General features: G+C 37.4%; 1 non-coding gene and 1 pseudogene across 1 annotated transcript; both read right to left on the reverse strand.

The window, feature by feature from the left end:
* Window positions 1–16,217: 16,217 nt before the first annotated feature.
* On the reverse strand, window positions 16,218–16,289 carry TRNAV-CAC (transfer RNA valine (anticodon CAC)). Its single transcript has one exon. It is a non-coding gene; the product is annotated as a tRNA-Val (tRNA).
* Window positions 16,290–24,330: 8,041 nt separating this feature from the next.
* LOC149213105 (polygalacturonate 4-alpha-galacturonosyltransferase-like) lies at window positions 24,331–27,441 on the reverse strand (annotated as a pseudogene).
* Window positions 27,442–72,089: the final 44,648 nt, after the last annotated feature.

A 72,089-nucleotide genomic window follows, 5' to 3' on the forward strand; every position in this document is an offset into this window, starting at 1 on the left:
TGTGGAAGCATTGTTGTGCGCCATTTCTATTATCCAACCAGATTGGATAAACGAAGCAAGGGAGGAATGGAAGAATGAAAAGAAGTGTGGGCACTTATTCGAAAGTTACAACAAGATTCCAGTACGTCTGATACATTTAGCTGGCAAAATGATTCGTTATGGTACAAAGATCACTTATACCTCTGTAAGAATTCCCAACTAAAACAAAAGATTCTTATGGAATTGCACACTTCTCCCTTAGGAGGGCACTCAGGATTTTTAAAAACTTACCACAGGGTTAAGAAGGAATTTTTTTGGGATGGCCTTAAATCAGATATTCAAAAGTTTGTGGCGGAATGTTTGGTTTGCCAACAAAATAAAGTTGAAACAATTAAGACACCGGGTCTATTACAAACTTTATCCATTCCAAGCCAACGTTGGGAGGAGATTTCAATGGATTTTATCACAGGTTTACCCAAGTCTGAGGGAAAAAGTGTCATCATGGTGGTAGTTGACAGACTTACCAAGTATGCACACTTTTGTGCATTATCATATCCATTTAAAGCCAGTACAGTTTCTACTGCATTTATGGAAACAATTCAAAAGCTACATGGAAACCCAAAGATTATTGTAAGTGACAGAGATCCCATTTTCACTGGAAATTTTTGGACAGAATTATTTTCTTGTCTTGGTACTCAGTTAGCTCATAGCTCATCTTATCATCCTCAATCTGATGGGCAAACTGAGATAGTAAACAAATGTTTGGAAGGATATCTTCGTTGCTTTGTATCTGATAAACAGACACAATGGGTCAAATGGTTGCCTCTGGCTGAATGGTGGTATAACACTTCCTTCCATACATCAACAAAAATGACCCCATTTATGGCACTTTATGGGTATCAACCACCATCCATCACATCATATTTAAGAGAAAATTCTAAGGTTCAGGCAGTGGAACATCACATCGAACATCAACAACAAGTCCAACTCTTAAAGGATAACCTCGTGTTGGCACATAATAGAATGAAACAACAGGTAGATCAACCTCGCAGTGAAAGAAGTTTTCATGTAGGTGATTGGGTATTCCTACAGCTACAACCATATAAGCAAATGTCCCTCAAGCAATCTAAGAAGGATAATAAATTATCACCAAAGTATTATGGTCTGTACAAGGTGTTGTAAAAGATTGGTACTATGGCATACAAATTGGAGCTTCTTGTAGCTTCTCGATTGCACCCAGTTTTCAATGTTTCATGTTTAAAGAAGGTTATAGGCGACAAGCTCCCAGTTCAAACAATATTGCTAGAACTTGATGAGGAAGGAAAAATTACATAGGAACCGGAAGCATTCACATAAACAAGAACTCGACAGCTACGAAATTGATCAATTTCAGAGTATCTTATCAAGTGGGAGAACTTATCCGCTGAAGATTCCACATGGGAGGACGAGAGTTTTATGTAGAAGTATCCAGAACTACTCAAGCGTTGAGGACAACACTTTTTTGAAGGAGAGGGGCATGTTTGGTCCCTATAATACTAGTGACTATCCCATTACTATTGCAGTTATACCCCTTATTAATATTGTTGTGCCCCTATTGCCCCCATATTGTTATTATTGTGCGCCATAGAATCCCTCTATTGTTATTTTTGTGGCTTTATATTATTATTGTTAGGTCAGCTGGATTATATTGTGACTCCTTAGACTCCTATATATAGAAAGGAGGTTTTGTCATTTGAGTCATCGAAGAATTGTTCATTTATGTAATGTAAAGGAGGTTGCCCCCTCGAAGAGGCTAAATTCTAAGGCATGGATCTATCTTTTCTATCTTTTCTTGAGCTAGTTTCATAACACAGTGGGTTGTATACTCTTGCAATTCTTTCCATCGAAATATAGTTTATTAACCACCTATATAGTGTATTCAATCTCTTGAAACTAAGAAGTACTATGAATGAGATTTTTTGGAGTGACAGAGAGTCACCTGGATGCTTACTACCAGACAGTAGTTGATAAACCACTTGAACGATGGACTCATTCTTTGGTTTGTTAAATATTAGTGTGAAATTCCATTGAGAAAGTAATTGAGCCCATTCATCCAACTCTGACATGTTTAGTTGCACGAAAGATTGTAGTTTAGCTACCCTATCTTTTGGTGGAGAGTTGAAATATATCCATTGTTACGACCCATCTGAAGTTAAATGAATCATTATAATTACGTGTTTCCATTTGAAAAATGGATGATTAATATGTATGATATGTGACAGTTAAATATATGGATCGACATTATGTATGGACGGTTGCTACGATTATTATAGGTTCACGGTGAATGATTTTCTTTATTTACCTTCATGGTTCCATTGAACTTTTTGATCTATGTGGTTCTTATTAACTTCATGAATTATGGAGTAATTAACATGAATATGATCGGTTTCCTAAATACCCTAAGTTATCCCATCAATGCATGTGCTTTCATTTATATGATATGTTGTTGAAATTTATGGTTCAATGCCCTCTCGAAGACTGTAAATTACCTCACATGACAGGAAAACATTATGTCTACTGAATGTTGAATAAAGATTCACTTCAACGCTAATAGTTATTGATTTTCAAATAATTTTTGAATGTTAAGGTTATTCACACTTGTAGGTCATGGTAGAGTCTTTAGCTCACATGATAATCATGGTTTGTGGTTTTCCTATTAAATCTATCATTTAGAGACATTGTCTCCTTTTCTTGGGATCTTATATAGGTTAGTTTTATCAACACCAGTAAGTCTTTTATGGTCATAGAAAAATCCTTTGAAGGTGGAATATTATAACTTTGATCTTATCCATATAATTTCCCATTCTCAACAAATGTTTTTCCTTAAGGAATTCTAATAAAATTCAATAAATTTATTAACATAAACGTTCTACAAAAAATTTGGTCTTTGTATTCAACACTCGATGGTCTCTTGGTATATTTTTATTTGAGTAGAATACCTTTTTCATCTCCCAAAGTAGTCTCCATTTGGATACGTGAAGGGGATAGATTCCAATTTAACCTCTCAGATGAATTCACTAGTTTGGGGCATCCGATCAGATTGGCCATACACCCCTTTGAAATGAATTATATCATAATCAAACTATATATCACAAGAAAGTGTAGTTTATATGGGGTGGGCCCCACATGGGTGAACATTTGCACAAGGCCATATTTCCCTGTAAGTGGGTGTCATAACTGAAATTTGGTATGTGTGGTAGTGTTTGAGATATGCACATATGCAAAATAATGGATGGGACCGGAACCAAATTTTCTATGGAGGTTGTGTGTGATTCAGAGGTTTGAGGGTTTAGGTCCATTGTGTCAGTAATTGATAAGGTGTGCACTCGATATTTCCCTTGGAATTGGATATGACAAGAATTAGTTTCATAATATTAAGGGGAAAATTGTAGTGGGACCTACAAGCTTTCCATGTTCTAAGTGACATGGAGGCTTGTTAGTGGCCATCAACATTCCACGTTTGGATCATGAGTGATGTGGGATTTCTCAGGGTGATGTGGCAGGGCCACAAGGGTCACATAAGCATGCTACATGACGATCCCTTTCTAATATGGTTAATCTTCGAAGTTTCAAATGGAAATAATGTTCAATATGGGAGTCAAATTGAGATGGAATTCATATTGTTAGAAATATATCAACGAGTTGAACATGATGGTGGTACTAGTTTTGAGATTTGATGAATTTAGAAAAGAGGATTTTTATAACCTTGCCTTCACAATAGACCTTGTAATTTAGTTTAAAGTGTTAAATAACACATCCAATAGCCTAGAGGAATTAAACGAGTTGGGAGGGAGCATGGCCCTCATGAGATGGCCAAGGTTGAAGGAGAGGAGAGAAATTTGTTGTTTGGGAGTGTTATTATTTTATGTCACTATGAATCTTTTGTATCAATGTTTACTTTTCTATCATTCAAGCAATGGTTTCATTTTCTATTTGACTGAAAGAGACGTTGTCATTGTAACTGTACCTAGTGAGGGGATCATTAAGACCATAGGATATTTCGATATTCACCCTCATTGCAATGTATGATTGTGCATTTTAAGGTCTCGAAGAATTTGAGATTAATGTATTCTCATCTAGATTTGAATGAGTACCACATGCAAGAGTCTCTCTTCCCAAGTTGCAACTACAAACATTGGCTCATAGTCATGGACTCTTCAAATCCGCAACCATCAGATGAGGAAAATATTAAAACATTTATCAAGACAATTGACAGCATTGTCAGAGGTAAAATTGACCTTGATGAGGAAAATAAGTTCAAATTTAGTCTTCGAATGATTTTATGGAGGACTGGATGTTAGTTTACATAATCTATCCGAGAATGATATACCCAAGAAAATGAGTGGAACTAAGATTGAGTGAGAGGGCACATGACATAAGTTTTCTTCCCAAGGTTCATAGAAACCATGTGAAGGGTGCTACGTTTGAGCCATGTAATTTTTCACAATAGTTAAGTGTAGAGGTGAAAGAATTTGCATCTAGTCAAACAAAGAAGACCTCAATTTACTTCCTCAAATTATAGATTTGTATTGATGCACTCATTGAAGAAATCAAAGATTGTGTATGATGTTGGCTCCAGTGCCTCGACTTGTCCCATTCACAGTGTTGTTTTCCATGTGGAAATTGTAGCCCCATTCCATATTGTTACCCCTACGGGAGATAACCCTTGCAATGTTTCCCATGCAATTAATGTTTCTCATTGAAAGCCGCTAGAAAAAATGAATTTGAATCGCATTTCATTGTGTGAGTTTCCTTTCATTTTTGTGAGAAAAGGAATGATGTATGACGAGAAGAATGTATCAGTGACCTAGGAGGGATTGTTGAGTGGGATTAAGGTGCTTGGATTAGGAGATAAAGTGTGAGGCAAGATACAATGATCATGACATGGAACTCCTTACCAAATGTAACTTTTGTTGCAACAAGTGAATATTGAGAGTTAAAATATTCAACCAACAAGATAAGGGAGTAGCTATGAAAAGACTTATTATGGACAACAATAATGACGAGTGAAGGTACCGTTGAATAGGGGATAAATTTATGGTTTCAAACTGCTATAAAAACATTGATAGCTACTATTATGGACATCAAAATGTGTTATATTATTGTTAACTAGGTGTGACAATTGTGATTGGTCTTCAATCACCTACCTCATGATGTAAATGATGAATCATCATGTGGGAACAAATGGATAAAATTTATGCTCTAGTAATGTGAAAGTTCATTTTTATCTCTTGAAATCTTGAGTAAAATCATTAAGCCTTATTAACCCATGTAACTCTATAGAGGTATATCTTTTTTTTCTTAGATTTCACACATCTAGAAAATGACAAGAAAAACTTGGAGAGCCAAGACATTCATTGAATGAATATTCCAAAGTTGAGGAAAAAAATAGCCGTGTTGTAAGCTACTACAAGAGAAATATTATATTCCTGTGATTATGTTAGTATTTCTTGTTGATGTATGTAGTAGCGCTATAATATTTTCTTATGTAATATCATTCCTAAGTCTGTAAAGTAATAGTTGTTGTAGCTAGAAGGGTTTTTTAGCTATGAGTTTTTGTTCCATGAACTATTTTTTCAATGGTACTTTGCCGGGCATGGTTGGCAGGTGCAAATAACGTAAGGCTGAGATGGATATATACTATATCTAGAATACTTACCTTGATAACTAGAAAGTATAGTGGAACACACCCATGTATCTCAATAGATGGAAATATGTCGTAAGGTGACCACATGATAAGTTTTCATCATCAGATTGATGTTAGACCCTAGAATGAAATAGGTTCTCATTGATCTTGAGGTATCATTGGTATTTTGGTTTTCTCTTCGTATATCATAGTTTTTTAAATGGCGACATGAGCATGGACACTTTTTGATGGAAACAAGTTCCATTTTTCTCACTTAAAGAAACCAAGTGTTGGTTGTAGGTTGAATGAGTGAAATAATGAGTTTATAGTACGGAGGATAGAAAGGTCCTCAATGCACTAAAGATTTCTTTCGTGATTGGTACAAGGAATGTAGTTCGTAGTTCCTATGGAAGCATTATTCCAACAAATTATATTGGTTGTGATATTGGCCAAGGTTGAGCGATGACGGATAACAATAAAGGTAAACATTTTATTTGTGTGTTAATTAAAATAAACTCATGACCATGTTTTCATCTGAGTTGCAAACGTTGTAGCAAGTGTATACCATGTGTGGTTTGATGTAGTGCTCCTCGGGAATGTATATACCCTATATCTCCATAAATGGATACTTCCATTGAATGCACATGAATCAGTCATGATATCATCCTAATGAGCCATGCATACCCTTGTGTAGTATGTGGTAATCTAAAAACCACTATGTAAGTGTAGGTTTGTGTTAATCCAAAGCCACTTATTGTTATGTGATGAAGTTTTTGAGAGATAGGTAACATTTAGAGAAGGATTCTAGTAGAATGTTGTATTTTCTTGGAAGTGCGATGAAAGAGAATTGAGAGCCTAGTTGAGCGTAACCTATAAAAGTGAAAGCTTAGTTTAGGGTAAGCCAAAAAAACCTAAAACATTGTTGAATGTAAGCTAACAAAATCCAAAGCATGGTTACAAGTGAGCTGAGAAAGCCTAAGGTGATGATGATGAGATGTAGGTGGAATTCATGGTACAAGTATAAGTACAAGTATGACGTTATGATGGTTGAACGAACCATGTACTTGAAGATCATCTTAGTAAACCAAAGGTTGTAGTAGTTAGTTACCCATGTATTTTGATCGATGGTTGTGTCTTTATATGAAATGCCATCATTTTTGGTAATGATTGTTGTTGTTATCTTCGACTACAAATAGAGTTTGTTGATCAAGATTAAGACAAAGTAGTCTTTAAGGAAGAATGTTAGAGTTCTATCTCCTACTTTCCTTGGGTGTGATGCATTATAAGGAATGGAGTTTGTTTGGAGTCTTTACTAGGTTGTTAGATCTACTTAGGTTGAGAGATAAACATTGTTTCTCTATATTGAGAAAGCATTCATATATTTATATCGTATCATTACTTGATTAATACAAGTGTGCTTATGAAAAATTAATTGAAAGGGCATTATTAATTTTAAGGTAAATCTCAACTTTTCATCGGTGATTACTACTAAGAATAATATAGCATATTTCGTGGAGGTTAAATCCCTACCATCCACCAATGAAATTTATTAGGTGGATGGAACAAATTTAACCTCCATGAAATATGATAGAACATTCTTCGTAGTGGTCACAAATAAGAGGTTGTTTATTGATTAGTCACTAATTCCCTTTCTCCCCTTTTAATTAAATTGATTATTTAGAAAAAGAAAAAGAAAATTTGGCATACTAACATGTCTCATATGAACATGAGTTATTGTTTGATGGGCATCCATATGAGTAAGTTGTATTGATCCATAGTAATATAACTAAGCCTATTTCTAGGTTAACCATCACCATGGTAGAGTAGGGCTGACTGTTCATGGTTAAAAAACTTCTTGTATATATATACAACTATTATAATAATTTTTTATTGCATTTTTTAAACAAAAATGAGCATATTATTGATAAAATCTGCACCTAGTAGTAGCAAACACCCGAGATTTATATCATCAGTTCCACTTCTCACCAAAGAGAAAGAGCATTACCAACCTTTGACAATTTAAGACTTAGGAGACTAACAATAGGCTCTATTATTGTGTACATCAAAACGGACACCAGGAAACTTTGAGGACTCCATTACAGTCCATTACAAAAAGCGAGACTCCAGAACACGAAAATAGAAAAGGAAGCAAGGGAACCCTATGGACATAGATGAATCATTCTCAGTTGCTCGGAAATTTAGATCAATATCCATTTTGCCAATATCATCCTAAATCTCGCTAACGACTGTAGTAGGCACGCTCCTCATTTTCAAATCCATGATTATGTTTTTAAGTGTGCCAACCTCATCAATAAGGCGACTAATCTGGTTCTGAAGGACTTATAATTTTTCTATTTAATCCACCTGGTGATGGTACATATGAAAAAAATTCACATGCAAACCATAATCATCCATGTGCATGGTTTTATGAGTTGACAAACAATGAGATCAAGCGATATTTGCAGAGGATTCATCTGAGGAAGAAACAAATTTCATGGGGAAATGCCAACCAAAAGTCTAATGTAATTCGAAAGCTAAGGGAGACCACCGGATGACCCCTACAAGTGTATTAATACCAATCCCAGAAATATTATAACTTAACAGGGCCATTTCCACTTTACCACGAAGATAATTAGCCAGCTTCTCCAGTTAGGTGACTAGTCTCAACTGAGAGGCATCATACATGAATAAGAAACATATAATTTGAGATGAACATATGAATGAACAACTGAGGAACCACTGAAATACCACGAAATTATCCAATGAAACCATAATATTTCTTAATTAGAGAGAATTGTTATTCAGAGCTATGAGAGACTAACGTAGGCTTTTGGGATTCGCAGCTAAATCAAGAAGGTTTCCAAAATTTGAAATGAAGACAGTAAACAATGCGGTACCTCTGTCAGTAAGAAGTTGAGCCCAACAGTTTTCACCTACGAAGAAGTTTCCTGGCGCTGCTGAGATGGCTTCCAAACCAGAAACCTCCGTTCTCTATAATTTCCAAAAGAAAAAGTGGCCAGTCCACCGGAATAACCCACTGAGAGGCCGAATCGAAAACTTGAGATTGGGCTCATCATAGAGCTACTACGGAGATGACCCACTTAACGCTACTACGGAGATGACCCACTTAACGCCACCCTTGAAACCCAAAACTGCTCCAGAGCCAAATTTACAGTTTGTGCATTAACGAACTTCGCATCTGCACACACAAGCATAAGTGAAATCTGATTATTGCTCATCTCTAATTTAGCTTTAATTCCCCTGTCTAATTCCCTCATGTGGATTCCAAAACTGTAATTACTCCCACATGCTGAGTTGGCTAAAATTAGAGAGTCACCTAAAAGAGCGTTGAGTGTTGAGCATTGAGTCAAGTCAAATAATTCATGAAGAGTTAAGTGTCATCCATATTTAGAGTGTGAGTTAACTGAGTTAAGTATGTGTGCATCTCAAGATATTTTAGGCAAGTTTCTAGTTGGAAAATGTTAAATACCCTTCACGAGGTTCATTGTAAGAATCAAATTTTGTGTGATAAATAGAAGATCCACACCTCGTGTGGATTTGTGTGTGAATTATTTGTTTTGTCTTCTCTATATTTCCAAAAAATGGGGACCAAACCGAGGTTATAAAGAGACAAGGAGAATGGATCAACAGTAATCTATGAGAGAGAGAAGAGAAATATTTTTTCCTCTTGTTTAAGCTATAACGCACCTTACAGTGGTATTCAAGTGATATAACACTCGTGGGCTTAGCATAAAGCCACGTTAATGGTGAAAAATTTACCGTGTTTTGCAAGCACTCTTCTTTCCTCTGAATACAAAGCGTTAGAGGACTAACACGATCCTTCTATATCATGGATATTGTTCACACCCAACGCATCATCAGACAAGGTCGTGTTAATAGAGCGAAGAGGATTTTTCGATAAAAGATTCATGGTCAAGATTTGTTGGTTTATATGCATGATATGGTTTTTTTTGTGAAGATTGTGTCTTACGACGGCGCATATTGAAAATCATATTTTCTTTCTGGTGTAATATGGAATATAGCCTCCCGCAATCAAGAAATAAACTATAAAACAGAGAAATTACCTTAGTCATGGGTTGCAAAGCGCGACAGAAGTATATGATGAAAATAAATTAAAAAGAAGAGACAAAGGTCATTGTCGTTTTTGGAAAGGCTTAGGCCACACCCAAGGAATTGAGAAGTCTAGCAACAGAGGAAGAAGTTTTTTGGGCTAGGGGGAATGACATGCAGTAGCAGGTTATGTAACAAGTAAAGAAGTCATCCACAGATCTGAGAGTAGATGAGCAAGAATCTAAGAGGAAAATAGAGCTTGGAGAATCCCACTCAAAAGTGGATGATGGTTGTCAAAACCATAAAAGTGAAACCCATTATTCAAGCATGCATATGGATGAAGAAGATGCAACAAAGATTGCAAAAAGAAAGGCAGGAGCCTTTGTATGTGAAACAGAACAAGAGCAAATAAATTCTCAAGGAATCCATTGTAATGTGGATGATGCAGATGATTGTGAATCCCACTATGATGAGATACGTGTGGATGATGACTGCAAAGTTATATGTGAATTGGTGAATCCAGTCACAGCTCATGGATTCGATGAAGTTGAAATTTTCAATGAAATTGATAATTACCACATGCATGCTCGGATATCCCACCATAGTGTGGATGAACATTATGTTGATGATATGTGTGGTTTCTTTTTCGAAACAGAGATTGATTAAAGCAATATGATAAGTTCCATGTTTGATGAAGAATTGAAGATTGAAGTTGCCACTGTAGCAGCAAGATATGAAGCAGTTGGAATTGCTCATGGAACAATATGTGATCTAGCAGTAGTTGATGATCAAGAACAAGATAAAGTGATTGAAGAGTTTTTGGTGATAATATCCATTGACCACATAATAGTGGAAGATAGTTTCAGTGAAGTTGAAATGACGACAGAGAAGGAAGACATAGAGTAAGAAGCTCTCATTGAAGAGCATAATAAAGATGTTTTTAACACCGTTTTTTAATATGTAGATGCTCAGAATAGCATGGGTGAAAAATTTGAAAACAAGGCTGTTAATAAGTTTGATGCAGATTTGAAGCTCATTGAAGAATTGATTTAGAAACCAGTTGAACAAATTGATGAGAGTCTTAAAGCAACAGCTAGAATAAAAGAATTGAATGAAATGATGAATAATTATCTTGAGTGAGCATATTAGAGGAAAAAAATAGCAGTACCCAATGATGAAAGTGAAAATATTAATATGGATTTTTTTGAAGACAAAGATGAATACATTGAAATGATTTTTCAGTAATGGAGTCAAGAAGAGATCAGATTTTTCTATCAAGAAATATCGCAGAAATATTGTGAGGAATATGAAGGGTAAGAAGCAGAGAAAAGAAGACGGTTTTAAGATGTAATGTTATGGCAGCAGTCCATGGTTGAACGAACATTTGAAGAGGAAGATATAGTAGAGAAGATCAAATTGTTTTTCAACATAAATTCAAAAAAATTGAAAGAAAAATTGCAACAACAACAAGTAAATAAATATGAAGGCTACAACAAGAAAGTGCAACAGAGAATGAAGCAATTTTGAGGATATAAAATTTAGAAGAAGAGAAAAAGAAAATGAAAAATTGCTAAAGTATTGAGTCATTGTAAGGGTAGCTAAGACATAGACCAACATGCATGTTGGAGTGGTAATTGAGTCAATTTCTATTGTAACCCTAGTAGGCATAGTTGAGTCATGTTTATTCATGTTGAGTCATATGGTCATAATTAAGGTGAAGTGTTAGAAATTGTAATTACTCCCCCATGTGGAGTTAGCTAAAATTAGAGAGTTAGTTAACTGAGTGTGGACTGTTGAGCATTGAGTCAAGTCGAGTGATGAATGAAGAGTTAAGTTCCACCCATATTTGGAGTGTGTGTTAACTGAGTTAAGTATGTGTGCATGTCAGGATATTTTAGGCAGGTCGCTAGTTGGAAAAGGTTAAATACCTTTCACTGGGTTCATTGTAAGAATCAAGTTTTGTGTGATCAATAGAAGAGCCACACCTCATGTGTTTTATGTATGAATTTGTGTTTTGTCTCTTCTGACTTTCCAACAATTGGGCTAATCATAAACCTACTAGGGAGGTGACCCCCTCAACGCCACCCTTGAAACCCAAAACTGCTCCAGAGCCAAATTTACAACTTCTGCATTAACGAACTTTGCATATACACACACATACGCATAAGTGAAATCTGATTAGTGCTCATTTGAATTTAGCTTTAATTCCCCTGTCTAGTCACATGAATCATACCAATTTGGAAATAAATTTCTCAATACTTCTTTTGGGAAAATCCATCACAATCGTGAGTGGTAAATGGTTCGAGGCCTGGGACAAATGGATGAAATTATCCCAAGCATGTGAAATAAAATACAATGACACTGCGTTGAGGTGATTATTAGTGAGTGCCATGTTCAGGATGGATGGGCATCTTTCATCAAACTTATCCGTGCTTGTTTAATTCTAAGGGGATCCATAATCGAACGGTGTGTGGGCTAAAGAGACAAATTTTCAAATGGAGCCATAAAGAACTTGGGGAATAAGATAAATACTCTTAGAGCCATTTGTTTCTAGGATGGTTTCTTTCAAGAAGCGGGCTAAATTAGCTGGCATATCAAATTCCTCGTTATTAGATTTGAGAATATGGTATGACTTCATGAAGTGAAAAAAATCACCTAATCTTTTGATCCTTTATAACACCAATCCAGGGAAGTTGTCTTTCGAGATGTTCTCATTATTAAGGAACTAAATAGTAAGCAGTGAGTCCCCTAAAATAGTGATATCTTTAACAACTTTTTCTTTTGCTATGCATACTCCTTAAAGGAGACCATACATTTCAACCAGGTTGTTGGATTTTCTCCCTAAACCCCAAGAAAAATTTACTTTCATTTCCCTCAGGATTTAGTAAAATATCCCCATCATATCACCCTTTAATATTTTTATAATTAATAATAATAATAATATCATTTAAAATAAAATTATAATTTTGTTATTTTTATTATTATTGTTTTAAATTTTGTTAATTTAAAATATATCATAATGTAAATATTTTGATATATATAAATATGTAAAAATTTATAATTAAATTAAAATTCTAAAAATTATATTTCAATCTAAATATATTTATAAAACTAATTAACATCCTTATATATTTAATTAATTAATATGTTTTAAATATCTCATAACTGTTGCAATGATACACATTGACAACTTGAGTGGGCCTAATTGTTAAGAGGACTCGTATTCTTGTAAAAGGTCACAGGTTCAAAACTGAAAAGGTAATGTATGTACACCTTTGTAATCTTAACATTCAAATTTGTTCATAGATATTTTTATTATAAAATGTTTAAAATACATTATTTGAGTTGTAAGCTCGCTGGACACTATAGCAGCAGATGTAATTTACTGCGAGGATACCTGGAATGTTTAATTCCCAACATGTAAACCAATCTGTTAAATATAGCATATCGTATGAAAAACACTTTTCAAAAAAATTGTTCATTTCTGACCGGTTTATTTTCGAGATTGGAAAAAAACCAATCTCTTAGGTCATAGCATGTCCTATGAGAACAACTTTCGAAAAATCTGTTCATTTGTGACAGGTTCATTTGCGTGATTGGAAAAATGTATATAATTTTATTTTTTATTTTAATAAAGAAATTTTCCGGAGAGGTTTTTTATATATTAATGAATTTAGCTATGAGTATATAATTTTCCAGTCATATTCGGAGTCATATAGCATATCGTATGAAGAACAATTTTCAAAAAAATTGTTCATTTCTGACTCGTTTATTTTAGAGATTGGAAAAAAAACTAATTTCTTATTCATAAGAGAAGATTACATATTGCAAATGCAAGAAGTATATGTAGAAAATTTGGATAGAGCCACTATAAAAATACTCAAAAAAATATCCAGAAAAGCCCTAAATCATAGCATGTTCTAGGAGAACAACTTTCGAAAAATCTGTTCATTTGTGACAGGTTCATTTGCGAGATTGGAAAAATGCATATAATTTTATCTATTTATTTAATAAAGAAATTTTCCGGAGAGGTTTCTTATATATTATTAAATTTGGCTATGTGGATATAATTTTCCAGTCATATTCGGAGTCATGCACTTTTTAATGAGTTATTCAATTTTTAATATTATAATTTCTAGTTGTTTTAAATGTATTTTAAATATAAATATTAATATATTTCTTGATTCTAAAAATACTCGCATTTTTATATTGCGAGAACTGTTTTCGACTACAAAAAATTCCGCATCATGTAACTGCACAAATCATTTTCTGCATCTGGTAATTGCAACAATAGGAAGAGATATCGTTCCATGCTCCTAACCTTTTTGCTTGATCTTTTCGTTTAAAGAACAATTTCCAGCTTGAATATATTCAGAGAGATATCATCTGCCAGATGATTATCAACTGTTAGAGGTATCATCTGCCAGATGATCTCAAAACCCTTCGTTTCAGGTTTTTATCAACTACCCATACAACTAATGTATATTCAATGTGATGTATATTTTCTCATATGATTTCTCACTCTGATCGATATGAGAAGATCCCGCTTATGAACATATAAAGAAGGTCGCTGCACTGTTTGACTCGGGAAGTTAGAAGAATCTGGTCTGCGGAGGCAACAGAAATTGGGATTGAAGACCACATCGTGCACCATTTCCATTGGGATGGCTTCACAAGGACACCAGACTGCAAGCCACAAAACAATGTAAGTTCAAATTTGGCATCTCAGTGCATATCATTGATGAAGAGGAATGTGATATCACCCCATTTAGATATCTGTGAGTTGTTCGTTGGCAACCCTTCTTTGTGGAATCACAATGCCATATACCTCAGAGAATGCATAAATCTAGTTTGATTAAAGATGGAAAGTCATTCCTGGTAATCAGGAAATCTCTTTGGTTTCCGCCAATTAAGCCAAGTGATTAGTCAATGCAAGTAAGCAACTTGTAATGACAGTTATTAAGCCGATTGATTATCGTACAGTTCTGGCTCTAACGGTTAGTTCGCAGTCTAAAACTGCACTTCGTTCCCAATCGGTCGAGACTCGACTCTATTATGAACGCTCTCTTATTAACGTAATATTGATGCATCCATCCATGTTATGGTCATCGTGGCCATCTTGGACATCGGCAGCTTATGTACTATTTGATAGAAAATTCAAACTTGAAGATGGATCAATGAGTAATGGAGCTCACTCATATGAAAATTTGGGGTTCAGAAAAGAAGTACAGAACACGATTGAAACCATATTTTGAAATGTTGGGATATTGTCACCATTGTCTGCTCTACGATGGCAGAAGTGCCTAGTGATCAATATGGTCATTTATGTCTTGGTTCATGTTTCTCCATTATGTAATGTGATGCAACCAAGGAAGGTTCAGTTGATATATTGAACTAAAAGAACGAAAAGAGGTGTAACGTCCATTCCTTGAAAGCAGGTCTTCAAATTCCAATTTCAAGATCTCAGAGATTCTTTTACGTTGTTGCCTGATTTTATTAAGGAGAAAGACGAAATTGACCAGCATTATTTCTATTGATAAGTGAAGGTGGATTCAGTGTTGTGGTAGACTGAGAGAGTGTACTCGTTAAAGGTATATAGTATTATTGGGCTATCATATTACCTACACATACACAGTAAATTTATCATAACTTATTGTGATTATAAAGGTACATAGTATTATTGGGCTATCATATTACCTACACATACACAATAAATTTATCATAACTTATTGTGATTATAAATGTTTCATTATTTGGTTTAACACTCAATTACAAAATATTAAATATTTTTGAATTTTTATGTTCTATTGGTTCCTTGTAATAATTCTCTTTTAATTTCATAAAAATTAATATATATCTCTTTGAATTTTATTTTGTACTTCTATGTTTTGGTGTATGAGCATTGTACATTCCTAATTGTTTTATAAGAAAACTTGTTGGGCTAGACTAGAAGCTGTCAGGTAGCTTGGTGTAATGAACACTACTACATAAAGGAGGGTTTTATGACAATATTTGATACATTTTTTGGGTAAATTGTCTTAACTTAAGACAAAAATAGAATTGTATATTGTCTTAAATATTGTCTTTAAGCGGGTGTCTCAAAAATTATTGTCTTAAAAAATAGTGTCTTAAAGATTATTGTCTTAAAAAATATTGTCTTAAAGAATATTGTTTTAAAGATTATTGTCTTAAAAAATATTGTCTCTATAAAGAGAGTATATAACACAACCATTATTGTCTCTTAGGAGACAATTTCATTTTTGTCTCACTGGAGACAATTTCATTTTTGTCTCTCTAAAGACAACACTCGGATTAGAGACAATATGTCTTTAATACTAGCTATTGTCTCTCTAGAGATGATAAAATTTTTATTTAAAGATCACTTTTGTCTCTTTAGAGACAATATAAAACAATGAATCCAAAAATATCTCACCATTGAAATAAATCGATATAAAAAACATTTAATTAAAAATGAACTACAAAATCATTGATTAATTCATGTTAGCGCACAGTGGAATCGAACCACCAACCTCCTGCTTGTGAAGCAGACGCTCTTCCATTGAGCTAGCACACTTTAAAAGATTATGTGAAGAGTTATGTCAATCCTTAAAACTACATTTATAGTCATTGATTTTAAATTAAAGAAAAGAGTTAAAAGATAGAAATTAAAAACTACGAACAAACCCAAACACCAAACCAAGTGAAGAGTTATGGCAATCCTTAAAATTACATTTATAGTCATTGATTTTAAATTGAAGAAAAAAGATAAAAATTAAAAACTACGAACAAACCCAAACACCAAACACAAATAGCTTGTGGAAGCTCTGAAATTTGTGACCAAGGAACTAGTGTCTTTGCACACCCTTTCGTTTATGCACAAGAATCTCAGGTGGGATAACGTGATGAAGAATATTGAATCAGATGAGTGGTTTATAATAGATTTTGAGGATGCCATTGGTGCACCTCATATTTACCCTCATAATGTTAGTGGCTTGAATCATGCTCCTGAGATGTCTAGGGGTGTTCATGGGGTTAAAGTTGATGTGTGGAGTATTGGACACCTTATCAGGACAAGTGGGCTGAATGTGTCTGAGCTGTTGAGGAATTTACAGAATAGATGCTTGGAACAAGACCCAGATCAGAGGCCTTCTACTGCAGATTGCTATCATCACCTTCTTCAGTTGCAGTCTTCCCTGCCTAATTACTGAGATTAGACATTGCCAACCATGGTCAATTCTCAGTCCTATGTATCCCATTATTACTATTCATAGGATCCAAAATCACATGATTATTGAATGTTGTATTATCAGAAAATTTGATATATCTAACGAAGAACTTGTTTCAGATTGTACACAAGGAAGACACCCCTTCCTAGAATGCCATTAGTTCACAATGGCGATCTCATGTAAACAGGTTGCACTGTTCATAACATTAAGCTGCGTATCATAGCCTTGACACTCGATTCTAATGGAAATAAGCATATTTCCATGTTGTTCCCTGATAGGGGGATTTTTAAAAATGGGTGTTCTGATTTGTAGCTTTGATATAATTCGATTTTTAATTCAATGAACTGCATGCTTATTCTGTTAAAATAGAAACGATGTGTTTCACAGTTTGGTGTATGCCACGCTAGAGAAATTGAAACAACAGCTCTCTCCCTTTTTTTCATTCAAATAAATTATATATAAAGAAAGCTTTATTTTTTTATGGTTTATGGTGAAGGGCAGATGATATTTAATGCTCAGCATATCAAACAATATTGAATGTTAAAGACCCTATAGTGAAAGGCAAAGCACAAAGAAGGGCAGATGATATTTAATGCTCAGCGTATCGAACAATAATGAATGTTAAAGACCTTGTAGTGAAAGGAAAAGCACAAAAAATAATTGAGGACTCAATTGTCCATAATACCCAAGTGCAATTTACCCATGTAGAAGGCCCCACATAGTTGGACATCATATAATAACTAAAAAAAATAATAACCTGAATGACCTGAATACAAACATCCCATGTAAGACTAGTGATTGAACAACCCGGAGTGCACTAGGACATTTTCAACTCATTTGGAGACCGATTTCTACAGTCTCATGGAAGAAAAAAAAATTGTAGTTGGCCCCCATTTCTAACATTCAACACAACTGGAGATGAATAGCCAAAAGAGAGCAGCTCAATGCACCCTTTAAAAATTTCACTTTGTTTTCCATTTTTCTGCATTATATCATATAAACATGTTATGCTCAATTGAAAAAATGATTCATCATCACCACCACAACAAAATCTCACTGTTTCAATCCACTCCAAACTTATTTCATCAACTACATAGGTTTACACACACATGCATCTTATGATAGAAGAGAAAAAGGCTCTGCTAGGTACTGGAAACTTTAGATTCAATCTCAAAGAGCAAAAGTAGAAGGAAAAAATAAAATCCAGAGCTGCAACATTGCTATATAAGTGGGGAAAGGGAAAACAAAAGTGATACAATGAATCTAGTTCTTCCTCAATGTGAATGAAACTATGAAATTACAAATATGTAATGTAGGAATACTCTAATTGTCATCCGGAATCCAACTTAAACTCTATCCACTAATTCCTCCAAGAAAGCTTTCCAACAACTAATAAAAAAATGAATGTAAGAATAAGCCAACTGTCAACAACCATATTGGTAAGGCACGTCTACCCTTCTCGAAGGGCAAGTGCCAAATAGAATTTGAGCTATTGCCATTAAATCCAGCAACCTTGTTAGATCCTTTGGGGGCAGTGACTAGGTCGAGAGTACCCCAGGTGATCGGGCCACTATGACCTTCTCATAAACGTGCAAACTATAATTGAGACCAAAAGGGATTTAGGAGTCCGGCACACTACATTGAGAGAGCCTCAAGTCACCAAGTCATTATGAACCTAATCCTAAACAGGCAGACTGTAACTGATCAAGAATTGTCGCACAAAATGTTACATTGGTTGAACCCTGAGCTTTACCAACTCACGCCCAAACAATAAATGGATATGGCAAAAAAACTGCAATAACTAAGTTTTGGATGTTCTAGTTTCAATTTTTCCTTGAACAATTTCCCTGGCACTATTGGAAAAACAATATATGTAAACCAATCAAAATGTCCATATCCAAAAGACTGAAAGAATATGGAGATGAAGTGTGGGTTTACTGAAAAACCCGCTCTTTTCCTCAAACCCGCTCTTAAGGGCTGTAACAAATCATTCTCAAGCAGCCCACGAACAAGCAAAAATTCAATCAATCCACAGATGCACCAATAAATCAAAAAAATAATACATAGAGAAAGGAATGGGCAAAATGTTTTAAAAAAGGATAAGAAAAAGACCAATTTAAAAATAAATAAATAAAATAAAATAACCCAAAAAAACAGTTTTCAGAGTGCATGAGAACTTACCCTCTCAAGCTCATCCTAGATTTCCTGTAGCTTTTCAATGAAGAGAACAAGCTCATTGTCTATGTACTCTTCCTTTTCCCCTTTTGATCTCTTGGACTTGTCCATCCTGCCCAGTCCTTCTGACCCAAAATTCCTAAAAATCCAACAGAGTCGAAGGCACAGGCAGAGTGGTGGAGAGGGAATGGTCCTAGCATTCATTATTACCTCCAGAAACATTGCACACTCCATCATGCCATCCTCAATGAAGAAAATTTCCAAAGCTTAAAATTTAGATCCTAGCATTCATTATTACCTCCAGAAATGTTGCACGCTCCATCCTTCCATCCTCAGTGAAGAAAACTTCAAATGAAATATTATCATTAAAATACCAAACAAGTTGTTGATTATTTTTTACTTCCACCTACAAAAGAGTGTTTTCCAGTCCACGAGATATGTTTTGAAACAGTACCATTGGTAGTAGTGTGTGTGCTGAGCTACCGGGCTACAATGGTGGCACCGAATTTACCAAGAGAAAAACTTAGAAAAAGGACTCAAAATACATGTGCATCTACATCCTATTAAGCTAGCAATATTTACAGCAAATAGAACTAATATCTCAACTATTTTCACATTTTATGAACTGCACCTGTAGAGGTCTAGCAGCTGCAAGACCAAAAGAGTTATTCTAAAGCTTCAAGCTGTAAAAAATTTGACCATCGCGCCATATAAGTTTCCCATTGATCTGAAGGCCTTGACATACTGATGATGCAAGTAAAATAGGAAATGGAGGCATGCACAAAGCATTAACCAAATATCACAAGTTTCTTTAATCAGGTTTACGCTTATCATAGTAAATACAATTCACATCTAACAATAATAAAGCCAATTTTTCCATTTTTTATTTACAAAATGAAATTGAATTGACTATCTAATACACACCCAGAGCCTACCGCTTACCAATCTGTAGGGACAAGTGCATTTCCCAAACCTTTCAAATAACCAAGAAGATCTAGGACAGGAGGTGGAGTTGCTGCTATGGGTACTGCTTTTGATTGAACATTGGGACCTTTGGCAGGTGAAACATTGATTTCTGTCTCAGTGGTTGATAATTCTTCATATGGAAGGTAACAGTTTACTTGCAAGTTTGGAGGTAACAAGGTACATTCGGAGGTAACAAGGTACAAGGTACATATGGAAAGACATATGGGAGGTAATTTTTACAAGCATAAAAAGTGCTTAGAAGAATATATGTGTGCTTTGACTTCTCAGCAACATCAAGGAAAGACTTAATTTCGAAAATAAATTCTTTAATGATCTCTATACCTATTACTTAACACTTCAGATAGAAGTGTTGAGCGTGACAGCTGCGAAAAAAAACATATTATTATTAGAGATATTGGAAGAAAACTCCTTGAACTAAGCATTAAATATAATACTTATACCTATACAAATGCAAACATCTCAAACAATGATAGATGAACTTAAGCCTTTTCATTGAAATAACTTACCACTTTTCTAGTATCCATTTTAGAATCCAAACTAAATTCCAAAACTTAGAAGACTAGCCATTCTTGAACTTCTTTCCTTCTCATTCTCCAGCTCAAAATTGTGAGCCCCATGCTTGTGATCATCGGGCATAATAGAAATGGTAGGCAACAATCCAGATGATGCCATCAGCTGCAAATGCTTCTATTCTAAGTATTTATTGTAGCTTTTTAGGAGGATATAGAGCTTGTACCATGCATAAGCATGATACAAATGACTTTCTAGTATCTAAAATATTTTTGTTAACTTTGAGTAGTAGATTGTCATCACTTGAGGTTTAGGAATCTTCTTGACCATAAGCAAGGCCATGAATATCTTCTATAGAGTGAAAAGCTTCCTACAATATCATATGCCATCCGTCATAAGAAATAGTATAAGGCCAAAATGTATTAAAAATAAAAATAATTTAGCTTATAGATTCTATAGTTATAGATTCTATAGTAGGTTCATGAAATTCCATTCAACCCAAAGCTTCCTCTGCAATAAGGTATTCTCCAATAATTAATTCCTACAAGATCAAACTATATCAACCTTCCCATCTAGACAAATATAATCCTATATCTAATTCAATAGATAACTTTTTAGATTTATGGCCCCCATTCGATAATGATACCTTCTTAAAGGTGTGCCAAAATTCTACTCAACATGACATTATAACTATTTACATCATGGGCAATATGGGTAAACTCCCAACCAAAGATAAGTGGTTTCTAGAATATGATTTTTCTACACATTTCCCTCATCCCATTTCACAATGGCAGCCAACAATCCAAATGATGCCATCAGCGACAAATCATTCTATGCTAAGTATTTATTGTAGCTTTTCTGGAGGATATAGAGTTTGTACCATGCATAAGCATGATACAAATGTCTTTCTAATATCCAAAATATCTTTGTTAACTTTGAAAAGCAGATTGTCGTCATTTAAGGTTTAGGAATCTTCTTGACCATACAAAAGGCCATGAATATATTCTATAGAGTGAAAAGCTTCCTACATATACTAAAAATAAAAAATTTAGCTCATAGATTCTACAGTAGGTTCATGAAATTTCATTCAACCCAAAGCTTCCTCTACAATACAGTATTCTCCAATAATTAATTCCTACAAGCTCAAACTATATCAACCTTCCCATCTAGAAAAATATAATCCTATATCTAATTCAATGGATAACATTTTAGATTTCTAGCCCCCATTTGATAATGATACCTTCTTAAAGGTGTGCCAAAAATCTACTCAACATGACATTATAACTATTTACATCATGGGCAATATGGATAAACTCCCAACCAAAGATAAATGTGTTGTGCCTTTTTCCCAGAATAATTTATTAGCATACCCTTTTTAGTTGAGAGAAGATCCTTTGGATAGTGGGATACAATCTTTAGTTCTTGTGAGGGCATCCAAAAATCACCCTTGGACAATTGATTGCTAGCATCTTTACAACAGTTTTTTCTCACTGACTTGATACTTGTCTCAGGGGAGTTTTCCTTGAGGGTCTTTTGCGCAACACTTTGCCTTAAGGTAAAAGTGTGTATACATTGTTGTATGTAATCTTGATCTTCCATATTATCAATACAAGAAGATACAGATCCACTAGTTGAATATGCAATAATTGTGAAATCAGACAGCTCAAACTGTTCAAACTTTGTGTTTTCATCGAAGTTGGTTGATGTTGCATGTTCTTCATCAGAATTTGTCCATATTTGTCCATACTGCTGTATTTTCTTTTTCTACAGTACAACCTTCATCCACACTACCCCCTGAATGAGATTTCTCCTCATTCATTTCTTCAACCTTATCCTCATTATACATCATACTGGACAATCATCATTCTAGTACAGAACAACCTCTAGATATTATTGGTGAATAATTATAATTAATGAGTTCTCATGTAACGATTCCCAATACGAATGGAACAACATATAATTTGAATCACTTAAGTAATGAATCTCAATTTAACAACATTATAATATAATTACATTCTACCATAAATACACATCAAGAATGTTTTTCCTTGTAGATTTCAACAACCATGTATTCCATGGATCTATGGGAATGAAGGGAAATTGGAAAGCCAATGATCTCCTAAAGTTATGTATGGCCTTTTCTAGTACCTATGGCCTCTTAGACAACCAAGATTGAGCTCAAACTCGCCCCAGAAAATGAAAATAATGCTCAGGGGAGAGGGAAACGACTCTAGTAAGTAGAAATCCACCCAAGAACGCTTAAGAACACTCCAAGTAAGGAGAGAGAAATTCTTATCAATCGTACAGAAACCAAATTAGCAACTCCTTAAGGAAATGCAATAGCTCCAGGACCGTGGTATTTGATCTCTAACTCAACAAGAAAGTGGATTATGAGTAACTCAAAGTTGATGCATTTCATAGAGCATCAATCAATAAAGAGTTTCTGAATGATGCTAATAGAAATTCAATGGAGAGTTATTTATTTCAACCATGAGCATAAATATAGGGAGTAATCTACTATAAATAAGGAGTAAGAATGATGATAACTCGTACACCATAAGTTTATTATATCTTAGCAACATATATTAGATGAGAGCCTAGTACATTGCCTTCATTGTCAAAAGAGAGATGTCCATGTGCAAATTAACCCTCACTCCATGTGAGACTATTGCAGCATAGCTGCTATGGGAAAATGAAGGAATTGGTCATGGCAGTTAAACACTAAATTGAGCTAGTTTCAGTGTTGTCCAATTAGGGCTATTGCATCTTGTCACAGGCAAAGATTGTAGGACATTTCAACATTACAAAGGCAACAATCTAGGCATAGTCACTCTTTTTTTAGTTAAGTCAAAGCTCATGGAGAATGATATCCAGGCGTTTTAGCCTATATTCGACCTCTTTTGGGTAGCAACCAAGAAAGTGAAAAAGCTTGAAGTCTGTAATCCAACGGGAGAAGAAAAACTGAGGATAAAAAGAAGTCTACAACACTTGAAGAAACCAAAGTCTGTGACTAAGCCGAATCTCAATCTAAAGCTATCTATTTGCAGCAGGATCTGAATATCTGTGGTAAAGAGTCAAGGGTTTTCTGTAGTAGCCAAAGATCAGTAATAGAAGGCAAAGAGTCTGTAATTGGAAGTCAGCATATTATAATAAGAGACTAAACTTGCAATAAGGATAGAAATTCAAAAGCTGCTTTTGACTTTGACTAGGCAAAGATTCAACTATTGACCTTGAATTAAAGAGGAGGGCTGACTTGGAACGACTGTTTGGTCTTGTTTTGGATATCTCATTTTGAATAAATTCAATAAGGGGAGGATTGTTGGGTTTTCCCCTATTGAGGGGTTTTTCCCTGGCTTGAAAGCCTAAATCTTCGTGTCTTGTACTTCTTTGTGTTCTTGGAAGAACAGATTGTGTAATTACTCGATGAAAGAGAAATATTAACTAACAAAGAAAAGAATACTTATATAGGAGTTTACTTCCAACTATGAAGGAATACAATGAGGACATAAAATTTGTAAATCTTAAACTTGGGTAGGCCACTGCACCTCCAGAAACCTGACTCATTAAGCCATAAACTAGAAACCTTCCATGGAACTCCAAAAACAAATGAATCAGAATGAATTATCAAAATGAATAGAGATAGACAAGACTTCCAGAATCAAGGGCCTTTACACTTTACATCTGCAATTTGTTGCAGTATGAATATTGAGGTCACAACTATTCATTTATATTGCACTGTTATAAGAAAGGATGATCATATTTTATATATTTTGTCTAGCAAGGCCTATACTTCACCATTGCTAGCTCTAACCAAGGTTTCATCTTCCCATTCTAATGAACAACAACTGCATTGTCAATCTTTGAACAGTCCACGCCAGGATTATATCCTAAACCTAGCACATGCCAAGACTTGTCCAAAGGATGGGTCAAGCCATAAAGCATTCAATACAGGGGGTAGTGTTCCAAGCTTCCACAACACTCTATCCTCATTCTGACATACAATAAAAGAAAAACTTAGAAATCAAACAAAGAAAAATCCATTAATTTTTGTAGCTAATTACTTCAGATTTACTTCAAATACTTTAAAGTAAGCATCACAAGAATTAACATAAATAAACCACACTACACACTTACCGTGTTCTGTCACTTGTGATATATTCCAGTTATATCTTGTTTCTCCCATTCTTTGAGATCAAACACATTCATACCATATGCCCAACCACAAGCATTAGGATCAAAGTGCCTGGCTATGTGCGGATCAGGAAAATTAAGGTATTTTTCAAACAGGCGAAAGCTTTCTCCACAAGTTTCCACTAAACCATTAACCTTTCCATGAAGATCTACTGACCACAAGGGCATCAAATCTTTCTGCACCACAATATCATCATACAAGAAAAGGATCTTGTCCATTTTGGGATAAACTTGTGGAAGATAGAAACGAAGATGATTTAGCATGGATAAATATTTTGGATTTATATATTTCAAATTGGAGGAACATGCTGAGAGTGTAGTCGAGTGATCTGCCTTGAAATAATACTCTTTCATAGTTGTGGATTCAAGTTGGCGAAGCATGGGGCAATAGGAGGAATTGAGCCATTTAAAATCATCAACATTTTCTACATGTATCGCAGCGTTCCCTGGGGGATTAAGTAAAAACAACGTTTTCATGGCCCCAAAATTTAATTTTTCTGTGACGACATGAAATACATGTTTCTCATATTCCTGCAAACACATGTAAATCACCTACAATGAGATCCAAATATTAAATGTAAAACACAGCAAAACTGTTCAACTTCCAAACCTTAAGGTAAATTAAATTAATAGCATTTCACCTTAGCATTAATGACAGTTGAATTCACAGCCACAGATGCAGCCAATACATTGTCAGAAAATAATGCATAGTGATAAAGAGTCTGATCCTCCAACTTGTCCTTTTTAGGAAATTATCGCTTTTCAAGAGGGAGAAAGTAATAATCTATGGTCAATCGCATGGACAGATAGTGTAGGCCCTTGGGAACAGACTTTGCTGCGACCTGACTTAAAAATTTACTTTGCTTTTTCAAGGTCCTTACTTGCTCATCTGCAGATTGAAGCATGGCTTGCAACTTCTTTGTTACTGTCGCACAGTCATAAAATTGTTCTCTAGCCTTGGATAGCACATGACCCATAGCCTTGATCTTCTCAGGTCCACTAAAACATTTCATCAATTATCAGCCATGAAAAAGAGAATGAAAAGCAGAAAGATTGACACACAAACTTCAACTTTAAAAGAAACAAAGGATATGAATACCAAATGCAAATGGAAGCACTTACTACTCTTGATTTAGAAGTAGCCAATGCAAAAATCTAGGGGTTAGTGTTCCAAGCTTCTACAACACCCTATCCTCATTCTGACATACAATAAAAGGAAAACCCATTAAGTTTTCTAGCTAGTTACTTCATATTTACTTCAAATACTTTAAAGTAAGCATCACAAGAATTAACATAAATAAACCACACTACACACTTACCATGTTCTGCCACTTGTGATATATTCTAGTTATATCTTGTTTCTTCCATTCTTTGAGATCAAATACATTCATCCCATATGCCCAACCACAAGCATTAGGATCAAAGTGCCTAGCTATGTGCGGATTGGAAAAATTAAGGTATTTGTCAAACTGGTGAAAGCTTTCTCCACAAGTTTCCACTGAACCATTAACCTTTCCATGAAGATCTACTGACCACAAGGGCGTCAAATCTTTCTGCACCACAATATCATCATCCCAGAAAAGGATCTTGTCCAGTTTGGGATAAACTTGTGGAAGATAGAAACGAAGATGATTTAGCATGGATAAATATTTTGGATTTCTATATTTCAAATTGGAGGAACCTACTGAGAGTGTAGTCAGGTGATCTGCCTTGAAATAATACTCTTTCATAGTTGCAGATTCAAGTTGGTGAAGAATAGGGAAATAGGAGGAATTGAGCCATTTAAAATCATCAACATTTTCTACATGTAAAAACCACGTTTTCGTGGCCCCAAAATTTAACTTGTCTATGACGAGATGAAATACATGTTTCTGAGATTCCTGCAAACACAAGTAAATCACCTACAATGAGATCCAAATATTAAATGTAAAATGCAGCAAAACTATTGGACTTCTAAACTTTAGAGTATTTTAAATTAATAACACTTCACCTTAGCATTCATGACAGTTGAATTCACAACCACAAATGTAGCCAATACATTTTCAGAAAATAATGCATAGTGATAAAGAGTTGGATCCTCCAACTTTTCCATTTTAGGAAATTTCACTTTTCAAGGGCAAGCAAGTAATAATCCATGGTCAATTGCATGGACAGACAGTGCCCTTGGCAACAGTCTTTGCTACCTATTGACTTAAAAATGTACTTTGCTTTTTCAAGGCCCTTACTTGCTCGTTTGCAGACTGAAGCATGGCTCGCAACTTCTTTGTTACTGTCGCACGGTCATAAAATTTTTCTCTAGCCTTAGATATGACATGATCCATAGCCTTGATCTTCTTAGGTGCACTGAAACATTCATATCAATTATCAGTGATGAATAAGAGAATGAAAAGCAGAAATATTAACACACAGACTGCAACTTTAAAAGAAGCATAGGATATGAACACCAAATGCAAATGGAAGCACTGACTGCTCTTGATTTAGAAGCAGCCAATGCGAAAACTATTACCTTTGAGGTAGATTAGAATCTGCATTAGCCTCACCCAATGTACGCTGACATTCTTTAATACGAAGCATCAATTCATGGTATAAATCAAGATTATTCCTAGCCTGGGAAATGCTTGAATACACCCTAGCCATGATCAGTTGGTCTCGCATCAATCTAATAGTGGAGTCAAAATTCTCATTCTCATTCTCCCGCCTCCAAATGTTGTATTTTCCCAGGACAACAGAATCTACCTCCTTGGAACGTTTAATTGTTGTGTTTTCAAGTTCAACTCATTTTTCTTCATCTGTTGGATCAGCTCTATTGACCTTTTCTCCCTCCTCTTTTGTCTCAATTGTTGTAAGCATTAAACTACTATAAATTAAAGCATACTATGCTAGAATCTAAGAAATATAAAATTTTTCTATTGGAGAAGTAACATTCAAAAAGGATTTTGGAAAATAATATAACAATTCCCTTTTCCATGAGAACAAAAAGTAGTGATCTAGTGCAGCAAAGAATTTTACCCTCTGCAAAACTTTTGTTGGACTTTCTTCAAGCTGCAAATGGTCTGCATTACAACAACCATTGTCCTAAGAGTTTGACTAGACATTACCTTATAGTAGGCTACCAATAGCATAGATCAGTTAACAAGGGAAAATCAAAACTTACCATCAAGAGCATTCTCTTTGACGTCTCAATGTTCACTTCCTATGTCATCCTCTTGAAACCTCGTAAGAAGTTCTTCATCATTGGAAGTTTTTTTCTGCACCTCATCATTCATTTTACCCCCCTCAGGATTTTCCTTGCCTTCTTCATTGAAGATCACACCATCTTGTTGTGAATGTAACTTTTCTGAGTTGTCTCCAGAATTCGTTTGCCTCTGCTTGATGTACACCATTAGAAATAGAGAAGCACCCCTGCCAATGTTAGTTTTCACTTCCTGCTTAATACAACCCTACTCAACTACATAGATCATCATCACACAGGTTTCCTTACATGTTCAATAGAGAAAATAACCAAAATCTTCACCAATCGTACCTCAGAGTTAGTAATATCCCTTTGGTTTACTTCGGAGGGCTTTTCTAATACCCATGAGGAAGATAAATCATTCCGTCCAACAATATTTAAGTTTAGAGTTCCCGAGTCCTCTGTGTTAGCTGTTATGACATCAATCACCTGCCCAGTAAATAAAATTTATTTTCAATTCTCTGCTCAATAGGGGAGAAAGAAAATTTAAGATATCCAAATGCAGCAGGTTTCTTATACTTGCCTCCTTTGGGAAGAGAGAGTCAATGCTCTCTATTAAACTCTGCTTTCTCCAATCATCTGCCTGTTCCTGTGAACCCCATAGATAAATAGATAAGAGTGATTTTAAACATATGATAGAGCTCCAGTATCCTCAATAATTCCTCTCTATTTCAATCCACTCAGGTCGATTAAATTTTAGTTTAGGGACATTGTTTATTTTCTGGGATTAGACTAACGTAAGTGCAAGTGCATTGCCCAGATCCTGAAAAAGAACAAAATGGCCATAGAAAAATAGAATTGGTTTTCAAGATGTGGAAAGAGAATACCATTCTAACAGATCCATCTCCTGAGAAGTTGTGCCCTGTTGTTTTAAATGACAAAAAACACATAAAAGGTCAGGTAGAAAGACTTTATGGAGAAGAATATCTATAAAAATACTGAAACGCTAAAAAGGGGTTTGCTTTGCTATCATGCAGATGCTAAGATCAAGATTTCATTACACATCGATAATAAAATGGTGTGTATAATATCTATCATTTGTTTTAGCTAATGTGCTCTGAACACTGTGGGAACAGTGTGAAAATGATATGTATAGCAGAAAGTAGTTGGTGAACAAGTTTGTTGTTCTGAATTGGGTCTAGGTTGGGTGGATCAGAATTGGTTTTAGCTTGACTGATGAGAAGTGGATTTAGATTTATGGATGGAAAGTGGGTCTGGCTTGGATAATGAGTGGATGGGAAGAATGATTGTTACCCTTCCCACCTAGATTCAATTCCCACAAGATACAATTCCCATGAGTAAGATGTTGAACTGAACTCTTAACAAATATAATTTTGTAATACCCATCCAGCTTATGAAGAATCCAGCGCACTCTTAGTACCATCCTCCTCGGAACGAGGAATGCCCAACAAATTCACCGAGCAGTTACCCAGTGAATTTACCAGTGATATGCATTTCCCTTTGTTAAAAAAGGGAAAGAGCATTGCTATTTCCTGCTATCAGGATGAATGGTTTCATTATCTTTGGCAAGGGAAATTACCCTAGGGACAGTTGGTAAAGCCTTTGCTCTTGCATGAGAGAGGTACAAATATTGATTCTTTCTCCTCGTAGGTATAGTACCATGTTAATGCATAGATGGAGTTCACAGCTTCACATAGATCAAACGAAAGGAAACCTATAAAGAAAACTCACAAAATGTCTGGAAAAATGCTAGAGGTGCTAAACTTTTGACAATAAGCGAGGAAAGTAAGTTTGATAACATATGCGCCTTCAAATCCTGCAAAAAGGCTAAAAGGAAAATAAAATTCCAAAGCAGGTCCATGGGGTTTTTGTTCAATGGTTAACCAGTGGTGGTGAAGGCAAATCAAATTTTGAAGTAGGTCCATGGGGTCTTGGTTCAATGTTTAACCGATGGTGGTGATAATTCCCCTCCAAGGCTCAAATCACATAAATACATTGTTCAGTGGATTCTCAATGAAAGGGATATTTCTGAAATAGTATAAGACGACTACACTTCATTGTAATGGAGATCTTACTTGAATGTTGTAAGAAGTATACACTTCATTGTAATACTACCAGATTAAGAAAGGGCATGCTTGCCAATAAAGATAAATTAAACGCTGACCCACCCCAAAAAAAGAGACAAAAGCAACCTGATGAGGGAGGAGGGCAGGAAGAAGCTTACCAGTGAGGGAGGAGGGCAGGAAGAAGCTTACCAGCGAGGGAGGAGGGAAGGAAGAAGCTTACCAGTTGTAGATGTAGATGCAGAGTGACAAAACCTAGCTGCTAGAAAAACCAATGGCATGACCACAAAGATAACAAGGAAGCCCACCACAGCTACTCGATGATGAAAACACTAACCTCCCCATCCTCCATTTCTACCACGTTGGTAGCCCTGCCACCCTCCATTCCACACAGCTCCTCTTTTCACAAACATCTTTAGCTCTCAACCCTAACACCACTTTTCTCCTTCTTCTTCTCCTAAACAGATATCGACCAATGCAACCCTTACTCAATCATAATCCTCTACATCAAACCTATATCATGGTTAGCAGAAATATATGATGTCAGAAACAACCAAAAAAACCCTTAGATCTCATATATACCTTAGAGCATTTGATAGAAAAATTTACCAAAGGCATTACGAAATGGATAGATCAATTCATTTCATGTAGTTTTGAGAAAGAAAGGGACACTGACATGGTAAAAACCTAGATGAAAATGGGCATAGGGGCCGGAAGTAGACAGATCTGAGAGTCTCTATCTCTGTTAGTATTTTTTGTTAAGAAACCAAAACATATAATTAAGGGAAACACGTCATTCTGATTCAGATGCCAACATAAATGTTATTATTAATGGGGATCCTCACTAGTCTGGCTGACTGTTCATACTCTACGACATAGGAAGAGGAAGAACATGTAGGTGGCATTGGGTATATATGATGCCCCTCAACTTAATAATTTAACTGAGCGCGTACTGACTTGGCATGCCTTGCATTGAGGCATGTAAAGGAAAAGGGAATTCTAGGGGGGTAATTTGATGTAAAGCAAGGGTGAATTATGCCTCCCTGAATGCACATCATGAGATTGTGTTTAAGATTCGGGATTCCGAAGCTTCGAGAAGACTAGAGTGTAAGAACAAGAGAGAAGCTAAACATATTGTGAACTAACATTTAAAATGGTGACTTGTTGATTGATTTCTCATTCAGAATGAAGAGAAAAAAATTGATGATTGGGAGAGAGAAATGATGAGTGTTCTATTGAGTAAAGGAAATACATCATTTTGAGGCCATGGATAGATCTTAATGGTCTGGGATGCCAGTGTTAGTAAAACCTTACCTAAATGCCTTATGACTGCCACATGGATGAGTGTTACACTTACATTATTGATGCACTAACCATAGGGAGTTGGGTGCTTACAAAATTGGGTTTTCATATACGTATGAAGTGAAAGGGAAGCAAGTACCCTTTCTTCAAGATAGGAGTAAGGTTGTAAGCTTTAAACTAGCCGACAGAGAAAATTTTTGTTAGAGAATACATTTTACACATCCTGTGTCCATTAGTACGAACCGGTTTATAAACATAGTGTTGGATTAATGTCATAGCACTTCTAGAAGTTGTTTTGATTCTCAGAAAACATGTTGTATGTTGTCTTCTACTTTGAATTTTGCACAAGAAACAGTTGTTCCTTTAACAAGACTCAAGTGTGCCAACACGGATTGAAGAAGAGGTTATTAGCATTGCAAACCCTCTTCTCAGATCAATATGTCAATTTTAAATTTAGCAGAAATTGGCAATAAAACATATGATGTTCTCGAAGCTAAAAGACAGAAAACACAGGAATCTACAAATTCTTACCTCTATTATTGTCATGTTTAGCTTGCCCCACCAGAATGGTATCAAAGCTAAGGTGAGGGCAAGCCCATGTAAGGAAGAAAGAAAACAAAGGAAGTTTTCTGACAACACTGACCTCCTTCCTCTTTAAATATTAGTCATCGTGAAGCACTAAAACTCCTATTGCAAAATTCTAGGTTGCAGATCCCAGAAAGTAAATGAGATCAAGGCCTCATCAATCAAGCATCTCTAGGATATAGCTCTTTGTCAAATTGTTGGTCAAATGATCTATATCTAAGGTGTTTTGTCTTGACTACAGCCAAGAAGATTTAGTTGCTTTAGGGTCAAATCTTCTATTATGAAACCACACTTGAATTGAATTTGGTTTGGACATAGTGTCTCACTCAGAAGTCCTTCTCTGTTGCAGGTTTATATGAAATCATATCTGAAGCTATAAAGTTCCTATCATCTAAGCTCGTATATATAATATTATTCTTGAGCTCATTGACATGCCTTCGGCCTTGTATTAGGGCTTTGTCTCTCTCACAGAGAAGTATAAAAGGCTACAAAAGGTGAATTCTCCTCGGCCCTTGTGACATCAATCAAGAGGGTTTAAAAAATATTGTTTGTGGTTTTCCATTGGGTAGATGCTTATTGAAGGTAAAGGATAACCGTTGTGCATCTCTGAGATTATGGTATCAAAGGAAAGGGGGTTCAAGACAAATAAAGATCATTTCAAGGATCTTGAAATCTGAAACACAATGTTCTAAAATCTCATTTAAATAGGTATGAATGTTATTGGTGTCCAAGCCAAATGCATCTCAACATTTCTTCTCATGTCAACTCATTGAGGCAATCAGGACACGCAAGTGGGTTTAGCCTAGAGCCATCACTTTACATATGGTTTTTACATCTTGGGTTTAAAAAACCTTTATATACTCTAATTAGTAATTTCTAGTACCCATGCTCGGTGCATGTTGCACATTATTGTTTATAGCTGCCAAATTTGCATTCCATCAGTTAAAGATGGGATAGAATTAGTCTTAGTCAAAGAAGTCTATTTTATTTTTTGGATTTAAAATAAATTTAATTTGCTATGGTTTTTCCTTTCCTTTAATTTACTCTTCTTTCAATAACCATCAAATCTTCCAAAGATAGAAATTCGATAATAGAACTAGAGTCAGATAGAGACTTACCGCTATGAGAAATGGATACAGTCAAAAGTTCTTTCCCAAGGCTTGGTGAGTCGATGGACTCCAGGAATTTTTTTTCCGTCTTCCCCAGATTTATCAACGACCTTTGCTGCAATAGCCTCAGAGGGGATTTTATTGCCTATGCTAGGGAAAATGTATGATTCCGAAGGGGGTGTTCAACAACTGAAGCTTTCTCATCAGTTACTTGACTCCAAAATTTCTGGAATAGGTATATCAACCTCTTTCACTACCTTGGAGGAGAAGGCGACAACCTATAGAGAGAGGGGGGCGCTTTTTGGGTGACGGTGGAAAGGAAAATCCCTGATTGAACCTTATGTGGGTCTAGGGTTCCATAGCGAAATCAAGGAGCCACAAAAGTTCCAGTTAGGTATCCCATTCCCTGCACAAAACCCCAACAATCTCCTGCCTCCGTCAAACTGAAAGGGAAAAATAGGATACTCATAACAAAACGTTGGTCTCCATTGCTAAAACCTCCTCTAGAATTCAAAAATTCATGGTTTGAACAAAATTGCTAAAACCTTCTCCAGAATTCAAAAATCCAAGGTATGAACAAAATTGCATCGCCCATTGTTCTTCTTCCATTCTTGAAATCTCCTCGAGGGTGCTCCTTGAGGGTTTGAACAAAAATGGCATTACCCACCTCGAAATTTTATTTGGTGACTGGTACGTGGGAGACAAAATGTCTTAAAAAAAGTTATTAAATTGCCATGGTATGTTTTAACAAGCTCTTATGAAAAAATATATTATATATATCTTCTAATGCCTCTCAATGTCTTCCATGGAGAATTTGATTATGATAAATTTAATAAATAAAATGAAATTTTAAGATGAAATTAAATAAATGTCCTAAAAATTTATTCATGTAGTAGTGATTCAATGGAATGGAATCATTTTTAAATGCTTTGGAAACTTTTTTTCACGATGTTTTCAGATATATTTTTTTCTAGATAGTTTCACCTTTTTCAAAGGGGGAAGAGGCGATAGTCTCTTGTAGTAGTGATTCAATAAAATGGAATCATTCTTAAATTTTTGGAAACCTTTTTCCATGATGTTTTTAGACATTTACCCTTTTTCTAAAAAGTTTCACCACTTTCAAAGGGGGAAGAGGCGACAGTCTCTTGTTGCTCTTTCACAAAAGGTGTCATGTCACTCCTTGTCAAAGGGACTAGAGTGACACACTTCAAAATGTCACATTCTACCATGGTTTGAGTCCAGATTTTAAGCCAGTGAGGTGGAAGGGTCTCTAAGCTTGTTTAGGTGTACAGTTAAAAATGAACATTTCACTGTCATTCTCATCTTCAAATAAAAGCTCATGGGAGAGATCAGTATTCTCTTTTTATCAATCTGATAAATAGTTTACATATGGAAGAGGGTATATCTTGGCTACAAACATCGGCTATAAGGGTTGGGGCACCATGGGGCAACATTAAAAAGGTCTGTTGACAAATTTAGATCCTCCCAATCTCCCCCTAGGAATAGGCCTCAGTGCAAAATGGCTACATGAATCTTCAAAGGAAATTTAGGGTGAATATTGTGCTCGCAAGCTAAAGTTTCATGAACAAGAGATGGGAAAGGATATTGTTGGGACTTTTAAGAAGAATTTAAAGTATGATACATAAGCTGAGAAACCCCAAGGAGAAACCCAAGATAAACATATGAGCTCTAACCCTCATCCTAAGTCATCCAATGCTACTTCTTAACAAAAAGTATATTATTGGTGTTGGTGGATAAAGAGAAAAATGAGAGGGATGCTAATGATAGGGAAGGGAGAGTGAAGATGAGATAGATGAGATCAGCATTTCTCCTAGACAACGCCATTTCCCCTATCCTGCATATTACATTAAATATATAAATAATTATAAGCCATGCATTTTGATTCCCTCGTACATTCTTTTTTATTAATGAAAAATATTTGACTTACAAAAAAAAATAACACACTATACTCACACACAATGCAATAAGCAAGCCGCCATCGATGTTATGCACTACTTTAAATGGGTTTAATAGCCTTGGATGGCTCTAACAATCATAGTTGAATGTATATGATGTTAACTAATATAACCAAAAAAACATGCCTTCGATAATGGTAACTAAACTTACACTCCATTTATTGCATTAAACAATCAAGTGAGGCTTTAATAATTGTAACCAAACATACAAGTTGTTAAACAAGTTAACCAACCTAACACAACTTTAATAGTGATAACCAAAATATACACGTTACTAATCAATTGACCGTTGTGTCATGCCTCTAACATGTTCAATTGAACATAAATGTTGTTGATGGGGTTGACCTATCTAACATATCTCCCAAAATTGTAGTCAAACATGCATGTTGATTCTGTTAGTGTCCTAGATAATGTTAATAAAAAATACATTTTAATATCCAACCTAAAATGTCACTAATAGTGACAATGGAATGTGCATGTCAATGGCTAAGCTAATTGACCTTATATTTTTTTCATTGAGATGATTAACACATAGCTCACTAAGCTGACCAAGTTGACAAACCATTGGTTTTGTCAGTGAACTGACATGCCTTTAATAGACACAACTAAATGTACATGATGTTACATCAGTAAACCATCATGTCATGCCTTTAACAGTAGTAACAAAGTGTGCAAGTTCTGGATTGGGAAAACCAAACTAATATACCTATGATAATCATAATTGACCATACATGTTTGTTGTGATCAACCCTTCAAGTTTTCCCTTTCTTCTATACAAAATTAAGCATTCCATGCAACTCTCAAAGTAACTTTGATACATATAAAAATTAAGTTTGTATTTACATGTTCGATTTGTGTTAAAGTGTTTCCTCTTTAAAGGTCACAGGATTCGATCCAATGGAAATTAAGGTATGTACACGTCCATATATTAAATAGTTAAAGCATTGAATGGAGGGCATCCCTTGTCTCACAAACAAGGGGATCTAATATGTCAACTTGGCAGCTACCTGCATTATAGCTTGATATTAAATAATATTCTTATTTTTTCAATTAATATGAATGCTTCTAATATTTAATATATTGTTAAGAAGATTACCCCTTGACTAATTAGTGAAGCATTTAATATTGGATGAGCGAGTTGTAAGGCTGAAATTTTGGCTACCACGGGTTAAGTTTGGTGTTTGTATTATGTCAATGCAAAATTAGATTTCACACCACTCCAAGAATCAATCAAAATCATTTACACATACCAATCAAAGACATTGAATAGATGGTTAAAGAAGTGGTTGGGAGGAGTTCACGGTCATATCCATCCAAGGGTTTCCAAAACAAGAGATTTAAGGGCATGTGGTTGATTTATGGGCTAATGTTTGAAAGATTGCTACGAGGAGAGGAGTTGGTGGGAGTCCTTCTTATGAAAATGCCTTGTTGTTGTAGACATATTTGGGAACTGCAACCCCAATCACATATGTCCATAAACCAAGGGCTTCTGAGTCCCTAAAAGTGTTGTTTCATGCCCTAAAGGAACAAGGTCAGCTGATTACATCATCTCCCAGAAGTTCTCCACAGAAAATTGCTCAGAACTGGTCAAAACTGGACCATACAGATTGCTCAGTGCTAAGGGTGTGATGCATCTCACCTGCTCAGTGCAAAAAGTGTGATGCATACTGGAAATCCCTTCTGTAGGGTGCGATGGGCGAGAGTAGACAAATGGCAGAGACAGTTTGCAAGGTGGATGATCATGGAATCTTCCAGAAACTTCTCCTGTGACACTTGCCTCTCTAAATTCGCCCAGGGATGAGTAAGAGATCAACAATCTCCATGTGGAATCAAAAACTATCAGAGAGAAGACACTAATCAAAATCCCAGAAGCTAACTCACCCCCCTACAATCATCTATCTATGGATCCCTCATCCCAGAGATCCAGAGGCTGGAATTTTGTATCTTGTAAGGAAGTTCTGTTGGTTTCCTGGTGGAACATCATATTGTTGGGTGATCTAAGCTTTTCATCAGGTGAAGAAGGGCTTTCATGCTGGGAGGATGAAGCTAGGTCAGATCAGTGGGTTGTAATCCTCTCTTCTAATCTTTACATCAATAAAGCTATTCAATTTTTCCTCCACATTCTTGTATGTCTGATAATATATGCATTTGTGTGGTCAATATGTATTTGGTCCTATATTGTTTATGATTGTAGATCTCTGCACTTTGAAGGTATTATGCTACTTTGACTTTACAGGTACTCTTTGAAGCAGAGTGGTCAAGGAAAGAGAGGCAAAGATCTGTCAGAGAGGGGAAGGAACAAGCGAGGAATCGAGTGAAAGATTGAGGTCGGTATTCTTTGCTCCCTTTCTATCTACTTCTCGTAAAGGAAAACGAAAGTAACTTTAATTTGTTTGTTTCTAAGATAGCTACCCATCTTAGTGGGACTAGCAGCTCTGCATAGACACTAGATTTCCCGATAACAAAATGGCGACTCCACTAGGGAGCGAATAGCTTGTTTGCTTTATAAACTTACAAATGGAGCTTGAAGTCAAGCCAGCTAGCCTTCGAACTGTATTTGCTATGCAAGTGCAAAGTAGATCAATGTTGCTTCAGTCTATCTCTGGGTTTTGTTTATAAACTGAACAATTGATTTGTAAACATCCTAATTGCCCTGGTGGTGGCTCAAGTAACCTCATTAGATCAGCCCCTGTGATTTGCATTTACTGACTATCATTAGCTCCACCTAAATCCTTGAACTAAGTTGCAAACTGTGACCAAGAACCAAGTTGAAGTCTCGTCCCTACACCATCGCACCTTCTCCTCTTGGGAATCTGGATGCATCACACCTCTCGTGTGCAGTGGGATGCATCGCACTTTCCCTGTGTTACAGGTGTGATGATTAGATAAGACCTCTTATGCTTCCAGATTTTGGTTTTTTGTTCACTCTCTTCAGCTTTTTTCAGGAGTTTTACTGTCTATGATCAGTATACCACTATGGAAACTCCCTTCCTTTGCATGATTCAGCCTCCATAGTACAAAGAACTGCAATTTTTTTTATGTATTGTTCACCATTTATGGTTATCATTTACAAAGAAGTAGCGTAATCAAGTTGTCGTCGTTTGATTTGGAAGTGTTGCAAGTGTCATTTTCAGTCAAAGAAAAGAATCCTATTGTTCTTGATGGTTGATTACACTGTTACTCTTGTATTTGATTTGAATTAATAGTTTTTCATGTGTCAAAAGCAGTTTTCAATTCAAAATCGCAAAGTGTCGTCATTATCTTCCTTTCGTCTTTTGAAAATAAAATCGTCGTTATTGTCACTCGAAATGATTCAGATTTGTACTTAGCATTCTTTTTGTCATCCACACATTAAGAAAGTGAAAAACAAATACATGCATGTGCATTTGCATTTAGACTGCTTGTTAATTTTGATTAAGGACAGTGCATCTAGTGTGTGCTCTCTGCTCTATGTTGAAAGAATCCCGCTTCTCTTTCCTTAGTAGCTAGGATTTTCATTGCAAAAGGAAGATTAAACGATTGTTTATCATCTTAGATTGCATTTTAGGAATTGTATATCTACATCACGCGGTGAACCTGAAAGGAAAACTTCTTAAGGAAGATCAACTGTAAAATAAATTCAATGAACATAAAAATGCTTTGGAACCTAATGCACAACATTTAGAAGTCTAGGCTAGAGACGTATTCCAGCGTTGTAAAGCCTGGTAACTATCGCTTTCATCGTAGGTTGGGTGATTCCCCCTCTTTAAGATGACAAGTGCCAGTACGGACTTGTGCTCCCACGTACCATCGAGTATATATTGGGAGACCACAATAGGCTATATCCTTTATCCTTAGGAAGCTGTGTTTGCCACCCTATCGATCGCAATGCACTGAACATAGCATTCGGGAAGACTAATTGCCATACCGTAAAAAGTATTCTGCAGTTTTGCGATTGGTTTGGTAATCCCTCTGTCTAGATTTCTAGAGTAGTCTCTTTCATTTATTTTCAGACTCTTTAAAGGAAAAGGTCCATCTGAGCACTTGTCACTTCAGGCTCATTAAAAATCGAAGGCGACTAGAGTCGTCTTTAGATTTTTCTCGACTCTTAAAAATTGAAAAAGCAAGTTGTGTCAAAGCATCTAAAATTTATTTTCACCAGAATAACATCACTGTTCCCTCATTGGCCTTAGGTTGAGAAAAATGGAGTCCACCAACCAAGGATTTCCTCTTGTGGGAAATCCTAGTCCTTTCTCCTCTTGGGGAGATGTTGGTGCAGCTCATATGGCCACATTGTCCCTCCTAGGACTGACAATTGGCTTGCCAATATGGCTCTTCTCGACCTCTGTCATTCAAACCGCCGCGATTCCTGAGCAATCAAATTAGCAACTAGATGATACTAGAGTTACCCCCCAACCTTCTTCTTCACTTGTTTCTCCCTCCCCTCCTTCCTCTTCGCTTGGTGAAGTTGGTAAAGCTAAAAACCAAGTAACTGAGAAGAAGAAGAAATGGAAGGAGAAAAACAAGAAGGAGCCAAAGGCTAAAAGGGGCAACCATGCGTCGTCTAGTGAAAATCCACACACTGCACCGTCCAAACCCAAATCTCCATGCGTCATTTGAAAAGGGGGCCACTATCATCGAGATTGTCCTTGCATCCCTCGGATCTTAAGGGACTGGTCTCCTCGTTTGAAAAATCCTGTGTCATCAACCTCTGACAATCATGTTGAGAGTACACCATCAACTAGTGAAAATGAAGCCTCTGGACAAATAGGAAAATGTAAATTTCCTTGCAAACCGTGTGAAGGCAATCATGTCGTCCACTGTTGTCCCTTCCTGGACGAAGCTAAAAGAGTCTTCGATAACTGTCCTGCTTCACCGCTACGACTTCCTCCTGGGTATGAGAAACTCTTGCCGAATCCATCGCTAGTTGAAAATCCGACTGACACAACTTTGTGGTCGGTCGAAGCATCTATCATTGAAGATAAACCCTCTGAATCCATAGCAGATGAAAGTCAAAAGGTTGAGGCAGCAGTCGACCCGGTCTTGTCTTCAGAAGGTCCATCTACAGATGATACAGTCACCGAAGAGAATGAGAGCGACACCGTTCAAATTCTTTTCATAAACACGGACTACGATGAACACGGGGGCAATCTACCCATTCCTTTACCGTAGGAAGGAATTTCGTCAGGGTCATATCCGGCCATTTATTCGGTCCCACCTCCAAGCAACCTAGTCATTTCCTTCGATTGGAATCTACTAGCCAGACCCCGTTTACCGTCTAATGTACCATTCTGAATTATTGTACAAGCTTACAGAATGGTCATGGTCGGTACCATCATAGGTGAGGGGGCTTATGTGAGTATCCTTTCCTCAACTGCTAGGAAAGCGCTTGGTTCGCCATCGCTTCAACCTGAGATGCGAAATCTAACAGGCTTCGACAAAGGAACCAGACAACCGTTAGGGATCCTTCCAAGTTTGCCTATAACTTTAAGAGGGAAAACCGTTTATCTGAACGTAATGGTAGTCCAAGGACCTTTAGATTATAATCTGCTCCTTGGGTGTGACTATATTTATAGCATGGGAGCCATTGTCTCCTCACTCTTTCGAGTAGTGTGTTTTCCGCATGAAGGCCGAGTGGTCCAGCTCGTAGACCAGATTTCATTCCCCGACTCACACTTAGCTAATATTCAAATGCCATCCCTAACTGGTCTTTTCACGCAAGGAATGTTTCATCAATCTCCAGTCCGTCCACCTGAAGAATGCGAGTAATTCGATGGCCATGACTGAAACCCAGGGGGCATGCACCCTGGTCTGCTTTGGCAGGAAAACCTTGGGTATAGAGTAGGTTTCCGCGAAGGATATATGACTAGTCTGACACACCCATCCATTTAGGAAAATGGGATTAGACTGGAATAAGATACCTCCGTTAGAAGGTAGGCCTTTCCCGACAAAGCAAATGTTTTGTCTGCAAATTGAAGGGTAACCTGGAAACTCTACTTCACTATACCTGGGGGCATGCAAACCTTTTCGCGCGCAAGTGAAAAGCAGCCAGCGTAACGCTAACCCCATAAATTCACTAACTTCAACTGCTTAAGTTAGGTGAGTGGTCGGATCAACCGTTCACTTTTGCAGGGGCCAAATGGCACGGGCGAAGTAAAGGAAAAATTTTCCTACCTGACCTTAGTAGTTAACTAACCCCTAGAACAGTAGTTGGTCATCCCTAGCTTGCATGCGAAAGGATATGGAGCAAAGTTTCGAATGGTGCAAGCTCCTTCAAAATTGAACCTATCGATGAGACATCCTTATTATACAACTGGCACGAGCAGTTTTTATGTGAAGTTCAAGCTCGTTAAAAATTAAACCTACACAATGAGCAAATGTTCCCCCAGAGTTTAAGCTCATTAAAACATGAACCAACCTTCGGTAAATAACCATTGTGAATGAATTATCATCAGCTTCTGAGCCCTCGTTGTGTTCTTACCATCACCTCCACTCTGTTTTAGCTGATCATATGCCTCCATTTGATTATTTACCCTTTCTGAGGAACATCTGCGATGAGTGATTCTGTTAGCCATCCTTGTGACACTATCGTGATTGAAAAATTCCAAACCTTACCTAGAATTAGCAGCTACCCGAAAATATCACCCATTCCTCAAAAAACGAGTCTCCTTTAAACTCTTTTCATCTGACTCGTAAAATATGAAAATATTTCTGAGAAATTGGCCTCTCCAGCTCGTTAAAGCTACCGGAAGTGCTATCCCTCCTCTAGATTTTAATCTTTTTGGACCTAAGGGATTATTACACAAAAAGATCGAGCGCTTGTCTTGTTCGGCTCGTTAAAACTATCAAAAATTCATCCATTTCATATTATTTTATATTTTTTCGGACTTAAGGGATTATATGACGAAAAAGGATTATTGGAGTTTCCTTTCCATCCCTTTTCAGAATCTCTAAAATTGAAAAAGGACCGAGTTTTCTTTGTCATTAAAGTCATTAAAACCAATAACAACAAACTTGTCCATAGAGACAAGAACAAGTTTCATTGTCGCTAGGCTCGTTAAAACATAGCGACAGGTTTTCCCGAAGCGCAAATTATAGAACAAGCATATGTTATCCTCCTCAAGCTTGATAAAAATAAAGAGGTTCTGGTCATCAATGACTGGGGAAAATTGGGAAGAAAACTTGAAGAAACTTTATTGGTAGCGAGTCGCTCTTGAACATCACACTTTCACTCCATCACCAAGATTGAGTCGGGTTGGGTTATTCCATTCACCGGTCATACTACCATTGGTCCACCATACCATTCATCTTTGGGGTTAATGCTACCAATCCATTTCAGTGTCGCCAATATGTTCAAGAGAAGTCGATCAGAGAATTCACCAACCCATCTTGTGTCTCATCCGCTGCAATACCTTCACGCTTCATTCTTTCATGACCGCCACCCTGAACCCTGTATCATCAGATCGTTTTCACCTCCACAAAATCATTTTCTCCGTTCCGTGTCGTAGATGTGGGATTCATTAAGGCCCTCCTACGACGGGTCACTTCTTGTCAACATCAGCTCATTATCCAAGAAGTCGACCTAGAAACAACCCTTTCGGTACTTTGAAGCTTGCATGCCTCAATTACAAGTTTCTCACTTCCGGCGACAGGTTTACATCAATGGCCTTCGATCGAAATATTTTTCGTGGTGTTCGACACCAAGTCCCTCTTTCACACCACGTGAATTGTACTGTCGTACCTTGAGGGTCATCATCATTATCGTTGATTCCTCTCGCGCCTGTTAACAGCTTACATCATTGGCTGGTAATCAGGCAATGTCTTTCCGTGTTCGACTCCAAAACATTTTTCACATGGATCGAATTGTACTTCGGGCGAAGATTGGACGAGTTTCAAGACCCCATATCTAGTTTCATCCATCCGGGCTGCAATATATTCAGGAAAATAAAGACATCAAGTGTACATCATTGCTGCATAGATGATCATCCGAATCAAAGGATGATGGCTCTATCAGAATCATCAGTCTGCCACACAGACGGTTTTCTATCCTATGTACATGAAAATGAATGAATAAAGTTGAGCATGGGAATGCCTGCCTCAGCTAGATCATGAAAATGTTATGAAGATAATGTATTGTATTGTATCTTATTACAGGTCGCCTTCCAGTTCGAAAAACCTTCATTCCTCATGATAAATCATTTCACCCGACATCAACATATTTTCGACCTCATGCTTTAGGGGGCAACTGTTATAGACATATTTGGGAACTGAAACCCCAATCACATATGTCCATAATATAAGGGCTTATGAGTCCCTAAAAGTGTTGTTTCATGCCCTAAAGGAACAAGGTCAGCTGATTACATCATCTCCTAGAAGTTCTCAACAGAAAACTGCTCAGAACTGGTCAAAACTGGACCATACAGATTGCTCAGTGCTAAGGGTGTGATGCATCTCACCTGCTCAGTGCAAAAAAAGTGATGCATACTGGAAATCCCTTTTGTAGGGTGCGATGGACGAGAGTAGACAAATGGCAGAGACGATTTGCAAGGTGGATGATCATGGAATCTTCCAGAAACTTCTCCTGTGACACTTGCCTCTCTGAACTCACCCAGGGATGAGTAAGAGATCATCAATCTCCAAGTGGAATAAAAAACTATCAGAGAGAAGACACTAATCAAAATCCCAGAAGCTGACTGACCACCCTACAATCATCTATATATGGATCCCTCATCCCAGAGATCCAGAGGCTGGAATTTTGTATCTTGTAAGGAAGTGTTGTTGGTTTCCTGGTGGAACATCATAGTGTTGGGTGATCTAAGCTTCACATGAGGTGAAGAAGGGCTTTCATGCTAGGAGGATGACACTGGGTCAGATCAATGGGTTGTAATCCTCTCTTCTAATCTTTACATCAATAAAGCTATTCAAGTTTTCCGCCACATTCTTGTATGTATGATAATATATGCATTTGTTTGGTCAATATATATCTGGTCCTATATTGTTTATGATTGTATATCTCTGCACTTTGAAGGTATTATGCTGCTTTGACTTTACACGTACTCTTTGAAGCGGAGTGGTCAAGGAAAGAGCGGTAAAGATCTGTCAGAGAGGGGAAGGAACAAGCGAGGAACCGAGTGAAAGATTGAGGTCGGTATTCTTTTCTCCCTTTCTATCTACTTCTCGTAAAGGAAAACAAAAGTAACTTTAATCTGTTTGTTTATAAGATAGCTACCCGTCTTAGTGGGAATAGTAGCTCTGCATAGACACTAGATTTCCAGATAACACCTGCACCTCTTCCTCTATTTCTTAAGGTAGGCTTGAAATAAGTGATTATAGATATATGATACATATAATATGAAAACCACTCACAACAGAACAATATCGAACATTTGCATGAGACATAACTTAATTTATTTTCAATATATTTTTGCTTTAAAAAAGGCAAGATATGCTACCATGATGTAATACAATGATTCACCAACATTGGGCACCAAACAAATGACTTGGACCACAGATGTTATGTACGATGACAATCATCCACTATAAGCTATGATTATTAGCCACTCTGACACCCCTCATTTATGGTCACTCATTGAACATTCTCATGAAATTTGAGATCATTGGACATGGTTAACATGCTTTGGTTAACACAATCTAGTATGGTGTGAGGTTCTTGCCTACAATGCAAGCTTTCTAACATGCTTTACAACAACATTACTTCACAAAAGGCATTTGACATTGATTCATAATTTTGCCTTCGGATATGAGAAAGAAACTAAATGTTACTTCTCCCTTATCCAAGATAATGCTCTTGATTACAAATTCAACAATGTATCATAACAGTGCCTTTCTCTCTTTGTGTGAACTTGCTCAATTAGCATCTATATACTTTGTGAGACAAAACTCAATGTATGTATTGTATTTGGTACTGTGTCAATTATTCAATTTTTATGTCCTAATATTGTGTTAATGGCCTTCCAATGCATGTTTAGTCTTGAATTAAAATTTTGACATGGAAAATCCCAATTTTACAATTTTGGCAATCAGAGGCACAATGTTGGGACAATGTTTATCCATCTTGGTGGACAATGGGGCAAACAAAATTTTTATTGATGCACAGTTGGTGGAGTGTAGAGACATTCATAGATTGATATATATCCTGAACAACGTGGGCGAGAGAGGATTCCCATGCTTCACCTCAGTTGTCTTCTTGGTTGTTGGTTCAATATGTTGAGGATATGGTTGATGGTTTGATATTGACTTCAAAATCCTTCCTTCACCCTTTAGCCAAAGAGGTGTCTCCTAAAGTATCTCCAATAATATCCTATGAAGAATCATAACATTTAACCTAGAATTATTGCCCACCATGATCATCGAATAATTAATTGAAATAGCATGAAACCCCAATTTAGGGATTGGGGGAATCATATGGTGGGACTATACTAGTCAGAACCCTAAATAAATGACTTGAAAACCCCTTGATTTTCTACCTTCATGTCATTCATCTCCCAAATTTCCTGTTGGCTACACAAGTCCTAGAAAACATGACAAGGAAAATGAGTGGGAGTTGAAAAAGACATTTGTTTGTCCTAGAACATCATAAAGTGCATCCACATGGATGAACATGGAATGGGAATTAAGGTCATAAAGTAGACTAGAGTGTTAGACAAATAGGGTGCATCAAAATATTTTTGGAGTGTCCCAAAGGGCAATATACAATTCTTATCTCGTCTAAAATACAATATACATTTATTGTGGTGATAGTAACCACAAGATTCTTAGAACTAGTGGTATAGTGTTTGGTCATGAATGAATATGTGGAAAAGAAATCTAAAGCTTTCGACTCACTGGCATAAAATAGTTCATGGGGCTGAATCAAAATTTCAAGGGACATGTCAAGGATCTCTAGTAAAATGGGGTTAGTAGCCAAAGGATACCTTTCAAATAATTTAAGGAGAGTAGGGAATATTTAGAGGAGGCCAACTCAAGAAACCATAAGCAAGAAAAGGGGGAAAGTATCTAACAAATATGGTTAGAGTAGGCATCAAAATCCCCATCCTTGAACGAAATGGTGGTTTACACAGGGCTCATGAGAGAATATGGGATGGAGGGTAGATTGGCATGGTCAAAAAATGAGAGAAGGGTTTTATCTACTAAAGGAATATGGGATGGAGGTTATGTCTAAGTTTAGGGAGGCTTTTAGCTTTTTTGACAAGGATGGAGGTGGATGTATCACAACAAAGGAGCTTGGGATAGTAATGAATTCTTTGGGTCGAACCCCCAAAGTATATTGGAAGAGGTCCAAATCTTTTATATTCAATAATCCAGTGCCAAATATAGTAAACCACAAAAGAGTAGTTCTAATTTGCCTGCAAATGTAACATATTAAATACACCATTCCAAATTTATTTTACCAAGGAGAATCAAAGAAATAGATGATTCTAGTCATCTATCACCTCCATACAAAGTAAACAACAACCATGCCCACTCTATCCTTTACGACACAAATTTTCCCATGCCAAGATGAAGCCGGAAAGACACATTTACTGATATTCTTAAGCAGAGTGAAAATATGAAGCCAATATATGGAGCTGCTCTGAAGGACTGCTCGAACTAGAGTCAACTTGCCTCGTAGGGAGAGCTTCCTGTGTGCTCATGATAAAAGTATACAATGGATTTTCTCTATAATTCAGCTCCAATCCTTAATTCCATAACAATTGGGTTTGAGCATAAATCTAAGATATTTAAAATCTGCCTCCAATGCAGTGGAGATAACACCAAAAATATGATAAATCTCTAGTACCAATGCCTCATCTGGGTAAGAAAAAATCATATGAGATTTAATATTGTTCATAAGGATTCCAAAGACCGATCAAAAGAGGTCAATCTACCAAATAGTAACACATCATCGACAAAAATCAAAGGAGTAATTGTGACTTGTCTACCTACACACATGCAACCAAAATTACATTTAATCCATCTACCTCCACACTTGCAACCAAAATTACTGCCCTTGTGAATCTTGTGACTAATTCTTCCAAAATTCAATCTTTTATCCTCAACGTCTTCTTCTCGTAAAAGTTGTCATAGATATTTTGAAATAGGCATATTGTCTACTAACAAGTATTTTGTAATTTGCCTCCACCATACTTGTAGAAATTATGGTGTAGAGTTGCAACTACTAATGAATTTTTAATCAAAATCATAAGACACAAGCCTACTCTACTACTCTCCGGAAGTCAATTCACAATTTAGAACCAAAATTTCATACATGCAATAAGAAATAACACACATGCACACAAAATTTTTCCTAAGGAAAACAACATGTTAAAGACCCCAATGTTTGTTTGCATTAAAATGATCAATAGAAATGTATTGCAATTTATTTTCTCAACTGAGTACAACCTACAAGTGAATAACCTGTCTCTCTGCTCACTGAGAAGCTCTAACCTAGACTTAGTAAATTTCTACCTCTGCTTGAGCCCATATTTCCTTGCGCAATTCCTTGAGAAATTAGGCCCCTATTATTTAGGAATTTTTACAAAATGGATTGCGAAATTCCCAAGGTTGATCATCTGACTATATGCAACACTTGTACACTCAAGGCTAGTCTACAGTTCATGTTACACTGCCTTGGAATCTCCATCACAGTTGGGGAACTTGAATTCTCCATGCATTAGCTATTTTGGGTTGATTGATTAGTTAACTAGATGATCACTAAGTTTGACTGAAGTCCCACTGCACAATTGGCCTTCCACTAGTTCCTCAAGCAGTTGGAACTAGTTTAACTGAAAATAACTTGAGATGACTGACTTTGATTACTACAAATTAACAATCATACATGATTAACTGAACTCTAACTCCTCCAACTCGAATTTACTGTGTAAACTAGGTGACACAAGCCATGTCACACAAGTTAACTACATTCAAGCTGTCTGTTGATATGGAAATTCAATTTTTCTCAATTTAATCAAGGAAAAATCAAATTGAGATTTTCTTGCTACATTTTTTAAGACTCCCTCTCTACAAGAAAGGGATTATCAACCACCCTATCCTGCACCTAAGGAATTCAAACTTCCCTCTTGACAAAGATTTTGTCAAAATGTCAACATCTTACTCCTCTATCAGAATGGAGTGTAGCAACATCATCTGCCTCTAGACACAGTCTCGTAAATGGTGATATTGGATATCTGTATGCTTGGATTGATCATGAAATATAGGATTCTCAGAGAGATTGATGCAACTTTGATTATCACAATTGTATCCATCATCTGACCAAATAGTCCAACAAGTATCTTTATCATCCATATCACCACACATGTTTCTTGAAGTGCAACCATGTATTATGATTATGTCTAGTTGAGCACCATAGATTTTTGCTTCCTGTCATACCAAGGAACAACTACAAACCCAACACTAAAAATTACACTTGATGTACTCTTTCATTCTAATGGACTTCGTGCCCAACCTGCATCTGTGAAGATGCACAGCTTCACTCCCTCTACTCGTCTATACCATAGTCCAAACTGGGTAGTTCCTGTGGGGTACCGTAAAACATGCTTAGTTGCCTTCCAAAATACTTTGGGTGACCTAACCATAGTGTATCTTAGCTCATTGACTGCACATCACATATCTGGTCATGTGTTCACAAGATACATGAGTGGACCCACTAGCTGTCGATAAATGGTAGCATCCACTTCACCTAAAGTTGCATCCTCCTTTCTCTAGTTGTTTGTTAGAGGTGCTTCCATGGGTTTACAACTTTCCATGTAGAATCTCTGCAGTATCTCATTTTCATACTTGCCTTGAGAGGCAAATAATTACCATAGTCTAACTAGTCGAAGGAATTGCCCAGAAAGTTATGGAAATTCCGGTCATATTTAGAGAAAATCTGGCAAGGATTTTTGTAAATCCAAGTTATAGTTGTTAAACTTCAAATTTTTAAGTGTCCTAGACATTTTTGTTGCTGCTGAATCCATTTCCACCATCAAAAACAGGATTCAAACTCTGTGTCTACAAGATTTAAAAAAAAAATAAAAAAAATTGCCCTAATTCTAGCCACTCTTATCCATCCATGCAATTCCTCCACCTCATTAGATGACTCCCAAATAATTACCCATCACCTTGTCATACTTCCAACCAGAGAAAGTAGTGCATGAGACACATGTCCTTCATTTAAAATTCCCTTGCAAGGTCCTCGTTGCAAGATATGATGAACGTCTCATCACTAGTTAAAATAAAATTATCAACATATAAGACAATAATAAGAAATTTACCTTCTATTCCTACGTGATGAGGTTGACATCTGGTTCACTTATGGTGAACCCCAAACCGGTGAGATAACTATTGATCTTGGTGTACCAAGCATGAGGTGCTTGTTTGAGATCATACAGTGCTCACTCGAGTCTGCACACATGAGACTCTTGATAAAATGTCTCAAAACCTTTTTGTTACTTTATGTACACCTCCTCCTTAATAACCCCATTCAAAAATTTTGCTTTTACACCCATTTGGTGGATATTCCACCCCATCTATGTAGCGAGACCAAGAATTGATCTAATGGATGAGTACCTTACTACAAGAGAAAATGTCTCCTCATAGTCAATTCCCTCAACTTGAGAGTAACCCTTGGCCACAAATTTGGCCTTATACTTCCCTATTCTTCCGTTTGTTGCCTGCTTCACCTTGAAGATCCATCTCAAACCCACTATTGATTTATATGTTGTTCTTGGGATCTTTTCCCAAACACGGTTCTTTGTAATGGATTCATATTCCTCCACCATTGCATCAACCCATACAGATTTATGTAGTTCTTCCTCAAAATAGGATGGCTCAATCTCTATAAGCTCAATCATAAGAGCCATGTTGCGAGTGTACCTCCCACGTGACCTCCTTTGCTTACACAAATTTGAAGGATATCCCACATTCTCCCTCACATCCTGCACAAGTCTATCAACTTCCTTAGTTCTTTTTCTGCCTTCTCTAGAGGTTTTTCTTTAGTGAATGTCTCCACTCTCTGCTCCACAATTTTTGGTTTCTCTACAACTTCCTGAGGTTCCTCTTTTTGAGCTAAAATCTCATCTTTTGGTGGCATCTAAAGCTCCCTCTCAAGAGAGCACCACATATATTTTTCCTCATCAAAATTTGCATCCCTTCACACAACTATCATTATGAGTGATGGAAAGTACACATGTTAGTTGTGGGGAGTTTTTGTGTAACCCACAAATACCCTGAATTTTGTTGTCGACTAAATCTTATTCCTTGGTTCGTTGGAGACATGGCAGTAAACAGAGGCTCCAAAAATCTTGAAGTGCAACACATCCGGCTTTCTTCCCGAGAAAGCCTCCTCCGGTGTAATATCATGCCAAGAATCCAATGAGAACTTAAGTTCTGCAAACAAACTATTGTATTGCATGCCTCAACCCACAAATGCAGAGGTAGGCCTTGGTCATGCAACATCACCCTCATTGCTCCCAAAATGCTATGGATATTTCTCTCAACCACCCTAGTCTAATGTGGGTTGTCGGGTGTTGTCAACTCTCACTGAATTCCTTCTTTCGCACATTAATTTTTAAATTTATTCAACAAAAACTCACCTCCATTATTGCTCCAGAGAGTCTTCACCTTCTTATTGGTTTCTTTCTCAAACAATTCCTTGAATTCTATGAACTTGGAGAATGTCCCATCTTTCTTCTGCATGAAGAGATCCAACACTTATGTGAGAAGTCATCAATAAAAAGGACAAAATATTTGTGTCGGGTAGTGGAGGCTATAAAGAAAGGTCCATAGACATCAAAGTGGATCCTTTCTTAGACTGCATGCGCTTTGTTGTCCCGATCATGAAATGCGTATTGTATGTACTTCCCCAAGGTACATCCTTTGCATACATCCTGCTGCTCATGTGCTCGTTTAGGGAGGCTAGTGGATTTTTGTTGTATAATATTCGAGGTGCCATGATGCAAATGGCCAAGGCTTATGTGCTAAAGTTCACCTACATCATGGCCGTGCACTTTCTCTTCCTTAGTTTTTAATGCAACAAAATCTTCCACATCTAACTTATATAGATTCTTCACACAAACCTCTATCTTCTTCACCCGTCTCATGGATATGTGTCTTAGGAATGTTTTTCCTTTGTTGAAGATCATGTCATAACCACGGTATTCCAAAACTGCAACAGAGATGAGATTTTTCTTTAGGCCTACAACAAACATGACATCCTTGAGCCTAAGAGGGGAGCCTGACTCCCTCTGAAAGTTGACTGTACCAATACCGGTCATGTTGTACCTTCCGTTGTCCCTTAGCTTGATGTGCATATGGAGATCTTTCTCCTCCAAATCACTGAAAAGTCTCTACACCCTGTCATGTGGAACAATGCACCTGAGTCCTAGTACCACACACTCCCCATCACTATGTTGGACATGCATGCGATAAGGGTAAAGTCAAGGTCGAACTATGATTCGAAGGCTTCACCCGCTGCTCCTCCTAATGTCTTCTCACTTGCCTCTTTCTGTGGGAACTTCATTGCATAGTGCTTGTATTCGTGACAATGGAAGCATTTAATTGTTGACAAATATTTCTTCTTTCTCCCTTGGTTGGATTCTGGTTTGGTTTGAGATTTCTTCCCCTTTTCTCTTCTTTCCCTTTCCAACCAATGAAAATTTTTCTTCATCCTTGCCCTTGGATGAGGTTCCATCTCTAGTATTCTGCCTTATTTCCTCTTGTACCAAATCATACCATAAGTGTTCCCAATTCGGTAGTTTCTCCCTCCTGTTCACTTAATCTTGATAGGTATACCAACTCTTGGGAAGGCCCAAAAGGGATATTCTTACCAAGTCATCCTTTGAAAGAGTAACACTAACCCCTGTAAGCTCATCATGAACTTGTGTGAACGTCCTCAGATATTGCAGGGTAAAGTCATTCTTCTACATCTTGATATTTCAAATTTTATCCTTGAGCACCAAATTTTTGTGGTCACTACTATTCTAGAATAGATTTGTGAGTGCCTACGACATTCTATAGGGATTTTCTTTCCCATGGAGATTCCTAACAATGTGGTCTCATACTCCCTCCAATATTATTATCCACAACTTGGCTACAACTTTCTTCCACTGAGCAAGGTTTTGGGCATCAAATTATTTTGGTTTTGTAACATCTCTCTTGATGTATTCTAGCAATCCATTGTCATCGAATACTTCCTCCATGTGATCCTTCCAGTCAATGAAATTAGAGTTGCCTTCCAAGGAATACTCTAGCCTCAACCCGTTGAAGGTCATATTTTCAGTTCTTAAGAGATCTTGCTACATTGAACTGCAAATTCGAACCTCCTATTGTACCTTTCAGATAGTAGTAGGTCAAGCTACCAATGCCAGAGCATCTAAAATAATTGTTTTGGGGGTTTTTGGTTTTAGTTTTGGAAGACCAATGAAAGAAGACAGATGTAGAATTAATGAAATTAATCCTTTGGGGTCTATTAATACTTCAGCAAAGGGCTGCTATAAAGCATTACACAGTGATATAGATCAAAATAGTGGTGAGTAGAAGATAGCAAAAAATATGATTATCACAGTTTCCAGACTGTAAAACAAAACAATCATAAGTTGGAAAACCTTTTGAACTACATTCAAAAGATTCAAGGCTAATCTTACACAAGATGCTGATGATTTATTGATTAGAGGGGATTAGCTACACAAATAGTTGCATTAATCCATTCTCTTAATAGATGATCACTTCAGGAGCTTATAGGAATCAATTGAAACTCTAATTGTTCCTACCTAGATATCTCTGTAAGTCATAAGCATATGAAGAAATAACACAATGATTGAAAACTAGAAAAACTTACAGGATAACACAAACTGTGCAAGACCATATTCAGAATCCTTTGCTTTGTATTAAGGTTCCAGAAAGACCGATTACATCAAATGTACAGCAAAATCTTCCTTCAAAGGTGGCTTCCAGGTTCAAAGTAGTATAAATAGTCAAAGACTTTTACAAGCAGTGAGCTATGAATCTTGAACTCCGAACCCTTTTCAACTCTAGAAAAGAGTTATTTATACAATAATAAACTTAAGAAATATCCTAAAACTGATTAAGATTTATTCTAGGAAAGGAAAAGATCTTCATGCAAGAAGATAGGGGCAGCTGTTTGAACTGCTTCTTGTTGTCCCCTTTATTCAGGCTGTGTTGGCTTTGTTTGTCTAATATTTTGCCCTTTTGGTTGCTTTGTTGTTTGTATCCTCTACGCTGGCATATTTCTTCATTTTAATCTTTCATCTAACTTCTTTAAACTCTGTAACTCTCTTTTGACCTGGCTGAGTGACCTTTACTGCTCTCCTTTTAACACTTACTATGCATTTAGGTTTTTACTGTGTTTTTCAATAGTAAACCGCTCACATTTGTCTTCCAACTATTTAGCAAGCTATTTGTTTATAAGCCTAAAACAACAGTCTTCCTTGCAAAACACAGAACTTATTAAGAAAAACAGAGGTGACAAAGGAGGTCTTCAATGGATTTTTTGAGCTTTCAAAGGATATCGGAAGGAGTCTGGGGCATATCAGAGGTGAAAACATGATTTAATGGCTGCAGAGGCATTTTTGGGGCTGCGCTGTATAAAACAGGCAAACAGAGAAAAATGGCATTAAAATGCGTTTAATGGAAAAAACAGTCTTCTTTTACATTATCGGGCAAAGGTGAACAGTGCGAGAGAGGGAGTATGGAGGGATTAAATATGGCAGGAATGGTTTAATCATGGTCAAAATGTGATTAGCAGCTTAAATGAAGGCTTTGGGTCATTTCCGCGTTTAAATCAAAAAAACGATTTAACACAGAAAATCATCGCAAAACATAATATGTGGACTTGAAATTTTATTAATGCTGGTGGATAATGGCATCGGGTCCGGGTCTTATATCGCAATCGGAGTTAGGTGGGGAGCAGGCCTATCGCAAAGGCATGTGATAAGGCCGGATGCGATATGGCGGTGAACTGCAATATATATATGGTTGGGTCTGGGCTCCTATCGGATGTCAGAAATCGCAATGGCGGGAGGTATATGCAATAAATGGGACTGTGATAGAGGGACGGATGTGATGTGGCATTATATTATGATATATATCAGCATCGGGTCCGTATCCCATCACAATCGAAGATCACAATGGGCAAAGGTTTATGGTATAGCAGGAGGCTGCGATGAGGCGGATGCGATATGTTATGAAATATGACATATAACTGGTCAGGTCCGGACTTCCCTTCGTATATCGCAATCAGGGTTCGCAATGTGGGGAGGTTAATTTATATAAAGGACTTTCAACCCACCGATATTGCGATGCGATATTTATATAAAATACATAGTTTTTTAATAAAACTATAGTATATGGATGTTTAAAGGGTTGCGGATCTCGCCGATGCGATATTTGTGAAATACTTAGTTTTATAACAAAACTAAGGGTTTCAGATATTTTAAATAAAGGAGCTATATTATACGGGAAAGGGAAAATATTAAGGATTTAATACTATATGTTAGTGTTAATATGAGATATAGCGGAAAAGAGGAATAACACTAAGTAAAATGCCTTTTTGGTTTATTTGCCTTTAATATATGCATTAATACTTAGGGAAAGCATCTCTTTATGGGTTTTTAGGGTAAAAGGGGATTTAAATGGTAAAAAGGGTTTTTACATAGTAAAAAGGGATTTTGATGGTAAAAAAGGGATTTTGTATGGGATCTTTACTTTTCTTAGGTAGAAAGGATTTTTACCTTAGGAAAAGGGATTTTTAATGGAAAATGAATGAATATGGATATATGAAGGTAGGAAGGGGAAATTAGTGAATATAGGGATGAATGGGGATGAATGGGAAGTTAATTAATTGATCAAGTAGACCTTCATTTGCCTTGTATAATTGCCTCATGAGCGTAGAAACATGATAAATGTGCATTCTGTCCAATCAACCATTAAACTTCTGCAACTTTTCTCTACTTACCCTTTGCCTATCCTATCATTTTTTCTTCACTTAACGGGTGCATTTAAGCTAGCAAACCCTTATCCTTTCTTCTTATTTAAAAAGAACAAACTATATAAATCTACCCTTATAACCTCCAAGGGCTCAGATTAAACTGATGACAACCTTATTATTCTCTACCTAACTACTGATCTACCAAGATTAAACAGTTTGGACAGATCTTTATTCTCTAACTATAACATCAAATTTAAAGCATGAAGCATTCAATATTAAACATTTTGACTATCATTAGTTGTGGCATTTAAAACAAGTTGCACACAACCATTATTTGCAGAACCAGAGTAGTGGCATTTAGACTTGCTCACTTTTAGAGTTTATTTGTTTTCTTTCTACCTAACATTTTCATTCTGCCTTGATTTTTTTAGAGCAGCTAACCTAACATTTTCTTTTATATGGACATCATCATCAAGATTTTTTTTTAAACTAACATTTTATTCACTATTTTTATGTCCATATCCTAACTTAACATTTTTTGAAATATTCTATCTAATCAAAACCAAGAAATGCTACAACATTGGCTCCATCTGGGGACTGCTTTCTCCTATAGAATGTAGAGAACCTACAGATCCATGTGCCTTCTCCTCAGGCTATGGAGTCCTTGCTATAAGAAAATAACACTGATATCTTGGAAAGGAAAAGAAAACCGGAGTATTTACAATGAAAACTATTTCAGCTTCTTAGTACTGAATGTAATGTTTGAGAAACCTTCCATTTACAGGATAAGTGGAATATTGCCCCTCAAGATTCTACAACACAAAAGTGTTGTTACCCTTTACTTCAGCAATTGCTAAAGGTCCAAACCATAGATTGTCAAATTTGCCATGCTTTCCTTTCTCTTCTCTCCTGGCATCCCATCTTAGAACTAGATCACCTTCCTTAAAGTCCCTTTCCCTGGCTCTTCTATCAAACAAGACCTTCATCTTATTCTGATATTTCTGCAATTTATATTGAACTTCATCTCTATTTTCATTAAGCTCAATAATCTGATTGATTCTTCTTGAAAAATCATCAGGTTCATCTGTTGCATCTTGTAGAAATTTTAAAACAGGGAAAGCCAAATTGGTAGGGAAAATTGCATCTTTCCCATAGACTAACTGAAATGGAGATTTTCCTATTGACCTCTTTGGAGTAATCTTGTTTTCCCATACTGCATAAATCAAATGTGAATCCCAACTCTTCTTATCATCAGCTAGTGTCTTTTTTATTACCTTTACCAGACTCTTGTTTGATGATTCTGCAAGGCCATTACCCTGAGGGTAATATGGAGTTGAATGATGTAACAAAATCTGATATTTCTGGAAAAAGTCAATCATTATAACACTAGAAAAATTTGTTGCATTATCAGTTACAATTTGAGTTGGGCAACCAAATCTACACAAGATATTCTCCTCAATAAACTTAATTACTACTGCATGAGTAGAATTTCTGACTAGAATTGCTTTCACCCATTTAGTAAAGTAATATGTTGTAGTGAGGATCCATCTATGATGATTACATGAAGTGGGGTTCATCTCTCCAATAAAATCTAATCCCCATTGAGAAAAAGGTGTTGAAACTATTGATGGAACAAGTGGAAGAGCTGCTAATTTCTGTTTTCTAGCAAACATTTGGCAAGGAACACAACCTCTTACCTTTGCCCCTACTTGTAAAAACAACGTGGGCCAATAAAATCATCCCCTCAGAATATTGTATGCTATTGCTCTCCAAGCACAATGTCCTCCACAAAATCCTATATGAAACTGATCAATGATGCCTTCGGTTTCTGATTCTGTGAAACATAATAACAAAATGTTAAGTGGATCTTTCCACTATAAATTTGCATTAATAATGTAGTACTTGACAGAATTTAACTTGAGGGTTTTACACTGGGTTTTGGAGAATGATGCTAGACACTCAAAATTGATCAAGAAATTTACAATATCTTGATACCAGTTTGACAATAAGAATTTTTCATCAATGTGTATAGGACTGATCTTCTCTGAAGGTGAAGGTTCTTGTGGATTCTCCCCTTCTGCAAGGACAGAAGGTTCTTGTGTATTCTTCCCTTGAGACTGAAAGGAAGGTTCTTGTGGATTCTTCCCTTTTATTTCTAAAACATTATTGATTCCAAGTACTTTGCAGTTGGATTCAGCTAGAAACTTAGCTAATCCTTTACCTTTTACTAGCTTGGTAGTCATGATAGTTAGATCAAACTCCAGAATTTGAGTGATCCATCTACCTCTTTTCCCATCAATGTCTGGTTGGGTTAAAACAATTTTGACAACACTATTTGGGACATAAGCAGTAATAGGTGAGTGTAAGACATACATTCTGAAATATTTTAGGGCTTGAATAAGGGCATAGGCTTGCTTCTCAATGATGTCATACTTCAGCTCAGCATCTCTCATAACCTTGCTAAAAAAGGCTATGGGTTGGTCATGGGAATATTCGTTTTTATATAAAAGAATAGGAGCAAGCATTGTTTCAGAGGCAAAAAAGAAAATACTAAATGGCTTAGTATAATCAGGGCTGGCTAAAGTGGGAGCTTCAGAGATAGCTCTTTTTATTTGCTCAAATGCATGCCTAAAAGGGATTCCATTTGACTTCATAATCCTTTCGGAGCATGTCTATTATATATTTCACTATCTCTGCATAATTTGGAATAAATCGCCTTAGAAAATTAATCTTTCCCAGAAAAGCTTGAATCTCCTTTCTGTTTCTAGGCAAGGTCAATGTTTCTATGGCAGATACTTGTTTGGGATCAATTACTACTCCTTCCTTTGAAATTATATGGCCCAATAGTTTTCCTTCTATAACAACAAACAAGGACTTCTTTGCATTTTGTGATATTCAAAATCTTCTACACCTGTCAAAAACCTTCATCAAGTGCTTTAAATGTTTCTGATTGGATTTACAAAAAACAATTATGTCATCAAGATAAATAACCACAAATTTATTTACCTGACCCATGAAAGTCATGTACATTGCTCTCTGAAACATTTCTCCAGCATTGGTTAAGCCAAATGGCATCCTTTTGTACATGAATGTACCCTAGGGTGTAGTAAAGGTTGTCTTCTCTCTGTCTGTTGTATCAACGTTTACCTGATTATAGCCTAAAAAACCATCAAGCATAGAATTTCTTTGTGCTTCTGAAACCATTTGCAATAACTGATCCATTTTGGGCAAGGGATAATTATCTTTTAATGATGCTTTATTCAGATTTCTAAAATCCATGCAGAGTCTTATTTCTCCATTTTTCTTTCTAACAGGAACTAGATTTGCAACCCAGTTAGAATATCTAAGAGGGAGGATGATCTGTGCATCTAACATTTTCTTAATTTCTCTTTCTACAATTGGTAGAAGAGCTGGATTTATTCTTCTAAGCTTCTGCTGATACGGTTTTGCTTCTGGTTTCAGAGGAATCTTGTGCTATATTAAAGATGTGTCATAGGTTTTTAAATTAGCGTAAGTCTAAGAAAAAATGTCCTTATAATTTTGCAGTAATTTAAAATACTGAGCTTTGATTTCTAGGTCTAGAGATGCGCATAATTTGATGTTTTTAATATCTTCATTAGTTCCAATGTTAATCTCTTCTATGTCATCTTCTGAAGAAATAGACTGCGGGTTTTGGAAAACATCATTCTGATCGAATAATTTTTCTAAAGGAATGAGTCCCTTTGGAATAAAATTATTTGATAATTGAATAATGTCATGATTAGCAATCTGGGCTTTAAAATCTGAAGTATCATTTCCTTCTGCATTTTCATTTATTTCAGTTGTATCTTCATCAATTTGCAGAAATGAGAAATCATCTACTACCTGCAGAAATGATTTCAGTTGTTCATCATCTTCAAATATTTGCCAATGTTTCAGATTATCAGGGATAGATGGCCTGTATTTGACTTGAATCTGATAAAGTACATCAATATGATCAGGGATTTTAAAAGCGCTAGCAGAGACAGCTAAGGCATCTGTGTGAATGTTCTGATCTCTAGGAATATGAGTCAAATTAAAAGCATCGAACAGGTTTTCAACTGAATCCCATACCTCATTTCGGTAGGACCAAAGTCTAGGGTGCTTGGTCTGGCAAACATTCTTTACTTGCTTAACAATAAGTTCAGAATCGGTAAAAACACTTAAGTTTTGAACTTTTAGGCTTTTGGCTAGCTGCAATCCTAAAAGGAAAGCTTCGTATTCAACAACATTATTGGTAACTTCAAAATATAATTTACATGATTGTGTTATATTTTCCTTTTCAGGGGAAATTAAAACTACTCCAGCTCCTGCCCCATCTTTTGTGTAAGAGCCATCAAAGAACAGTTTCCAAATATCAGTTTGGTTTGGTTCAGGACTTTCAACTACTTCTTCAATCTTAACCTGAGTTTTATGTTGGCTTGAAGTGAGCTGAAAACAACCAAAGTCTTGATCTATTGCATAAATTGGATGGTTCCTTGGCTAGTTAGTCTTACAAACAGTATGTGAAAATCTTACCTCTCTATATAATCTTAACTAATCTCCTCCATAAATAGGAATAGTAGCATATGACATGTCCATCTGTAGAGTTCCCCCTAGTTTGGCACAACATGACCTAGAAAGGAGCATTCCAAACTTGGGAGGGATATCTGTAACAACAATGTCAAGTACTACACTTTTGACTGGAATTTGGGCAATGGTAACCACTAAATCCTTGATCAATCCTAAACAGGGCACCCTTTTGGAATCAAAGGTGTACAGGTCATGGTAGGATTTAGTGACATCGAGTTTCAAATGGTCCATGATCGATTTTGGCATAAGGTTGTGTGATGATCCTGAATCAAGCATACAATTATATAACATGGAATCATTTGTTTTAAGAGTTACATAGAAGGGAGGTACTATCTCATCTATCATGTCTGAACTATGGCCAAAGACTACTACTGGTTTTTCATCTTGGAGACTTATGACATCACCTTCTGCATCAACCGAGGTATTTTGAATCCATTTAGTGACTTGGCTTTTGTAACCAGGGTTTTTAGAAAGTTCTGACAATGGAATTGGGATCTTAACGCTTTCTAATTATTTTTCAACATTAAATGCAGTCAAAATGTTTTTACCATCTTGGGAAGTATCAACTGACTAATTTAATGGCTGAATAAGAGTTATTTGAGCTTTCAGCAGTTTTGGTACGTGGTTCAATCATTGGATCCTCCTTTGGAGGTCTCCCAGGACTAGGCCTAGGCCTAAGATCATATCTTTTGTTTAATTCTACAATTAAAAATTGAGAAAAAAACATGATATTTAGATACCTGTGCAGCTTCCTGATCCTCTTGAAAGTGATTCTATTGTGAGAGAGGAATGATGGTTGTTTGATTGGAAGAAGAATCCATACTATTAATATCTTCAGTAATTGTCATAGTATTATCATCAAGTTGTTGGTCATCTATTAATAGAGGAGTAGGAACTTGTTGATCATTTGTAGGTCTCTAAAGATTTGTAGTGGTTGGTTTCTTTTATACTGACTTTGATTTTGGTCTTGAGGTCTAGAAAATGTTTGTTGTATGGTCCTAGGTTGGGTCTCAATCTTTGAAATCCTATTTGATAGGTTTCTAAGAAGAGATGTTATTTCATCTATTTTTGAGTCCTCTGATTTAGTCTTAAAGGAACTAGAGGCTTCTTGAATAGATTTAAGTTTTCTTTGGGCCTTTTCCTCCTTAAGCTTTAAAGAAGTGGGGGTTGCCCTATTTGCTTCTACTTATATACAATTTGTTTGCATATCTTCAAGTGTTATTGAATTTCTCTCTCGTAGCATAACAACAAAGTCATCATCGAAAGCTTTAGAGAATCTAGACTTAGTTGTTGCTCCAGGAGGCTTACAATCAGCGGGCATTTTGTGATACAGTTTCTTGAATCATTTGATAAAATCTGCAACTGGTTCATCGAAATTCCTTTGAAGCTCTTCAAATTCTATGAGGAAGTAAAGAGGATCCTTTTTGACACCCCATTGATTTTTGAATATGGTAGTAAGCTCTTCCCAATTCCTAATTGAAGCTGCTGGCAACTGCCTAAACCAAATCCTCACATTTCCTTCAAGTGACTGTACAAACAATCTCATATAAACATTTTCTTGCTCAATATTCATATTGTCTGCAAAATCTATGAAGGCTTGAAGATGGTCCTCAACTGAGGGACCAGTTTCTCCATTGTACTTGGGAAGTTATTTTAAGTATCCAGGTGGGAATGCATCAAGGTTATTAGGTAAGACTAAGGTAGCATATCTAACTTGTACAATTGGTCGGAAAGCCATGAAAGTAGGTGGTGTATGAGGTGCTTGAGGAATATGAGGTGTTTGAGGTATATGAGGTTGTCCAAGTGGAGTATGAGGTGTTTGTGTGGATGTAGAGGATGAAGAAGAAGTAGAGGAAGAAGATGGTATTTTAGGAGTTGGTGAATTAGTTGGAGGTGAAGGAGGAGATGAAGGAGGAGATCTCCTGAAAGACTGCAAAATATATATAATATCGCCTATAACTCCATTGGGTCTGGCTATCACAAGCCATATGTATATTAGCCCTGCTCCTTTGTAATGCCCCGACACAATATTTTGATGTAATCGATCGCAATTGCATATCGCATATACCCCGGGGCCATTTGTAAGCACTCCTCTATATTCATCGATGTTGATTCGTCGATCTGATCATTGGTGATCAACATATCACACGATCACAATCATTGATTTCAGGGTCCCAATATCGTATATGGGATTGTCTCTAACCCAATTGATCGGATCGGTGGATCAGGGTTTCTTCCGCCTCTACTTAAGTACTTCCCTTTGCTTTTTTCCGATGCGATTTCCCTTTTTAAGGGTTTTTTACCAATTTCTAAGGGATTTTTCCTCTTTTTCTAAAGAACATAGGGTATCTTCTCCTGCGATAACTTTTGCATCCTTAGTCCATTTTTTCCCATTCAAGTTGCAGTAGATTCAGAATGAAAAGATCTCTGCAATGTGGCTAGTTCAAGGAACTTCCTTGTACTTTCATTTTTCCTCTTTGAGGAACACTAAGACTTAAGAGTGTATCCAAAATCCATTTTGGATCATGCCTTCCCACTAAAAGAACATTTTGTCTCCAAAAGACTGATATACTATTCTGAACAATAAATGAGAGTGACTCACCCTCTTCTTTCAGCCTCCCTACACTTGCCTTGCATAGTGCCTTTGAACCAAAGTTTCTGATCACTTCCCTTCTTGGATGGGCTGGTCTTTGTGGGAAGAACTATCCCCCCCCTTGCCTTCCTCCAGAACTCCTGCTTAGATGGTCACAGAAGGTAGTTTTAACTTCTTTGCCTTGATCATTGATCCAAGGTGGCTCAAACAAATGTGAAGTACACCTGCTCCACAAAATTCTCATTTGTACATGTTTGAAAAGATGTGAACAACAATTGTTAACAAAAACAGAAATACAGACAACAATTGGATGGCCTAAACTCCTGCTTCAACAAACAAACAGATTTCACATCTTGTGAACACCTCCATGTCTTACATCTACATAAAAATGATGCACTAGATAACAAGCACACAAAACATGCCTTTAAAACAAATGACCCTTCAAGTCAAGCGTGTAGAAAAAGACCATTAAAACTCTTTTCAAAAGATGAAACATTTCATCACTATCTCCATCTTGGAGACCAAATTAACTTTCCTTAAGTCAACATTACATGCATGTTTACAACAGAGCAATCAACCCTTCAAGTTAATTACATATACGTGTTCAAAAACAAGGAAATCATCAATATCCCTGTGTTCATGCACATCAAGCTCATGCATTCATTTCATCCTTCAACTTTCACTTAAGCACATTGTACTTTCGAAGCTGAAATGAAATATAATGTTGCAACAACAAAGTGAGTCTCATGCCCAACTTCTCCATTCACCTACTTGGTACAATCCTGCAACTTGCATCTCATTAACGAAGAAATGCAAATAGATGCATCAATAGACATGCAGTCATAATTAGATAAGAACTCTAACCATTCCTTACCAATCCATTTCAAAGGTACTACCTTTTTCTGCACATCAGCATCAACATGTGAATCATCCTGAGAAACGTCAGTCATGGAATCTTCCTTTCCATTTCTACCATCTTCTCTTTCCACTTTCTTCAGCTTTTGTGAAAGCATTGTTGGATTCAAAGTCCAACATCTTTCAACAAGATTACCTTTCTTATGGCAGTAAGTGCAACACATGTGCATCCTCTTGACAGCATGATTTTCGTTGTCCTATGGACCTTTGGCTACTTGCTTATTTCCCTTCAAAAGTTTCATGTATGTGGCCATTCTCCTCCAACATCTAGAAACATGATGGTTATCTAAACCACAAAAGGAACATGAAATTCTTTTCCCATGTCTATGTGGAAATTTACCATGCCTTGAAAAATCAAAAGGAATGCGTTTTGAACCAGATTTATACCTATCTCTTTCACCTTTATTGCCTTCATGAGGAGGTGAAGCAAATGAAGAAGTGGCTCCTTTTGGAACACCATCACTCTCTTCAAGGCTGTCAGAGTTTCCACAACTCTCTGGTTCAAGTGTGTGCTTCTGAACACCTACATCCTGCAAATGATGTTTCAAGCCATTTCATTCCTCCTGAATACAATCTTCACACTCTACAATGCAACTCCTTCTTGGGGCTATTTCAATAGCCTTCATGGCAGTTGTTTAGGGACAAAGTCCCCTAGGGTCTTGGGTTGATACCCTAGCAGATCAGGGGTTATCTACAAAGAAAAACAAGCATTCCACACAGGCATGATTCTAATATAAACAAACTACACGAAGAGAGGTGCACCTGGGGATCCTTTGTTTGGGGAGATCGAGCTAAGGTCCAAACCCTCTTGAAGTTCCTTTCGATAATTCAACCTGCAAAACAATCAATTCAAGAAAGCACATCAATATATGGACCAAACATCATACGGAAATCAACTTCATAGCATATTGAAAAATAGTTAGTTATACAATTGCAACAACCATTCATATGTAAATCATAACATTGATATCATAAGCAAGAAGAAGATTAATATCAGGAACAAGATAAGTGTTTCTTTTATTATAGATAACTAAATTACAGAAAGGAATGATTTCACCTAAGTCTTCCTTTCACAGGCTCCAAGCAAGACCGTCCTCCGGATTCGTCCATTCTCAAGCCTTCAACAAACTCCTTCCATGAATCACTCCAAGATATCTCAAATAATGGAAAGACATCATATCTCAAGGAAACAAGGGTTTCCTGTAATGGGGGAAGTGCTGGAAGCACAAGGATCTTCAGACCTGGTCAGGGATAATCTCAACAGAGTGATTTTTCTCTATCTATTCTCTCCTCCTTAGGCCTTCCCATTGAAGCCTTTCTATACTTCTCCCAAAGTAGTTTTTTAGTCGGGAATTCATTGGGAACAGTTGGGCCACGAGCACTAATAGGTAATCAACAAGTAAAACCCGTGATATCAGCCTGAAATTAAGGAGATTTAATTTTTTTAAGTTTTTAAGACATATACGCAGGTTGGGTATACACAGACCCGCGTACACATGCGTTTAGTCAAGGCAATGTCGCTTATAGGGAATAAAACACTATTTTTTAAGTATTTGGACCAGGTCTAGAAGGAGGGGTTTCCCTAGGCCATGAGTGCAGCATCACAAACATCAAGAGTGAGAATTGGAGCTATAACAAATGCCCCCTAATATATGAGGTCAGAAGGGGTACATGATGGCCAAAATGTTTTAAGTAAATGCATGGAAAGGAAACCTATCAAAAACTGAGAAGGACTTCACTAGAGTTCAGCCTGCCAAGTGATGAGCCCCAATTTTGGTACAATTTGGGCTCATTTTTGGCCTATTTTGCTTGCTCAAACCATTCATTTTTATTGTTTATGCATACACTTCTTGGTTTATTCATGTTGTTTGTAGGAGAAAGGATAGGCACTTTATCTACGTAGCTAATGCATTATGATTCCAGGTTTTGGCATTAAAAGGGAGCAAAAGACAACGAAACGGTGGCAAGGAGACAACGAGTTGGCATTGCTGACGTAAGGAGAGGTTGTCCACGGTTTTGGGGGACATTCCTCGTGATCCTCACCAAGAACTCCGAGCCCCACTTCAGCCTCCCTCCGAGCTTAATACACGGCCAGCTGTTCTACAGGAACAGCAGTTCAAAACTGCTCTACAGGAAACAGCATTTATGACCATCCTACAGGATCAGCAGTTAAACTATAGATTGAACAGCCGAGCTCCTAGAATCATGGATACCTGTTGGAGCATCGTTTTGTATAAGTATAGAAGCCTTAGCCTTGGTTAGGTTGTTGAAACTCTTGTGTTACTATTGTAATTTTGGAGCACAGCTCAAGTTTCGTTCTCTTTTGTAAGCCAATTTGGCATGTTATCAGATTATGAATAAAGAAGGCCACTTTTGAGTTAGTTCTGAGTTTTCTCAAGGAGCTATAGCTCTCAGGTGAGGGCCCAACCTGAGAGCCATAGTCCTCCTCCGTGTTGTAATGCATTTACCATTAGTTCCAGCACTTGAGTTTGTTTAGTTTCCTATGCAATTCGGATTTCCAGCTTGTTAGTTTAATTGTTTTCATTAGCATAGATAGGACTGGTATGATGCTTTGCTTTCAGTATTCAAGTTTGATAGGTTGGTAGAATAAATCTCTTGGAGCTCCATCAAAAACAGGTTGCAAAAGGCTCACTGCCATCTCACTGTTTGGGATTGGGGTGTAGACCATGATCAGCCACCAAAAAGAACAACAGTCGTTTCATCTCCACGCAAGTTGCCACATGAACGTTTTTATTGAAAATCCATTCATATATTCTCGACATTGATCCATACTGCACTCTCCCGCATTAGTTTCATTTCTTGTTTTCCATTTCGGATTTGTAGGTTTCATGGCATAATAGGTTAATGAATCTCTTGTCTTGATGCACAGGTCATTTGTTTCATTTACGCTGCTCTTTCTCAAGCCACTTCCTTCGTCGTTTTCTCCATCCACCTGCAAGTTCTATTCATCCTCTACCTCACTCACTTGCCCTCCAACTCTCTCATTTCACGTACAGCTCCATCTCCTTCACTCTCGTTGATTCCACCCTTCCAAAACATCAACCCATTGCATGCACCCTTCCTTCGTCTGACTTTCCATTTCCTAAGACATCATTAGGTCCATCTCCATCTCCCTTAGCCTCCCACGCCACTCCAACACTCCATCAACTCCTAAAACCTCCACGGCCAACCATCCTGTAGACGTGCACAGCCATCCTGTAGAAAACAGAGTATCCTGTAGAATTCCCAGCAGCCTTCCTGTAGGAGGCCATTCACTTCGTTGCCGAGCTTCTGAACGTGAGGGACCTCTGTGGATGGGTGCTGAGGATCCTTAGGAACCTCTCCAAGCCTCCCCAACCTGTCCCACACTTTCCTTCCATCTCCATCCCACCTGCACAATCAAACCCTAATTAGGCCAAGGTCACACTCATTCCACACACCTAAAGGAAAAACACAAAAACACATTTCTCATGATGCCAGTAGCTTAGACCCATGCATTTATACTTGTTAGAGGCAATGACAGCATTCATAAGAGTTGCACCCACATTCTTTGCATTATAGAGGATAGACTAGTTAAATTAGGGTTTCATAGATTTACATGCTTTAAGTTGCTTTTGATTCAGTTTGTCAAGTAGAGTAGCCTTCCTTTGAGTTAACTTTCGTCCATCATTGATAAAGCTTCTTCTGTGAGCCTATAGAAGTTGGCTTAAGCCCTAGCGGACTTGTGCCAGCTGACCAAGTGACAGCTGCGACAAGGGCTAGTACTTGTGCATACAGCACCGTCGCTTCCAAGTTTGTACGAACTACCGGGTTGATAAAATTAAGAGACAGGAAGCCCCAGGAGTTGTAGCATTATTGCTACAATACTGGAGCTCACCATCTTTTTGGCGCCGTTGCCGGGGAAGCGTCAGAGTATTAGCACCTGTTGCTTTTCCTCTACTTTCCTACTCTTACCTTCTGCTAAGTAGTTTGCTTCATTTCCATTCTGCAAAAGTAGCATAGACTTTCCTGCTTTCCTAGACTAATCTTTCCTGCTTTCTTAGATTAGTATTTCCTGCTTTCCTAGATTAGTATTTCCTGCTTTCCTAGATTAATATTTCCTGCTTTCCTAGATTAATATTTCCTGCTTTCCTAGATTAATATTTCCTGCTTTCCTAGATTAATATTTCCAATTCCGCAAATTTCATTTGAGTAATCTAGTTAGTTGTAGATCACTTTGTTTCAGTTTTGCAGGTACAAGAAAAAAAAACAAAAGCACTAAAAACAGAGAAGAGTCCTTTCCCTTTCATGCCTCGTAGGAACCGAGATAGATCAGGCAAATTCCTACCAAACACCCCCACCACATCACTAAGTCACCCTTCTCTCTTCTTTGGTGACAGTGACCCAGAGGAACCTATAGGTGAACATCCCGAGATATACCAAGACCCTATAGAAGAAGAAGAGTTAGAAACCACTCCATCTGAAGCCATGGCTGATAATGGGAGAGAAGATGAGAGAATAGAAGGAGCTTTCCCCATCTGAGAGACCAATGGGGATATGAAAATGAAAAACAATAGCCCCTCTGCCTTGCCTCACTTCCATGGACTGACCACTGAGGATCCTGATACCTTCTTGTTTGAGTTTGTTGTCCTTTGTCGAACCTATGACTATACTGAGGATGAGCAAAAGTTGAAGCTTTTCCCTTCCACTCTCAAGGATGCAGCACTACGCTGGTTCATGGGATTACCTGGGAATAGCATCACCACTTGGGCTCAGATGCAGCAAGCCTTCAATACCAAGTATAGGGATTATTGTAGGTCCAAGGAAACCAAGGGAGAGATCTTTCGAATGACCATGGGGAATGATGAGTCTTTAGAGTACTATGAGGAGAGGTTCCAACTTAGCTATAAACAGGCCAGGTGCACACTTGACCCTGAATCCCTCAAGTTGGTTCTACTCCGAGGAGTCCCTGAAGATCTCCTAGACACTCTTCACATGTTAGCTGGGGGGGACATTTACCAACTGCCTTATGAGGACATCAAGACTGTGTTTCGAAATCATTCCAGGGCAGCTAGAAAACGAGGTAGAGGAAACCTCCTCTCCACCGGTGTCCCTTTCTCCAAACATGAGCTTACAAACCAATTAGAAGATCTTAAGAGTGAGGTGAGACATACCATTGCCATGCAGCTGGACACATTCAGGATCCAGCAAAAGAAAGAGGAAGCTGAGAGAGCCTTGGCTGTCTTCTGTCCTAGGTGCACCAGAACACACCCTAAGAACGAATGTCCATTGCATTCGGTTGAAGTGTGTTTCGTTTGTGAGGAGTACCACCCAACAAATCAGTGTCCAACCTTGCCTGGGTTTAAAGCCATGTACCAGGGAACTGAAGCCCCCACTGAACCTCTCTACTTCATCAACCAAAGGAGGCCTCAAGGATCTAGACCTTATCAGCAGGGGATGCAAGGGGCATCTCAAGCTTATTACAACCCCAACCACTTGACTCCCATGCCTTCCTGGGGTCCCCCTGCTCATCCTTCCTGGTCAATGCCTCCTCCATGGTCTTATCCACCTCAGTACCCTACTCAACCTACTTCTCATCCATATCACTCACATACCCAGTCGTAACCTCAATGGAGTGCTCCTCAGTCGGGGTGGAGGCCCCAATACAACACTCCTCCTGCCATTTTGCCTCCACCACCAGTTCAACCTCAGCCTTTACCTCCTGCTCCTCCAAGGCAACCTCAGATGCCTGCTCAACCGAACCTGAACCCCAACAATAGACAGGCTCAGCAGGTATATACTGGGGAGACCTCGTGCCCTACCTATGCTGTGGAGATCCAAGAGATCAATCTTAGATCTGGAAAGATTCTTCCAGATCGCCGACCTCCTCCCCCAGAGGATGAGGAAAACCATCAGGAGAGTGAACCAAAGCCTACTCCACCCTTTCCTGAGAGATTAACCGCCACCACACAACCAAACCCAGAAGAAGATGAGCTTTTGGGTGAGCTCAAACAGTTGTGTGTAAAAATCCCACTTCTCCAAGCCATCAAGGATGTGCCAATATATAACAAGCTGATTAAGGAGAAGTGTTTCAAACACCCAGGCAGACGGAAGAAAGATGCCTCAACTATCAATGTCATAGGACAACTGTCTGACCTTATGCTAGGACAAGTCATCTGCCCAAAATACCTAGATCCTGGAAGTCCTGTAGTAGATGTACACATCAATGGCACCATTATCCCCCACACCTTGATTGATCTGGGGGCAGCCATCAATGTGATGACTAGGGATACCATGCTTAAACTCAATCTTCAGGGTTCCTTGAGAAAGACCTCGACAGTACTGCAGTTAGCAGATCGCTCCACCGTGACTCCCGAAGGGATTGTGGAGGATGTCTTGGTCTCAATTGATTCTTGGGAATACCTTGCAGATTTCCTGGTCCTGCAACCAAAGGCCAAGCTTACTGGATATCCTCTCATCTTGGGAAGGCCTTGGTTAGCTACTGCAGATGCTTACATAAGTTGTCGGGCAGGGAACATGACCATCAAAAATGGTCCCATGTCCAAGCAACTAGTCCTATACCCTCCTACCCAACCTTCTTTAGAGCATGATTTACCACTCTGGTTGGAGGACGGAGAGGAAGACGAGGTGTACTCTGCACCTCTGTGCACCCTAGATATCGCTAGAAGAAATTCTCCTACCGAGGATGATTTAATTGAGACCCTGATCCAGAATCCACCTTCCAGTGCACTATCTTTAGAGAAGTTGGTGGAGGATGCCCAAGCTAGCACCTTAGTGGACCTTTGTACAACTAGCCCTGTAACTCCCAGAGTCAAAAGTGTGGAGTTCGGCCCTGAGAGAGCGTTAAAGATCAGCTCCTCTCTATCTCCTTCCCAGGAGAAGGAGTTGTGTAGCCTATTGGCCATCCACTTAGATGCTTTTGCTTGGAGCTATAAGGAGATGAAAGGAGTCCACCCCTCGGTCTGTACCCATCATATATACATCAAAGAGGATTGTAAACCAGTTAGGCAACCCCAGAGGAGAATGAATCCAGCCCTTAAGGACATTGTCAAGGAAGAATTGCAAAAATTGTTGGACGCCGGATTCATTTACCCCATCTCAGATAGCGAATGGGTGTCCCCTCTGGTGTTGGTTCCCAAGAAGAATGGGAAGTGGAGGATCTGTGTAGATTACCGGGAGCTGAACAAAGCTACCAAGAAGGACCATTTCCCTCTACCCTTCATAGATCAAGTGTTGGATGGACTGGCAGGAAAGAAGTTCTTCTCTTTCCTGGATGGGTTCAGCGGGTACAATCAAATCCAAATCAGCCCGGAAGACCAAGATAAGACCACCTTCACTTGTCCTTGGGGTACCTTTGCCTACCGAGTCCTTCCCTTTGGGCTATGCAATGCTCCTGCTACTTTTCAGAGAGCTGTCTTGAGCATCTTCTCGAAGTTGGTCCATGATGCAGTGGAAATCTACATGGATGACTTTACCCCTTATGGGGCCAACTTCCAGGAAGCATTGTCCAACTTGGGAAAGGTCCTAACCAAGTGCATCGAGATGAACTTGTCCCTTAGCCCTGAGAAATGTGAATTCCTAATGACTGAAGGGACAGTGCTAGGCCATACCATTTCTTCTCAAGGATTGCAGGTGGATCCTAACAAAATTGCTCTCATCAAGAGGGTTCCACCTCCTCAAAAAGTAAGGGATGTCCGGAGTTTCTTGGGATTAGCAGGATACTACCGGAGGTTCATTAAAGACTTCAGCAAGTTAGCCTCACCGTTGTTTGGTTTGTTGGCAAAAGATGTGGAGTTTAATTGGACTGACGATTGTCAGAAGAGTTTGAATGAATTAAAAGACAAGTTAGTGTCAGCTCCAATCCTAAGAGGTCCAAACTGGGCCCTACCTTTCCACATCCACACTGATGCCTCGAACAAAGCCATAGGTGCAGCCTTAGGACAAGTTGAGCAAAAACTTCCATATGCCATTTACTTCGTTAGCAAAAACTTGTCCAAAGCAGAGTGGAATTACACTGTAACCGAGAAGGAATTCTTAGCTGTGGTTCATGCACTGAACAAGTTCCGACATTACATTACTGGTTACCAGACTTTTGTACATACTGACCATGCTGCTATTAGATACTTGATGAATAAACCAGATGTGAATGCTCGTATTATTAGATGGTTACTTTTATTGCAGCAGTTTGATCTAACCATTGTTGATAAACCAGGAAAAGAAAATGTTGTTGCTGACTTCTTGTCTAGATTGGATTTGTCTGCAGATGAAGATGGGACGGTGGATGACCAGATGCCTGACGAGCATCTGTTTGCTATCTCAGTACTCTCTCCATGGTTTGCTGACATAGCAAACTACCTTGTTTCAGCTCAGTTTCCTCCGCACCTCTCTTCAAAAGAGAAGAGCAAAATCATAAGAAAGAGTGCCTCATTTACATGGATTGGGGGCAACTTGTTCAAGCTTGGCCCCGATCAGATCTTAAGGCGTTGTGTAAGGGAGGAGGAAGTCTTTGACATTCTCCTCACCTGTCATGATGGGCCTTGTGGAGGACATTTTGCAGCAAAGAGAACTGCCTTCAAGATCCTGCAGGCAGGCTACTATTGGCCCACACTTCATCAAGATGTCAGAAAATATGTTAGCCAGTGTGACCAATGCCAAAGAATGGGGAAACCGACCCAAAGGGATGAGATGCTTCTCCAACCTCAAGTGACTCTCGAGCCATTTGAGAAGTGGGGCATGGACTTTGTGGGCCCAATCAATCCCTCTTCGAGGCAGAGATCCTACATCATAGTGTGTACTGACTACTTGACAAAGTGGGCAGAGACTAAAGCAATCAAAGCAGCAACTGAAGAAAAGGTGGTCGAGTTCTTAAGAGAGAACATCTTCTACAAGTTTGGCTACCCAAGAGAGCTGGTGACCGATCAAGGGAGCCAGTTCACCTCTAACTTGGTTGAAGATCTATTGGCTCATCACAAGATCAAGCATAGGACTTCCACCCCTTATCATCCTCAAGCCAATGGGCAGGTGGAAGTCACCAA

The sequence above is a fragment of the Pinus tabuliformis genome, chromosome 1_1, assembly GCF_031772625.1.
Source record: "Pinus tabuliformis cultivar Carrire ecotype Pingquan chromosome 1_1, CPIR1, whole genome shotgun sequence".
Taxonomy (NCBI): Eukaryota; Viridiplantae; Streptophyta; class Pinopsida; order Pinales; family Pinaceae; genus Pinus; species Pinus tabuliformis.